We start from the raw sequence: 72,089 nt of genomic DNA on the forward strand, positions 1-72,089 counted from the left end.
TATCAATTATAGCATAATCATTCAGTTTATACATAAAAGGTAGTAGCAATATCAATTTACGCATATATGTAGTAGCAAAATCAACTTACACATAATAGGTAGGTGGAGAATCAATATACACACAATAGGTAGGTGTAGAATCATTGTACACACACAGGTATGTGCAGAATCACTTTGACATAAAATGATCTTAGAAACGCTAAAAAATATATTCAGAATCACTTTACAGACAAAGGATAGATGAATAATATTTTACACACAAAAACATAGATGCATAAATGTAGATGCATAATCATTTTATAACTAGAAGTAGTTGAAGAATCAGTTTACACATAAACTAAAAATGCGAAACTGAGCATCTGAAACACTGAAATTGATTTTCCCAAAACTGATAATGCATGCGAAACTGTTTTTGTTTTTATTCACAAAATCCTAAAGTGTTTTTTGTAAACAAAAAAAAAACAAAACAAAACCAAACAAAAAAAAAAAAAAAAAAAAACTATAAATCTGAAAATGATTATGCAAAATGGTTTGTTCCGTGATTTTTGTCCTGTAGTGGTTAACGTGGGTCGGTTATTAATGGTTATAATCGAGGGGAATGGGCCGTAATTTATGATGTGATATAAACTAACACACAAATTGAACCCTATTTTTGATAGTTCTAGTATGTGAAAGTAGGAATCGTTCTGGGCCGAGGATTATGAAGGACTGCTAATCTACTTAAATTAGACTCAATTACACTAAACTAGACTCAAAAATAGAAAACTAAACTCTAATAACTCAAAACAAACTAGAATGACTCAAAACAGCACAAAACAAGCAAATTGACTCAAAACAGAAACCACTATGTTTGGATGAGGGAAATAAACATGGAGTTTTGGTAAAAGTTAGAATTTATAAATTGACAGGCACCAATTCTCTTGTTTGGATTTATAAACATAGAAATTTAGAATTTCCACGTGGAAAAAAAACTTGGAATTTGGGACCTCCAAATCCCAAGTTCAAATTCCATGTAAATAGGTGTCATTTCTCAATTTCTATGATTAAGAGTTTAAAAATAACAAATTTCGTATTCAATTCCATTGTTCTTTTAGTTAACCAAACAAGAAAATTTATAAATTCTAGAAAATAAAATCTCGTCATTTCAATTTCCGTCATTTTTAAATTCCTTAGTAATCTTAAATTTCTTCACCCAAACGTAGTGTAAGGGTGACTTTGGACAAAAATCTAACTTAACTTGACTCAAAACACTAAAAACAAACTAGTTTGAACATATTCTAACTAAAAGACACGAAATATAAAGGGGGAAGTGGTTTTTGACGAATTTAAAGTAAAAGCAAACAGATTTAAAGACTCTAAATAACTTTGGACAAAATTGGGTGTTTTAATGGGTGAATGGCTAGCTAGAGGGTTCATCTCCACACATGACACATATGCATACAAATCGATTTTCAGTTATTATTCCTATAAACCATGAATGACAATGCCCCAAATTAATTGTGAACTGCACAAATTAACTCTCAAATTTTCCTAATTTCATTGAATTGGACTCAGCGACGCAATCAAATTATTCTTATCAAGTTCCCTATATGAACTGCAAGATAGAGATACATATCAAATATCATTAAGTTCTATGAAAATCATAAGCATTGACATGACATTCGTAACTATGAACTACATGATACTCCTGCCATGGATTTACTTAATGCAATCATGACTAGTGACTTCCACTACTTATAAATAAAAGTTCATAACGATTAGGTGAAATTCCCTTATATTTTAGCATCAAATTCATGCATGCAAACTAAATATGCATCCTTAATCAGCATACAAGAATAAGTTCTCAATCAAACAGATAAGTAAATCGCATTCATGTTTTACGAAACAATAACTAGAGTAAATCAATTCATATCACATATATGTTCATGGTTTTGAATCCACCTCTAGCTAAAACGAGTTTGGTTCCTCATAGTCACACTTAAACAAAGATAACTTAAATTAAACATTGAAAACAAAAGATAGAATACACCTAAGAACGTTCCAACAATCCAAGCTTGAATGGCAGGTCTCCTCTCCTTTCTCCTTGCAAGGCTGCGGCACTAGAGAGATTTCTATGTACGATGGATGTGTGGTGCGAATTGTGGTGAGAGATGGGTAATTTATGATTGCTACGACACAACGTATTTATAGGGAGAAGGGAAGGCATGGAAAAAGGGCTGAAAATGAAGGGAATCAGGACTCCAAATCAACAAGGAAAAGGGACACTTCTCATTCAGATTCCAGGGAGGAAAAGGAATGGTCCTTGTGGCAGGAAACATACACTACAAGAAAACAAGGAATATGTGACGGAATTTATGGTGGCGCCCAGAAATTCGTCATATATAATGAGAATAAGTGAGGAGATTTTAGAAAGCGTCACATAAAAATTTTCGTGGGACCAACATGATTTTTTAGATTGTATGCGTCACATATAACTTTCAAATTCGCTACATATAAATGGGCGGGAAATTTTACCGCCCAAATGAAAGTTTATTGGTGACGAATTGTAGAATGCATCACATAATGTTAAATAATATGACATACTCAAATGTTAGGCTAAAGATGCCTGACTAATTATATATAAAAAATTATTCATAAAAGCCAAATATGATAACTTAAAATAAAATAATTGAAGTTCTTCCACAGAGTCCACCTTCATATTCCTATGGTTTTCTAAACAGAGAGTACCCATTCTCACTTTCGTCCCTTTTCACCCCACCCCTTCATCTCCCTCTTTTGTACTCCAGTGGTTGCCATCATCGGCGACCACCCATCTCCCCTTCATCTCCTACAGACCGCACCCTTTTTTTTTCCCCATTGCACTCTGATTTGCACTCTCCTCAACACCCAGATACTTGCATCTAACTTGGTGGCTGTAAGTGGGTAAGGTCTTACCTCATCTTAATTTTGTTTTAGGTTATGCACATAAACTTTTGTTTGAATGAACTATGGCAATTTATAGAAGCTAAAAAGTATATTGACGGAAATCTTAATCCATTTGGTTTTATGCACTATATATTTGTGTTGGCCGTTTTCATACGAAAGCTGAAAGGGCTGTGTGATATCAGTTGATCTACCAACTGATTCATTTTAAAATGAAAATCTATTTTGACATAATACCCTTGCTAAGTTTATGACATATCCCCAATTTTCCCTACATTTTCTATAGCTATTTTCTTGTCTATCCATCGTGTTGCTTTTAATTTTATATAATAGTTTATCTGTCAAGGATTTGTGAGCTTCCAATTAGTTATCAAGCTACATACATTTATGCTATATATGATTTCAATGATATATGAAGTAAAGCATGTATTTAGTGCAGGAAATGATTATATGTGAGCTTCCATGTTCTTTACATGTGTTGACTAAAGCCATTGCATTCACAATCTCTTGATCATCCTTTTGTAATGCTTGTGATAAATGATATGTGATTCCCAATATAGATTTCATCAAAAATATGAGAAACACAAACTCAAAAGATTGTATGTCTTTCAATAACCTATTTGCTTCAGCCACACTATCATTGGTATTATCATCAACAATCATTTCAAGCACATTGTGCAGCATCACTGGTGCAACATCACTTGTGCAGCATCATTGGTGTAGCATCACTTGTACAGCATCACTGGTGTAGCATCACTTGTACAGCATTATTGGTGCAGCATCACTAACATGGGTGGTCCTTGAAGATCCTCGCAGTCATTTTTTCAAGCTTCAGGTGGTCCCGGGACCACCCTGATCCCTTAATAGATTCGCCCCTATGCATGATGCATCGACCTTGCTTGCTAGAATTCTCTAGCAAATTCCCATGCATGCATGATTCTCCTAGAACACCAAGACTTCTATAATGAGATGGACCTTATTCTTTGGGTTCTTTAGTCTGGTGTTGTATTTTTTTAACAAATGCTTGTATAAAAAATCATTTATTTTCCTTACATCTTTGTCACAAAGGAACTTGATTCTCAATTGCATCGACGATTTGATTTGAGAAATTCTTGTATGCATTCAGCCATTGTGGAAGGCTTTGGCGAAGTATGCATCAATTACTATGACTGAAAGGGAAAAATTTTTATTGCAACGTCCTCCAACTATATTTCCTACTAACGAAAACCCAGCTCAAAAGAATTATAATACAATTTTAGAACGTTACCAAATTTAGGGTTGGCAGGTCCACTTAAATTGAAATACTCTAAGTTTTGTTAAAGTTTCCAATGTGCAGTAGTGTAGTTTTGCATATTTGTTTTTAGCATCAGAGTATTTTAATTCTCACTCTCTCATTAGCAACAAAACAAACCCTTGACCTATATGTGGTGTGTTTTGCTGTGTGTTTTCAGGGAATCAGCACGGATGATAAGATACATTTTACAATACTTTGGAGAATAGAACAATCAGGTACCAATCTATGTACTTTTTATTTATTTTTCAATGAATACAATATTTGGAATTTTAGGATAGAAATTTTATTAATTCTGTCACTTTAATAATATCATATGCCTTTTATGTATGCACACACACATCCTACGAAAGACATGTATCCTATCTTGTTGAAATTAATATATCTTTTCCTCGTTTATGTAAATTCCATATCTAGCTACTCGAAATTATTTTAATCTAAAACATATAGTGTTTGAAAAATAAGTCTTAGTAAGTTAATATTGTGTTAAAATACAGTTGGACATCATAGACAGACAATGGATTTGTAATCGGAATCTCCTTAGTTTGGAATATAGAGAAGGGGTCAAGTCATTCATTAACGTTGCTCGTCATCATGTGAACCAGAATAATCAGATATCATGTCCTTGTAAAGTTTGCTATAACAGATTTTTTCATTCTGTTGAAGATGTTCATCTTTATTTGTTGAATTCCAGTATGGATATGAATTATGATACATGGATATATCATGGTGAGAGGATCTATCAAGTGCAAGGACAAACTTCAGGATTTACGAATGACGAGCAGACTAGTAATCCTAATGGCAACATGGTCAATATGATTGAGGATGCATTCCAGATATTGGATGATAATGATAATCAAGATACATTGTGGAGTGGTGAGGTGATTACTGCTCATAAGGTAGATTTTAATAACCATGAAAAGTTGCTTCATGAAGCTCAAATGAAGCTATACCCTGGATGCAATGAATATACAGTTTTGACCTACGTTGTGGAATTAATTCACAACAAAGTCGACAACCATATGACTAACAGGGCAGTTGATAAGATGTTAGTAATGATGAAGAAGATGTGTCCCCAACCTAACCACGTTCCTAAATCATTCTATGAGTGCAAAAAAATATTGAGATGTCTTGGATTGGGATATGAAAATATCCATGCTTGTTACTACGACTATGCAATGTTTTATAAAGAACATGAAAAGAAAGATAGATGTCCAGTGTGTAATGAGCCAAGGTATAAAGCTAGTGCTTGTGAGCAAAGAAAGAAAGTTTCGAGAAAAGTATTGCAGTATTTTCCACTTAAACCAAGGTTGCAAAGGTTATTCATGTCAAGACAAACGAGCAAAGACATGAAGTGGCACAAGGATAAAAGAGTCAATGATGTGAACACAATGAGGCATCCAGCAGACACTATTGCTTGGAAAAAGTTTGACAAAATATACCCTGATTTTGCTCGAGACCCACAAAATGTTAGATTGGGCCTTGCAACTGATGGGTTTAATCCTTTTTCAGATATGAGCAAGCCTTATAATATGTGGCCAGTTGTTTTGTTTCCGAATAATTTACCCCCATGGAAATGTATGAAAAAGCCATTCTCTTTTCTCACCTTGTTAATTCCTGGACCCAATGCACCTGGAAATGAGATTAATGTATATTTACGTCCATTAATAGATGAGCTTAAGGAATTATGGGAAAGTAGCGTTCAAACTTATAATAAGATGGCTGCATATACTTTTAATTTGCATGCAATTGTGATATTGACCATCAATGATTTTCCTGCTTATAGAAATTTATCACGTTGGAGCACTCACGATAAGTTGGCATGTCCAGTAGTAATGAGGATGGATTGTACACCAAGCTGAGAAGTAAGTATTGTCATATTGGACACCGTCGCTATTTACCAATGAATCATTCATGGCGGAAGAATACTTCACTCTTTAATGGTTGTCGTATGAGAAATCGTCCGAGAGATTTCTCAGGCGAGAAGATACCTGATCAATTAGATTATATTGTTCCTCGCACATTTGGTAAGCATCGTGACAATAAAGACAAGAAGAGGAAGCGGCATGCTGAAAAATTAAACAGGACAAGGAAGAGTACTTTTTTCGAGTTGGAATATTGGTCGAAATTCAAGATTAGGCATAATCTTGATGTCATGCACATTGAAAAGAACATATTTGATATTTTGATTGAGACATTGTTGAACACGGAGAAATCAAAGGACACACTCAAGGCGAGGATGGATTTAAAAGACATGAATATCAGGGAAAGTTTGCAATTGGAATTGAATGAAAATAATAAATTGGATAAGCCACCAACTCAGTATGTATTCAAGCCTTCCGAGCGTAAAGATTTTTTTGCAATGGTTGCAATCAATTAACTTTCCTGATGGTTATGCATCTAGTATTTCATGAAATGTGCGTGTAAATGAAGGAAAAGTTTTGGGTTTAAAGAGTCATGATTGTCATGTGCTGATGCAACGTGTACTTCCCGTGGGTATTCAAAAACATTTGAAAAGGCAGATATATGAACCAATTGTTGAGTTGTCAATTTTCTTTCAACAAATATCTGCAAAGACAGTTACTGTTACTGATCTTGATAAGTTGGAAGAATACATTGTGCTCATATTGTGCAAACTAGAAAAAATCTTCCTGCCTGCTTTCTTCATTCCCATGGTTCATTTAACTGTGCATTTGCCACGAGAAGCTAAATTAGCAGGACCAGTTGGATGTCGCTGAATGTATCTTGTAGAAAGGTAATGTGTCATCATGTTTGCTTTAGTTTAATTTAGTTTGTTTTTCTACATAGTAACAATACTTTAACTTTTAGATTGTTAGGCACGTACAAGAAATCTGTTTGTAACAAAGCTTGACCTAAAGGCTCTATTGTGGAAGCCCACATAGCATATGAATCTTCAATATTTTGCTCCATGTATCTATGTGATGTTGAGACGGAATTCACCCGACCAGAAAGAAACAATGATGGTGATGATACCAATGCACTCCTTTCTGTTTTTGCTCAAAAACCACGTCCAATTAGAGGTCATGTAATGGTTGAACTTTCGAGGAAAGATATAGAAATGGCTTATTGGTATATCTTAGACAATTGTGATGAAATTGAAGACTTCAGAAAGTATGTGAATTTAATAGTTCAAGATTCACTTATGATATTTGTAATTCCATTATTTTAACTAATATTTTTTATACTCATGTAGTGAGCATATCCAACTTTTGGAAAGAGAGAATCATGATAATGTAGAACAGAGACATAAACAGTTGTTTCCAGACTGGTTTAGGCAGCAAGTCAGGTCATTATATTTTCAAGAACCTAGATTGGTGAGTGAAGAAATATTTTCATTAGCCCAAGGTCCTGATCGACGCACTTGATAGGAGCACATTTATGCTACTTAGCTATGTTGTTTCCTTGCATTTAGTTAGCTAATTACTACTTATTATAGTGCTTTAAGCTATTTTCGTGTGTTTGTAGGTCCTAATGACAAAGTTGGCAAGAAAAGGCAATTTTGAGCCTTTTAGAGCAGTTTTGGGCATTAATTGGATATCTTGCATATGGAGCAAGATGGATGGACGAATTTGAAGACCAAAGGTGTCTAGGAATGTGCTAAAGAGTGGGAGAAGCAAAATTGGAAGTTTTGAAGATAAGTAATCAACTACAAAGAAGGAACCTTATCTTATCTTATGCAAAACATTATCCAAACAAACCTTATCTTATCCTATCTTATCTTATCCAAATCAGTTTGTGCCTTAATTTCAACAATTTTGAAGGGATAATTAAGCATTTAAATACATAAATATCTGGTTTGTAGAAGCCCTCATCCCTGTCCTACACCTATGTCGTGTGTCCTTGTCCCTTTAGGTCCAAAAATATGTTCTAAAACATCCCTTCTAGAAGCTTTAATGTTTGCCGCACCCTTCTATCCTAGTTCCCCTTAGTTTGTGGTTGTTTTAATCCATTCCACTTGGGTTTTAGTTGCATAATTCTATTCCTATTTAGCTTATGCCGTGCCATATCCTTGTTCTCCAAGGCTTTGTAGTGGAACCCTAGCATATATACATGCTTAAGCTGCAAAAATCAACCATCCATTCACTCATTCATTCATTCATACATTCAGCCATCAAACACCCTAATTCACCCTAGTGCCGCAACAAGGAAGGAAGGAGATGAGGACTTGTGCCGTGCTTGCCATCATCCAAGGGAGTGTCGTGCATGCCACTGGAGTGTGGAGCGTTTCTGGGTTATTTCTATCCTTAGTTTTAGTTCAATGTTTATGTTAATTTGGTTTTCAATTATGATGAACATGTGGAACTATTTTCTTTATAGTTGAAGGTGAATTCGAAGCCATGATTATATGTTTTATATGAATTGATTACATCCAATTATTGTTTCTTGAGTCTTGAATGTGATTTGCTTATCTGAGTTATCAAAACTTGTTTTTGTATGTTGGTTAAGGGTCGACCCTTAATTTGCATGCATGAATTTGATGCTAGAGTATAAGGGAATTTCACCTAATCGTTATGAACTTATATTCACAAGTAGTGGAAGTCACTAGTCATGATTGTGTTAAATAAATCCTTGGTATGAATATCATGCTTTTCATAGTTACGAATGCCTTGTCAATGCTTATGGTTTTCAAAGAACTTAATGACCTTTGATATGTTTTTCTATCATGGTTTTCATAGTTAGGGAACTTGATAAGGATAATTTGGTTGTGATGCGTATCCCGTCCAATTCAATGAGTTAAGGAAAATCTGAAAGTTAATTTGTGCTTTTCACGGTTAGTTTAGGGCATTGTCATTCATAGTCTAAAGGAATAATAACTGGAAATTGGTTTATATGCATATGTCATGTGTGGAGAAGGACCCTGTAACTAGCCTTTCACCCTTTTTAATTCACCAAATTCATTTTCATAAAGTGTTTTATGCAAAGTTTCAGTTTTAAGTTTTAAATTCGTCAAAAACAATCCCCCTTTCATTTAGTCTTGTTATTTGAGTCAAATTTTGTTTTCTTTTAGTCTTTTGAGTCAAGTTAAGTCTTATTTTCGTCAAAATCACTTGTTAGGTCTAGAATTGAGTCTTTTTTATTGTTTGTTGTTGTTTTGAGTGTTTTAAGTTAGTTTTGAGTCTATAGAGTCTAGTTTAGTGTTTTTAAGTCTTATTTGTGTTAATTAGCATCCCTAGTTAATCCCCGGTCTAGAACGATCCCTACTTACATATATACTACAATTGTCATCAATAGGGTTTAATTTGTGTGTCAAGTTAATTTTCACATCCGCATTATCCAATACACAGGGTGTATTGTGAACGGCATACGATATTTGGTCACACTTGTTGATCAAAACCGCACAACACAGAATAGTGGGGTAATGACGTATGGATCACATAATGGTGAACCATGTAACTTTTATGGCAACGTAGTTAATGTCATTAAGTTCAATTTACAAGAGTTTTTAAGGTAATTCTTTTCAAATGTCATTGGTACAATACGGATACCAAAGGAAAAAAGATCATTCAGGATTTTCATCTTACATCGGTGAATGTAAACAATTAGTGGTATGATAGTGACCCATATATGTTAGCTACACAAGCACAACAAGTATTTTATATTGATGATTTAAAGTTAGGTCATCCTTGGAAAGTTGTGCAGAAGATTCAACATAGGCATGTTTGGGATGTTCTTGAGAAAGATGATGCTGATAATGATGACGAAAATGACAAAGATGATGATGAGTATGAGCATGAAAGTGATAATTCAAAATGGTCGGTTCAAGATGACAATGATGAAGGTACTATATCATTATGCAAAGAGGACATTGATCCAGAATCAGTTGATGTTGACGAAAAGATTCGAAGAATGCTTGGTGTAATGGGGCAACAAATGGATGAGGCGGAGGCGGAGACAGATAAGGAGGAGGAAAGGGAGAAAGATGAGGAGAAGGAGGAAGAAGAGGATGAGGACTTGTTATTTCGAAACAATGAAGATGGTGAAACAACTGATACATATAGGGATTATGATTAATGATTTTGGTGAGATTTATGCATGATACGTTAATTTTAATTTTATAAAATAAAAAGGTTTGTATGCTATGCTTATAATGTAAGATTATATTGTGATGTTATTATGTTCTAACTTTTGTCTTTTCTTTATTTAGATGGCAGCTTTAACACAAAGAGGAAAGAGGGTGAAGAGGGTGATAGATCGCACACCACCTCCTCCAAATGATGCACCTGTACCACCAGCTCCACAACCACCACCACGACCCCTATCACCATCACAATCACCTGAAGAAGTAGTAAACAATAACCCAGGTATGAAAATACTAAATGACAACTTTTTATAAATATTCATCTCAGTAAAGTTGTCACAAATCTTGCCAAAGTAATGTATTTTTTGTTTAACTATCTGCATTATCAGCTCCAATACAACGAGGAAAGAGGGTGAAAATGGTGAGGGATCGCACACCACCTCCTCCAAATGATGCACCTGTACAACTAGCTCCACCACCACCACCTGAAGAATTTGTAAACAATAACCCAGGTATAAAAATACTAAATGACAACTCTTTATAAATATTTATCTTAGTAAAGTTATCACAAATCTTGCTAAAGTAATGTATTTTTTGTTCGACTATCTGCATTATCAGCTCTAATGCAGCGAGGAAAGAGGGTGAAAATGGTGAGGGATCGTACACCACCTCCTCCAAATGATGCACCTGTACCACCAGCTCAACCACCACCAACACGACCCTCATCACCTTCATAATCACCTAAAGAACTAGCAAACAATAACCCAGGTATTAAAATTCTACATGACAACACTTTATAAATATTTATTATAGTAATAATATTGTAAATTTGGTCAAAGTAATGTTCCTTTGAATTAGATAACAGGGCATCTACATATGTATATATCATGTACAAGTGTACAATCAGATAATTAAACTAACATCAACGTACCTATGGATGTAATTGTGTTTATGAATGGACACAATAGCTAGGACGATTTCCCCAACATAAAATATAGCTTTATTGAATTTCAAGGTTTGTATATTGATCATGATCTTTACAAGAGAGAGAACAAAGCTCTTATAAAGAGCTGGATGACAGATGACAAAAATAGCAGACAACAGCCATTACCTACCACATGGTTTTTGCCTTAGAAAACCGAACACAACAAGGGCTAAACAAATTATAATTACAAGTAAAGAGATCCTAGATTTTAGGGAGAGACATTGACAAAAAAAGAGAAGTATGGTAGAACAAGAAGTGAGATGACAAGTTGGAAGGTTGTAGCCATCACTTTAACCCATAACTTAGCTATAGTGATAATTACAACTTGTTGTTCCTATTTTTATTGTGCAGTATCACTTGTGCAACATCACTAACACAACCCATACTTGATTTACTTGTGATTTTGATCTATTTCAACAAGCTTCATCTTTTTTCAATGTGTCTTTGCGCATCAATAAAGTCATCATATCCCAACTAGGAAGATATTCCATAATTAGATACAAGTACTCTTCATTCTGGAATGAACAATAGAGCTTGACAATACAATTACTATCAACCTCAGCAAGTAGATTCCTCTCAACTTTCACATGTTCCACTTAAACAAAAAAAACACCAATTGTACTAAGCCCATGGAAGAAAAATTAAATTAGATTTTAAAAAAAAGGTATGAGAGAATGTATACTGATTTCTTAAGTTTCTTCATTGCATATACGTGACCAGTTGCTTTCTCCATACAGATTCTAACCTGTATCAGAGAAACGAATAGGTCAAATGTTGTAAGGCATACATAGTGCATTAAGGCCACTTTTATTTCTCAAGATGAGTTATATATGCCAAAAACAGTCAAGATGAGTTATCTATGATTGTACAGTTGTACATGATATATACAACTATACAATGATTTTTATGTCTTATCATGACAACACTTTATAAATATTTGTTTTTCGTTTCCAGAAGCAGAATTTGATTTTTCTGCAAAAAAAAAAAAGACGTGTGGAAAGTCATCTAGGAAACGCCTCCATCCATGATATTTTAGAGGCCAATAACGGGAAGAAGATGCCAGTCATCTTTGATTTGAAGCAGCAAGTACCAATTGATGCATGCGTGTCAGCTTTTTTCACTTCTAAAATAGGGATTTTTGTTCAAAGTGATGCACTGGTGTGCTACAAGAGATGGGTAAAGGTTCCTGCTATGGCTAAGGAAAAATTACGGGAGTCATTGCTAGTGAGTTTGACTTTACTTCAACTTAGTCATAATAATTTCAACCACTCATGTATTTATATTTTATTTTGATTTTAGATACTGTTTGAGGTAGACTTGTGCAATTCAAAGATTCTTGCTTATGTGAATAAGAAGATGGGGAAGTTGTACTCCCAATTTAGGTTTCGATTGCATGAGCACTACTTATCATGTGAAACACCTGCGAGAGGACGAGCTAAGTTGCCTAATAAGTCACTATGGAATGAGAGACCAATGAGTCATTGACACTGGCTGTGTGATAATATTTACACTAGTGAAGTCTTTTTGGTATGTTTCTGTAAAACATTTTCTTATTTATGTTATCTTGCTGCAACACTTTGCCATGTTTCTTATGTATGCTTTTTGGTATGTTTCTGTAGAACAATTTCTTTATTTATTTAAAAATAATAATTTCCCTACAAATCATAGTCTACAATATGATTTCTTACTATATTAAAAGAGATCAACACATGAGCTTCTTAGAAATGTAAAGAAAATAATAAAAACAAAAGAAATCCACTACCTCAAATTCACACTGTGGTAATTAAATTCTTTTAACGTACTTAGAAAGTGACCTAGGAATATTATGAGCCTTTTTAGTAATTTCAATGACTTTTCTACTCCATGTTAGTTTGAGATCAAATTTTTATATTACAATTTACACATTGCAAATCATGCCATATATTCGTGAACCTTAATAAAGTCAAGAGTAGGTATTCCATATGCAGCATCAGTCATATGCAGCATCAGTCATATGCAGTATCAATCATATGCATCTATTGGTTAGGTTGATGATTAGGGTGTAGTTGTCAACTTACTTCTAGTTAGATCTTGTATCTTCTTTCCCATACTTCTAGGGTGGTTAAAAGCTTTTTGCCTTACCTTCTTTCTGCTCCCTGTTTTATGGAGTTGCTGTGTAGGAGTGGTTCAAGGGTGATCAGTGTGTTGATCACCCCTTGTCCTATATATCTTGTATCCTTGTGTGGTTGTTTCCTTATGAATCATAATACAAACAAACACTTAAAATTCAACAAACCTAACCAAAAGTGTGATGTGATGATAAATACTTTAGAACCACTTATGGATTCAAGGTGTTTCATTTTCCTCTTATGTATAATGTTGATCCAAGAAGCACCAGATGGTACTCCACAAGATTCTCTACAAGTTCCATTGGATGATGAGTTTGGCATCATGGCTGAGAACCTTGGGAGGAAGGGAAAATCTGTTAATGGTGTAGGCCTTTTTCCTCGTATGGATACATCTGATTATGTTTCTTCAATGCCTTCAAGTTCTGAGTTAACAGAGATGAAAGATCAAATAAAGCTTCTATCAACTAGTTTCATCAACTTGGAAAAAGAGAATAAAGAGTTGAAAAAGAAGAATGATATTCTCATATTACAAGTGAAAGCTCTTTTAGCAAAAAAGTGTCAAGGCATCAACAATTCTATAGGTATTGATGATGTTCTTTCAGATGTCGATGGTGCATATGCTGAAATGGAAGACCTTGGTACCGATGAAGACTAATTTATATTACAAAGTCTTTTATTGTTATCTAGTTTTAGTCATGCACACGGTAGAACTTTTTGGTTAGCTCCTTAGTGTGTTAGATTTCTCTTTTGTTAGCATCCCAACATGTATAAAGGAGTTGGTGCCCTTCATGATGAACTTACTGTTATCTAGCTTTAGTCATGCACATGGTAGAACTTTTTTGGTTAGCTCCTCAGTGTCTTAGATTTCTCTTTTGTTAGCATCCCAACATGTATAGAGGAGTTGGTGCCCTTCATGATGAACTGCCATTGAGCTGAGATGGGACACTAAGATCTAGAATTAGATTTTTTTTGGGATTTTTATGTGAGTATATGAAATGTACTTGATGTATGTGCCTAAGTAGTTTATTAATGAAAATGCAATTAACCAAATGGGCACCTCCAGCAGGACCCACCCACATGGGCATGTCTCTCAAGATTTATTGAATCCAACGGCTGAGATCGAATATAATCAAATCTAAAGGTAAAAAAAAAAGATTCAATGACCCAAATTTAAATCCAACGGCTAAAATAATTAAAAAAAATTATTTAACTCAAAATTCATCCAAATTTAGTGATTTTTCAATATTTATTAGAATTTAAATACTTTTAGGTTAAAATGTTCATAAAATTAAATTATTGTACATAAATTTTTTTAAAAAAAATTACTTTAAAAGATAAAATTAGCCTAAATTTATTTTTTAATAATGTCAGCTTAAAAAATTTATATCAGAAGAGTTGGAGTAGAAAAATTATTTTTGAGTTAAAACCTGAATTTTGTGGATTAAAAATTTTAGGTTTTAGTCCAAATACCGAGATGGTGTAAATAAAACAGAAGAAGCGGAAGAATAATTTTCCATCTGGCACTTGCCGCCCAAACTCTCCCCTCTCTCCTTTCTTCTCTCTCGCTACTGTCACGGACGTACGGTCGACTTCTGCTTGAATTTGCACGTCAATGGCTGCCAGTAAAGTAAGCGTTTACTTTTTAACTACTATTTCGTTTCTTTAAATTCCTTCAACTTTACTGCTTCTTTTTTGTTTCTTGAAATTTCACTTTCGTTGTTTGCATTCTGAACTTCAATTCTGTTGCTTCTGTCAATTTCTTTTTGGTTGCTCGCAATCTCTAACAACACCTGAAAACTTTCAGTCCTCATAAAATTCTATTCAATTTCAACCCCCTTTCTGTGAAATTCTTGAATTTGTTTTATTTTCTGACAATTTCCCAGCAACCAAACAGACACAAAACGCTGTGTAGGGTTTACGTTTTGATTTTAGATACACACAATTTGATATATTAAACTTGTAGCTCTGTTGGGTTTGCGTTCTTTACTGTTTTTTATTGGCGGGTTTCTCTTTTGTAGCTTTTATTTACCACAATTTATGTAAATTAAGTGAAAAATGTGCTTTGCTTCCAGTTTTGATTAAAACTAATCTGTCTTTTATCAAGATATTAAATTTAAAGGAACAAGGTGCGTGCATTTGATCATGGGTTTTTGGACGCATGTGTAAACAAGTGAAGCTTAATTGTGTATGCCTTCTCTTGTTCCTTTTTATGCATATGAGTGTTTGTTCGTGGGATTCTTTATGATCGAGAGGGATAAATGGTTTTTTATGCTTTATTTATTAATTGCAGCCGTCGTCATCTTTTGATTCCATGGCGTTGGATAAAGACTGCTCAATTGTCCTTGAGCTATCTGAAAGTGACCCTCTTTTTGATACAAAGAAGGTGAGGAAGCAACAAATAGTTTTGATTTATAGGACTCATACCAAGTCTTAATGATCCTTAGTAATAGAAATGTTAAAATGAATGGTATGTACAGTGGAGAAACTGTCAAATGACCCTTTTCGTCAATGAGATTTTGTTACTCTTAGTCTTAAATGTAGGACGTATTTGTGAACCGTTGGAGGCACATTGTTAAATAAAGTAAGAAATGCCAAACTAATCACTGTGTATTCTTCTATTTCAGATTCTTGTTCACTTAGGCAGTTTATCTAAAATAAGAATAAAACTATGGAATAACAACCATCCGCACAGCCGTTTTACTATTTGCAAACTTTTCGTATATGTTGCTATTCTCTTTCTTGTAGATAGTATTGTTCTTACATGTTAGTTAGCATCTGATGATTTGTATATGCTTTCGAATTAGCTGAGTTGTTTCTACCATCATTCTTATAACATTTGTTTTTTCTCATTTTCTGGCAGAAATTGCTACAAGATAAGGGATTTAATACAAGGCAACAAATCAATGTTAAGGGGTCTTCAGATCCTAATTGGCTCAGTACCACTGTGGAAGTAATGCTTCAGATAGCAACAATCATAAAATCAACTGAGGTAATCCGTCACTAAGCTCTTTAAATTAAATGGTCGTCAACTTAAAGGATGCCCAAAGACGATTATGGGAATTTATTGTAGAACTAGAACAAAGCAAAATTCTTTTCACTTTGGGAAATATGAGGCATAGAAATTTGGTCCATTTTCATGCCTGAGGAATCCATCACAAGATCCTTCAACTCATAATTCCGATACCTCCTTGGACTGTTTATGCACACAAGGGGAGACAGGTGGCTTTTGAAATTAGAATTGCCTGATAATACTTTATGATTAGTAGACTAATGATGAAATAGTGGGCTTTAATGAGGTGCAGGCAGAGCTTTATTTTGGGCAAGATCAACCAATGGAATCATATGGTCCCAGGAATGAACTTGAGGCTCTCAATTTAATCCTTCAGCTTGTTGAAGCCTCATTCTTTGGTGCTTGTCAAATGCAAAAGAATGCCCTGCAAGAACTGCACAATGTAATTGTTGATATGATTTGTCAGTCTTCTGACAAGCACCGTCCAAAGACTACAATTGTAGAAGGCTACAGCTCTGATAAAGAAAAGCAATTGTTACAATGGGGTGAAAACAATGGCATCAAAACAAGGTTGCAGATAGTTTGTAAGTCTTAACTTTTCACTGTATGATTGCTGCTGTTGTAACTTTTTATTCTTTCACTCTTTTGAGGGGGGTTTTCCTGCACAAGAGAAGTGAACTAGTCTTGAATATATGATGTCTTTTTTGCTTCCCTCGTCATAATAGATGTTGAAGGGGCTGGCAGAGGAACCATAGCTAAGGAGGATCTGAAAGTCGGTGATACTGCTCTGGAGATCCCAACATCTTTAATAATCTCCCAGGAGCTTGTGCAAGCTGATATGGTATGTTTTAACGCTTGAGAAACCTTTTTAATAATTTTGACTTGTCTATAATTATTACTTTTGTGTTTAGTTAAGAGGCTTTTAGAAGTATATTAGAGTTAGGGGAGATAGAAAAACTAAAGTGAACCTACTTTATCTCAGTTGTGATCTAGCTTTACACGTTATGTAAGCATAAGTAAGCTTCTCTCTATAGTGGCTTATCTGAATCCTATCCCCTGTATTCAACATGTTTATTTTTAGATTTCTATCTAGACTAGTCTGATGATGCTCTCTCTCTCTCACTTGTAAATCTTGATATATAAGCATCTTTTACTGATGCAACTGTACTATTTCCCTTGTTCTTTCTGAGGTGGTATACATCAGCTCAGAGCTAGAGGGGGATTATTAATTGCATAGTTTATGAACAGAAAAGTGGTCCAATATATTACCCTTTTCTTTTAACTGCAGTATCATGTATTAGAGAAGTTTGAAGGCATTACCCCTGAGACGATGTTGTTGTTGTGGAGCATGAAGGAGAGGCACAATTGTAATTCAAAATACAAGATGTACTTTGACACACTTCCTGAAGAATATCATACTGGTACTTTGACTACCTGTGACATTGTTTTCCTATTATATCTATTTTGTAACTTTGTGCAACTACAAAGTTCCACTTATATGAATTTCTATTTTGGCTTTTATCACTAATTTTTTTTTTTAAATTTAATATTATTTTCGGTGGATAATGAGGTCAAACGTGGAACTTATCCTCTATGTTTTCAAGCAAGTTGTTTATGTGTAAGATCCTCAGTGTTAGTATTTCTGGTAAATGATAAATTCAGATAACAAACATGTAACTTAAAAAGGATAACTACCTACTAGCCAAGAAGCTGTGTTCCATTACTTGCCATTCTACGGGATTGAAAAAATTATTATTAATACCTTTTAACTTAATTCTAGCTAGGAATAATTGTGATTTTTTTTTTTTTAATAATGAATGGAAGTTGAATAATTACTGTTGTTTTACCTTATTTCAATATAAAACTAATTTTTTTTGGTTAAAATTTCGTACAAAACTATGATTTTCTCTATGGTAGCTTTTTCATGTTTTATTTGTTCATTTGGGAATGATGCTATCTAGAAATGCTGGAAGAATTAGGCACATGTGTTTATCAAGCATGAGACCAAACCCTTGGGAAAGTTTGTGGTTGTGCTATCTGATATGTCTGTTTTTTTTTTTTTTTTTTTTTTCTTTTTTCTGCTAATTGTAATGCAAAGACACAGGTTTTGTCCTGTGGTTTCTGCCTGTTGTAAAGGATAGTAAAATCTTGACCGTCTGCAATTTAGTCAAAATAAGCCTCAGGGGACAATCATGCCCTTTGCAATGGACTTATTGCTACATAGATTTGTACATGAGGAAAAAAAGGGGCCATAAAAAAGATGTTTAATAAAACTCCAAATTTCTGGTCATCACATAGTTGCATCTTGAAAACTATCAACTAAGATGGACATGCTAAGATAAAGAATTAGATGAAGTTATTTGGTATTAGATCATAAATTAATTATGCATATTTGGTGTATTGGAGGGGGACTATTAATTGTTAAGTCTGATATGATTACAATGATTTGTTTGTTTTAATTTATCTTTTTGTTTATTTCTAAATCATTCTTCCCTATATGCTGCAGGGTTGAGTTTTGGAGTCAAGGCGATGATGGCTTTGGGTGGAACCATGCTGTTGGATGAGATAACAGAAGCAAAAGAGGTTGTTAGACTTTTTAGTATATTGTTATTAGAATATCTTGTTTGACATTCATGATCTCTTTCGTTCAGTTATAGATAAAAAAAATTGTCAATATTGTTATATGATTCATGCATTCAAGAATGGGTGTCCAGGGTGACAATGATATTAGAGCAACTCCACCAGTGGTTGAAAGGCAAGGGCAAGGGCAAGTATTTTGTCCTTTAAACACAAAACCACCTCCAGCAGGCCAAAATTCAGAGGGAAATTGGTGGCCTACGCCAAGCCCGCCCATCTGCCCTTGCAACTGCAGCACGGCCTTGTGCCAGCAGCCCAGGGGGCAAGCTGACCTTAGCATGATGTTGAGTTGGTGGAACTGGATGCGATCGGACCACGGGTGCGCATTCTCGGGCTCGAGCAGGTGCTTGATCTTGCCATTGTAGACGTCCACTGCTAGGACCTTGTGCAGCATCTCTGACATCAGCTTCTCGCAGAGGTTGGACCCAATGAACCCTCTGGCTCTGATCATGCATATCGTTGGGTTGCCGTGTAGAAGAAGAAGAGAGTGAGTTTGGGTGGTGGGAGGAGAGAAAGAGTGGATGGTGGGAGGAGGAGGAGAGTTTGGGTGGTGGGAGGCGGAGGGAGAGTTTGGGTGGTGGGAGGAAATTGGTGGTGGGAGCCTGGGAGGTGAGGAAATTGGGTGGGTAAGGTGAGAAGAAGAAGAAGAAGAAGAGGGCTTTGTGGGTTTGGTGAGGAAATTGGGTGGGTTTGGTGGGAGGAGGAGGAGAGTTTGGGTGGTGGGAGGAGGAGAGGGAGTTTGTGTGGTGGGAGGAAATTGGGTGGGTAAGGTGAGAAGAAGAAGAAGAGGGCTTTGTGGGTTTGGTGAGGAAATTGGTGGGTTCAGTAAAGAAGAAGATTGGGCTTCGTGAGTTCGGTGAGAGAGTTTCTTGGGTTGGAGAAGAAGGAGAAGAAAACACTTAAAAAAAAAAATGTAAAAAACCTTTTAAAAAAAATTATTTTTGTGAATGGTAATCACCCTCGCCCTTGCCCTTGCCCTTCCCAAACGGGTGGAGTTGCACAAAGGCAACTACTGGTCAAAGTGAATAGTAAGGGCAATTGCTCTTACCCAATAACAAATCTGCAGTGACACGACCTAATTGCTCTTACCCTGACTTTACCACAAGTAAATGGGGCCTCTGATTGTCAGGGCTGAAGTATTTGTTCTAGTTAGGGGTGCAGAACATGGAGATGGCCAAATCATGTGTAGGGAGAAACCTTGGGAGGGTTCTTTAAAGACAGGAAGCATTGCTTTATTGAGCACCCAGTCAATACCTTTCCAGCTGCTATTGAAATATTTGATCTCTCATTTTTGTATACTGAAGAATGGAATGCTGTATCTGTATCCCTTTTGTTCTTTTTATTTTTCCTTCTCTGTGTTTCTGATAGGGTTTCGTGATAGATAACTTTCTCAGACCATATAGACTTTATTTAAAGGAAAAGCCTGCGACTATTTAAAACTTATGCATCTGAATCTCTGTTTTTTTTTTTGTTTTTTTTTTTGGTCACAGCATTTGCATGCTGAATATGATAAGCTCTTCCCTGCACTGTGCAATGAGCATCCTGATATCTTTCCACCGGAGCTTTACAAATGGGAGCAATTCTTGTGGGCATGCGAACTGTGGTACTCAAATAGCATGAAAATCAAGTTTCCTGATGGAAAGCTAAGAACATGCTTGATTCCAGTTGCTGGCTTTGTGAACCATTCCGTATGTTACCCTTTCCTTTTACGCCCACCTTTTATGTCTTGATTTTTTATATAAACTAAAAGGCTAAAATGTAGTTGCATTCACCGCTGGGAAACCTAAATTTTAAGGTATATGAAGTCGGAAACTGAATACTATTGGTTCATATCCTTGGCAAGAATTGCTACCGGCCACTGATCACAACCATCTGGCTGAAATACTTTTGTGAATTGGTTGCCACATTCCTAGACAGATTGTTTATTTATTAAAAACTTAAACGTCTCCAGGAATTAATGACCTTGTGTCATCTACTTTAGTGATAATCATATTTGGTTTTAATTGAAAAGTGTTCGTAATGAATGCCATTTAACAAATGTTTTGAGTTGGTTCTATCATCATGGTATCCCAAGGTCATGCTTTTGTTTTATTCCTTATCGCAGCTATACCCACATATAGTGAACTATGGCAGAATAGATGCTTCAGCAAATACCTTGAAATTCTGTCTATCAAGATCATGCAGTGCAGGACAAGAATGCTGTCTTAGTTATGGAGATTTCTCCAGTTCTCATCTAGTTACCTTCTACGGCTTTATACCACGAGGAGAGAACCCATGCGATGTCATTCTACTAGGTAAGTTTTATTATTCTATAATGTTCCAGTTGTTAATACTTTATATAATTTATCGTCGAAAGGCCATTGCATTATTGTTGAATAATGTCTGAGTACTGGCGCTCTTAGATTTATTTAGTACATGTTCTCATGCAGATTTTGGTTCTGCCCAAGATGAATTTACTGATGGCACCATATCCAACTGGTCCACTCACATGGTGCGGGGTACTTGGTTCTCAAAGAATCGCGATATTTTCTACTACGGCCTGCCCTCCCCATTGTTGGACTTCCTAAGGAGGGCTCATAGTCCCGTGCCGCATACTAAGGCCCTTGTAATTTTCTATGCTATTATTCATCTTACAATGATTGGCATGATCTTCATTTTTTTCAGTAGGAAATGGCTTTGTTATTGTTGTGTATGATCTTCATCCTTCATCTTTTCATTTGGGTTTGCATTTTCTTTTTTATCTGGGCAGGTTTAGTTTAAAATTACTTTCATGCTTGCCGTTTATGTTGATTCAGTGTTCTCATATATGAACTTCTGACATTTATTTTGTTATTTTACAGCTGCCGGAAAATTTGAAGATTGAAATTGAAATTCTTGAAAATCTGCTCTCTATCTGTAATGATATGATGGATGAACTTGGTGATCCCGACCTTGATGACAGGTGAACAAGTCTCCTACCATTTATTAACATAATCTTGGGCGACAACAGAAATTTCGTTTGCTAAAACGAGGATGCATCTTGTATTTTCCTTTTTTTGTGGCAGAAAAAGCACTAATTGGGATGTAAAGCTGGCAGTGGAGTTCAAGGATATACAGAGAGGTATCGTCTCTTCAGTTTTAACTTCGTGCTACTGTGGCCTCAAACAGGTGAAACACGAATTGTCTGAAATGGACGGCTGACGGAATTGTCTGAAATTGGTGAAAGACGAGAGGGTCGAACCAAATGTAAGTTACAAAAGAAGAACAGCATTTTAGCGAGTGAGTTGAAACGAAAGTCCGTCTCCCCTCCCTCCAACCAGTCACCTTATAAGAGTGATTGGGATAATCTTCATTGATCTAATTGTTTTACATATCTTTCGATTCTGTAATCTAATAACTTTTTTTTTTTTTTTTGTTAAAACGATAGATTTTATTTGATTAGATGTTAGCTTAGGAGTCAACGGGGTTCGAACCCACACCAAGATGCAAGGGCACAACTCTTTTTTCACCGATGTGGTAAAGTGCCACTTGCAATCTAATAATATTTGACCATGGTCATATATTTATAAATAATTGATGATGCAGGTCATGCTAATAATCTACTTAAATAATATAATTAAAAAAAAAAAAACGAAGAAGGAAAATTGCTCAAGAAAAATTCATGTGACTATATCAAGGGAGAGGGAAATTCGAGACTTCAGGTGCTCTAATAATGCAAGCAAAATGCATGCCAAGTAACATCACTTTCGCTCAACGTTCTATACTAAGATGGAAATTCGAGACTTCAGGTGCAAATATAAATGTTTTTAACTATTCAAGCTACAAATTTTTTGTTGGAAAACATCATTAACTAATGAAATGAAACAAGGTTAGTAACCATAATTGATTTGCTATATTATTATAAAGCCATATTTTATAATGTTATAACTAAATAAATGTTAAGGAAACTCTTTTAAAGTGGGACTCTATGGACTTTGTGCCACCTCACAGTTTAACGTTAATTTATATGCTAACATTATAAAATATTGTACAAAAAACATGAGACAGCAAATAGTCCATCGAGCGTTCTACTTTTAAGAAAGTCTTTTTAGCATTTCTTGAATTATAAACATATACATGAAGGAGAAAGAAGACAAAAGAAAGAAATGTGGTCATATTAATAAAGTATTTGGAAGTCATATTAATAATGTAATTGTAATGTCTACACATTAAACCTAGTAGTTTCTGACACGACACGAAATGAAAATAACGGGTTTCAGGTCAACACGATAACTAATCGGATCATTATCGGGTGACCCGTTAAGAAAAAATAATTTTGATAATTTTAAAGTTTAATTACAAAAATATTTATTACAAAATACAATAGCCATAGTAATATATACAATATATTCTATATTAAATATATAGCTTTGTATTATTATTCTATATAAGTTAAAAAAAAAAAGTTGTAGTCATTATTTATTTTTATTATGAGAGTTCCCTATTGACACACCCTGATCCAAAATGGAGCGTGCTGGCCGTCACGCGAGGGTGACGTAGCCAAGTGTACAGTGCGGAAGTAAGAGAGTGAAAAATACGAGGAAATAAAGTCAACAAAATAATTTACAATAAAAGATCAGTGAGTGCTAGTGACAAACAAACACTACACAAGTGATAACTAGAAAATCCTACATGGAGGGTGCTTTGTCAGACATACCTTGATGCCTCTTCCGTCACCCACATCCTCGCTACCTAAAACCTGGAGGGGCGTAAAACAGAAAACGTGAGTGGGCAAAAACAAAGTGTGTTTTCAAACCATTTCAATATCAATTAATAACCCCTCTCTGTAAAACTCGTATACTTGCTAGAAAATACTATACGTACTCGTATATCAAATCATGCTAAAAACGATAAAGCTCAAATATGCCATGCCAGATATATACTGTGCCAAAATATCCAATCAACAATATTAGCATCAAGCAGGTGAGATAACACAAATCATAATATGCTGATAATATCAACACGTTAGCCGGAGTCACCTAAAGTGACCTGTATGGCTGAAACTATAGCTCCTCAACCATTATCCTACACACGAATCGGAACCACCTATAGTGGTCTGTACGACAGGCTGGGCATAAATAAATACGTTCTAGCGCTACGATAAGGCTGTGCGAAGTATCGCAAGTCACCTACAAGTCGGAACCACCTAAAGTGGTCTGTACGACAGGCTGGCACCTACCTTGGATCCAAGGTGAGCATACGGTGCGGGAGGTGAACGATCACATGAAGGCTAGGCCCTACTCTGGCGGAGCACAATCACCGAGGTGCAGGAATATAAGCTATAACTTAATCTCATCAACACCACATCTATCACTAACAAACATACTCACCTGACTTACCTGAGCATCTGCGGCACCAAAGCATACATATATGCAACTATTAATGCATAAATAAATATGCAAACGCTATGCATGGCATTTTAAAAACATATAACATTTAATTGCATTTTTTGGAAAAATTCTTAAGTATATAGGTATATACGGAAAACCAAAAGCCCACTCACTGATATGTAGAAGGATCGTAAGCCCCGAGCCTCGCGTGGCTACGCTCGTCCTCCGGATAGCCCTTACCTATATGCGAAACAACTATAAAACCATCAATTTAACGCACATAACCAACTTTAGATAATAACTTCTCATACATTGCTCAATTGGGGTGTTTGAATATACCAACGTGATTTACTCAATTCCACGAACACCCCCATATTTTTAAAATAATTTTCTGACCTCCCACGTGCCGCCACGCACCAGCCACGCGCGGGCACGTGCCTGGCACGCGTATGACACCCTATCGGCGTTAGGGAATATTCCGTTAAAACCCTAACAGACGTTAACGGCCGTTACCTGACGCCGTTAGAATATTCCATTAACTCTGACGGAATATTCTCCTCCTTCTCCGGTGAGCCTCGCCGTTCATCGCCATCAATGCCGTTGCCTGTAACTCGACTTCTCGCCGGAAAACTGGAAAAACTTCAAACCTTAATATCTTCTTCATTTCTCAACCAAATTCCATGAAATTGGTACCAAAATGAAGCTTACGACGAGTAGAACAAAACCTTACCACTGTGGAGACCCAAAATCAACGGAATCTCGCCGAAAAAACTCACGATATTTCAGCCAAACCTGCAACTCCCTGAAACCAGGCTTCCCGACGTCCAAAACACTTTAAAATTGTTCCCCGAGCTTCGTGAAAGGGTTCTAAAGCTTCCTAGAACCTTAAAAACTTCTAAGAACCACACGATCACGTGTGCATGAACAATGCACCAAAACTGGGTTCACGGGTTCTAGGGTTTTCCAAGGTCTCACGTTGATTTAAGGGTAGGGATGAGCTCCTGAGCTCACAAAGAACACAAAGGTAAACTCCTCAACATCGATCCATGACAGTAGAAGGTAGTTTGAAGTTCTTTCGTACCTTTGCAAAGTAAATGGAAGAAACTAGAAGAAAATTCGAGAGAGAAGTGAGAGAGGAAAGGTCCACGGGTGTGTGTGTGTGTGTGTGGGTGAGGTCCTAATGGTAGCCCACAAACAAAAATAATTCAAACAACACCCTAGAAAGCAAAATACGTCCAGGGGCAAAATCGTCATTTCACACTAACGGTACAAAAATCGGGACGGGTTGTCACAACCTACCCACCTTAAGAAATTTCGTCCTCGAAATTTACACAACAAAACAAACTACTAGTAATCATAAAACAAACGGGGATACAAATCCTTCATCTGATCCTTCGTCTCCCAAGTAGCCTCCTCCACAGAGTGATTCCTCCACAAAATCTTCACCAAGCGTGCTGACTTGTTCCTCAGAACCTTATCTTTCCAGTCAAGAATAGTCACCGGCTCCTTGTATAAGTCAAATCAGGATTAATTTCCAACGGCTACTGAGGTAGCACATGTGATGGATCCGAGACATAGTGACGAAGCATCAAAACGTGAAACACATCATGCACTCGAGACAACTCCGGAGGTAACTCAAGTCCATAAGCTGCTTCGCCAATCCGCTTAGTGATCACGTACGGTCCGATATACCTGGGACTCAATTTGCCCTTTTTCCCGAATCGTACAACACCCTTCCACGGCGACAGCTTCAAGAATACCCAATCACCTACTTTATAGGTCTGGTCGGTGGCATGTTTGTCCGCTAAGCTCTTCTGACGATCCTGGGCCGCCTTCAGGTTAGACTTGATTACTTGAATATTTTGGGTAGTCTCATCCACTATCTCTAGGCCTTCCAAAACTCTTTTGCCTACCTCTGACCAACACAACGACGTACGACACGATTTACCATACAATGCCTCGAAAGGTGACATACTAAGGCTTGAATGATAACTATTGTTGTAGGCAAACTCCATCAGATCCAGACGTCTATGCCATGCATCACCAAACTGCAAAACAGAGGATATCAGCATATCCTACAGTGTTTGAATGGTCCGCTCCGATTGCTCGTTGATTTGAGGATGATATGCTGTGCTATACAGTAATCTCAAACTAAGAGCTTCTTGAAACGCTATCCAGAATTTAGAAGTAAATCTTGGATCTCAATCAGAGATAATGCTGACTGGTACACCATGGTATTTAACAATCTTCGACAAAAAGAGCTCAACTAACTGTTTTAAGGAAAACTTCTCTTGAACTGGAACAAAATGCGCAGGCTTGGTGAGTCGATCAACTACTACCCAAATGCCATCATAACCATTCCATGTACGGGGAAGCTTGTACACGAAATCCATGGTAATATTTTCCCATTTCACTATGGAACAGGAAGTGGCTGCATCTGCCCAAACGGCTTCTTCCTATCGGCTTTAACCTACTAGCAAACAATACATCTGCTAACATACTCGGCAATCTCGCTTTTCATACCCGGCCAATAGTGAAATGGTCGTATGGTATGATACATTTTCGTGCTCCCCAGATACATAGCATATGCCGATACGTGTGCCTTATCCAAAATATCCCTCTTCAACTCCGCGTTGTTTGGTACAAACATTGTACCTTTAAGCATGAGCATGCCGTCTGATTCTCAAATCCGAAGATCTTTCTTTTGCCTTTCATTTCTTAGCCGAACTAGCTCTTGAGTTTCGTCGTCATCTATCTGCGCCTCGGGTATACGGTCAATCAAGATTGGCCTAACTTGAAAGTGAGCAAGTAAGGCTTCCTCTCGAGCTTCCGCTTCTAACTTCATTCTAGTCGACCTCAAATCAGTAAAAAGAGGAACACGACATGCGTGAACATCATCAATTCTGCCTTGAGATTTCTGGCTAAGTGCATTAACCACCACATTTGCACGTCCCAAGTGATACTCGATCGTGTTGTCGTAATCACTTAGCAGCTCTATTCACCTTCGCTGGCGAAGGTTTAAAACTTGCTGAGTAAACAGGTACTGAAGACTCTTGTGATCTGTGAAGATCCTACATCTCTCACCATAAAGTTGTGTCTCCAAATCTTCAGTGCAAACACGATCGCCGCCAACTCAAGATCGTGAGTCGGATAATTTACCTCATGAGGCTTCAATTGTCTCGAAGCATAAGTGATAACCTTGCCGTGTTGCATTAGTACGCAGCCCAAACCATTCAACGACGCATCACTGTAGATGTCAAAGTTACCACTGTCATCTGGAAGTGCCAACATCGATGCATGGGTGAGACAATACATTAGTTGTTGAAAACTCTGCTCGCAACTATCGTCCCACTCGAATCTAAAGTTCTTCCTAGTTAACTTGTAAGTGGTAACACAATAACGGAAAAATCTTGAACAAACCGTCGATAATAGCCTACCAGACCAAGAAACTCCGTACCTCAGAGACGGTTCATGGCTGCTCCCAATTTTCCACCGTTGCAATTTTCTGGGAATCCATCTAAATACCCTGAGCTGAGATGACATGTCCCAAGAATGCAACTTGATCTAACCAAAACTGACATTTACTGAATTTAGCGTATAACCGATGCTCCCTCAGTTTCTTTAACACTAAAGTAAGATGTCTCACATGATTTGCTTTGGATTTGGATTAAATCAAAATGTCATCAATAAAAACAATGAAAAACCTGTCCAAGTACTGCTTAAACACCCGGTTCATCAAATCCATAAAAGCAGCAAGTGCGTTAGTTAACCCGAACGGCATCACTAAAAACTCATAGTGACCATAATGGGTTCGAAACGCCGTCTTAGGGACATCATCACTCTTAATCTTCAGCTGATAGTAGCCAGACCTTAAGTCGATCTTCGAAAACATGTAAGCTCCTCGTAGCTGATAAAACAAATCGTCGATACGTGGCAACGAATAATGGTTCTTAAACGTCACCCGGTTCAGCTACCGGTAGTTAATACACAGCCTTAAGGTACCATCCTTCTTTCGCACGAACAAAACAGGAGCTCCCCAAGGCAAAGTACTAGGTTGTATAAAACCTTTATCTAATAACTCCTGCAACTGAATTTTCAGCTCTCTCAACTCAGCAGGAGCCATCTGATAAGGAGTCAAGGATATAGGGTCTGTACCTCGCAATAAGTCGATAGCGAACTCTACGTCACGATCCGTCGGCAATCCCGGTAAATCATCTAGAAACACGTCAGGAAAATGCCTGACCACCCTAATGTCCTCCACACAGCTAGAAACGTTATCATTTAGTACAACATGTGCCAGATATCCCTGACAACCCTTCTGTGACAACTTTTTGGCTCTCACTGCTGAAATAATGGCATGTCTCACGCCGCTACGCTCGCCGACAAACGTAACCAAAGGTTGCCCCGGGCGATGAAACGTCACATTCTTCTTATAACAATCAATATTGGCTCGATTAAAGATTAGCCAATCAGTGCCAAAAATGACATCGAACTCAACAATATCCAATAGAATGAGGTTAGCTGGCATAACCTCATCCTCGACTAACACTGGGCACCCAGGGTACATCCAGCCCACCTGACACGTTTCTCCTCTAGGCATGGAAAACTCTAACTCAAACCCGAGAAGTGTGGGATTAGGTTGCTCTTAATGTACCCATGATTAAATCTGGGTTGTTCTGGGCATCCTGCACTGTGAGGGTATGAATACGACCCTGAGGCTGTTGCTGACCACCTCAACCTCTACTCGACTGACCACTACGTCTAGGTGTGCTACAGCCCTGACGAATCTGTCTTGACGACCCTTCGTTGCTAGAAGCAACCTCCCTCTATTGAGGCTGTGCTCTCGAATACCACTGCGATCCGCCGACTGGATAAGGAGGATATGGGGTATACACTCCAGGGTACTGCTGATATCCGCTCTAGTAGCCGCTTGAATAATACGGATCCTAAGGATACGAGTACGGCGCTGCTGAATAAGGAGCAACATCTCCCTGGTAATGGTAAGTACCCCCACGACCTGTCTGACCATAACCGCTCGGCGCTGGAGCCTAGTGACTAGGAACTAGTGGTGGCAAAGAAGGCAATTGGGGTCTCTGTTGACCCTGTGGACAATTTGATGCCCGATGTCTGAGCTGTCCACAAGTAAAACATCATCGACTACCCTGTCTACACTCGCCAAAGTGCCGACCGTTACATCTCTGACAAAACGGAGCTCCTGAACCACCAGAACCGCCAGCATCTCGCTGCCTTTGAAAACGTGGGCCTCCGGTAAACCTACCACCTCTACATTGGCCCGTAGAACTCATGCCTCCACTGCATGAACTAGAGCTAGCCCCGCTTCTCTTAAAACTCTGAGTCTTCCTGGGTCCCTGAAATGCTTGGCCTTTGCCTCTATCGTCTTTCTTTTGATTGCCATCCTTCTCTTCTTCTTCACTTTCACTTGGCATATTCTCAGAATCCTCGATCCTCAACAAAATCTCGTAGAACTCCTGATAAGTATCGCAAGGAGTAGTGGTCGCAATAGAACACCACTTCTTCTTAGTACCCAATCTGAAACGACGAAGCATCTCAACCGGATTAGTAGCAACTTCCGAATGTAACGGGACAAATTAGTGAATCTTCTGTAGTACTCATTCGCCGTCAACTTCCCCTGCTTCAAATCAGTGAATTCTTGCTTTTTGCGATCAATATACTCAGGGGTACAAACTGTTTCTGAAACAACCGTTTAAACACTTCCCAGTCAGCAGTTTCTATGGGGTCAAATGACGAACCTCCTGTACCCAATAGGACGTCGATTCTTTACATAAGAACCATGAAGTCGTCTCTACCCACCTTTTAGAAGGAAGATTCCCCTGACTTTGCAACACTAGAAAAGTCTTTTCAATATGCTCCAACCACCGCTCGTCTCCCTCATAACCTTCATGACCCTCAAACTTATCCAGCTTTAGATTATACATGGTCGCCAGAGGAATCCTCTGAGGAGGGCTGAGTGTAGACTGAATCGCATGAGCTATAGCTTCCCCCAACTGAGCTATAACGGGGAAACTAAGACATGGTTCTCGACGAGGCAACATAGTTCTGACAGAAAACACCAAGAATAATTAGAATCCTCACAAATAATGCAGGACTGCCAAACCTAGGCTCTGTTACCAAACTCACACACGCCGATCCAAAATGAAGCGTGCTCGCCGTCACGCAAGGGTGATGTAGCCAAGTGCACAGTGTGGAAGCAAGAGAGTGAAAAATACGAGGAAATAAAGTCAACAAAATAATTTACAATAAAAGATCAGTGAGTGCTAGTGACAAACACGGTAGGAAAATGCAAAGTAGGAGCTCAAGTATCCTTGGTGAAGTCTAGAATAAACAAACACTACACAAGTGATAACTAGAAAATCCTACATGGAGGGTGCTTTGTTAGAAATGCCTTGATGCCTCTTTTGTCACCCACGTCCTCGCTACCTAAAACCTGGAGGGGTGCAAAATAGAAAATGTGAGTGGGCAAAAACAAATTGTGTTTTCAAACCATTTTAATATCAATTAATAACCCCTCTCTGTAAAACCCGTATACTTTCTAGAAAATACTATACGTACTCGTATATCAAATCATGCTAAAAACGATAAAACTCAAATATGCCATGCCAGATATATGCTGTGCCAAAATATCCGATCAAAATTATATGCATCAAGCAGGTGAGATAACACAAATCATAATATGCTGATAATATCAACACGTCAGCCGGAGTCACCTAAAGTGACCTGTACGGCTGAAACTATAGCTCCTCAACCACTATCCTGCACACGAGTCGGACCCACCTATAGTGGTCTGTACGACAGGTTGGGCATAAATAAATACGCTCTAGTGCTAAGATCACGTGAAGGCTGTGCGAAATATTGCAAGTCACCTACGAGTCGGAACCACCTAAAGTGGTCTGTACAACAGGCTGGCACCTGCTTTGGATCCAAGGTGAGCGTACAGTGCAGGAGGCGAACGATCACGTGAAGGCTAGGCCCTACTCTGGCGGAGCACAATCACCGAGGTGCAGGAATATAAGCTATAACTCAATCTCATCAACACCACATCTATCACTAACAAAGATACTCACCTGACTTACCTGAGCGTCCGAGGCACCAAAGCATACATATATGCAACTATTAATGCATAAATAAATATAAACGCTATGCATGGCATTTTAAAAACATATAACATTTAATTGCATTTTCTGGAAAAATTCTCAAGTATATAGGTATATACGGAAAACCGAAAGCCCACTTACTAATACGTAGAAGGATCGTAAGCCCCGAGCCTCGCATGGCTGCGCTCGTCCTCCGGATAGTCCTCACCTATATGCAAAACAACTATAAAACCATCAATTTAACGCACATAACCAACTTTAGATAATAACTTCTCATACATTGCTCAATTTGGGTGTTTGAATATTCCGTTAACTCTGACAAAATATTCTCCTCCTTCTCCAGTGAGCCTCGCCGTTCGCCTCCGTCAGCGTCGCCGCCTGTAACTCGACTTCTCGCCGGAAAACTGGAAAAACCTCAAACCTTAATATCTTCTTGATTTCTTAACCAAATTCCATGAAATTGGTACCAAAATGAAGCTTACGACGATTGTAGTAATGATGTAAGTAGGGATCGTTCTAGACCGGGGATTAGGAGGGCTTGCTAAAACCTTCTAAATTGACTTAAAAACATAAAAACTAACTTTTAAAACACTAAGACAAACTAAAAGAATCAAAACAAGTTTAAAAAAAAACTCCAAATACTCAAAAACATAAAATAAGACAAATCAAATGAATAAGACTTAACAAAATAAGGGGGGTGATTGTGGTTGGACGAGATTAAATTAAATGGACAAATTGTAATTAAAGGCAAAACGTAAATATGAATGTGATGAAAATATGGATGATGGAATAGCCAAGGGGTTCTTCTCCACACATGTTACACTTGCATACAATATTGATTCTCAGTTGGTCTTTCGATAAGTTGTGAAACTCAATGCTCCAAGTTAATTAGGTCCGCTTAGATTAACTTTCAGATTTCCCTAAATTCGTTGGATTGAATGGAATACGCATTACAACCAAATTATTCTTAATCAAAGTCCCTAACTATGGAATACGCATGATAGAGACATTCAACAAAGATCATTAAGTTCAATGAAAATTATAAGTGTTGACGAGGCATTCGTTACTATGGAATACGCATGAAACTTATGCCAAGAATTCGTTTAACGCGATTGTTTATAAGCAACCTCCACTACTTGTGAATATAAGTTCATAACGATTAGGTGAAACTCACTTATATTCTAGCGTCATATTCATGCATGCAAATTAAGCTTGCAATCTCAATGAACATACATAAATAAGTTATCAATCAAACAGTTAAACGAATTGAATCCACAACTTATGAAATTCCAACCAAAAGTAATCAATTCATATTGCAAATATAAACATAGTTTCGAATCACCCCCTAGCTAAAGGGGGTTTAGTTCCTCATAACTTTGAAATCAAAGAAACCCCTAAACATTCCAACAACTCAAACTTGAATTGTATGAACGTTTAGGCACTCTTCTCTTCCATTCTCATACGTACAAAACAAAGAGAATTAAATTTAAACTTTGAAATCAAAGAAACACCTAAAAATTCCAACAACTCAAACTTGAATTGTATGAACGTTTAGGCACTCTTTTCTTCCTCGTTGTTGTAGCACAAGGTCTAAGTGAGCTTTGGGGATTATGTGAAGTGTTTTGGAGGGATGGGAAGTGGTTGGATAGTGGCTGCAATGGAGGAGAAAAACTGCACAGAAATGGAAGGGGATTTGCGGCACAAGGGTTGTGTTTGTGTTGTGTGAAGTGTATGAAATGAGATTGATGTGTTGTGTGTGGAATTGTGAATGAATGCCAAATGAATGAGAATGCAAGGGTTTTTATAGGAGGAATGGAGATGTATATGGCTGTTTGTTTAAGATGCAAGTGGCTAATTAATGATGGAAAATAGTTAGGAAAGCATGTGAAAGCTGGAAATGCATATGGGGTACACGGCAATGATGCTTGTTGGTGCTGAAATTGCATGTGTGTGAGGTGTGTAGGTGCTGAAAATGCATGTGAATGCATGGCATTTGAAATGATTGTTGTTTGGAATTGAATGTGAAGACATGTGAAAGTGGAAATGCATGTGAAGATGTTGGAAATGGGAATGAAGGCCACGGCAAAGGATTTCAGGATGCATGTGTTTGTAGGTCACGGCATGGATGTGTTTTGGGTGTGTGTGTGTGAATGTGTGGCTTAATGATTAAGTGAATGAATATGTGGCTGCATGTGGATTAAAGGGGTGTGAATGGTGGTGTAATGATGAAATGAAATGGCTAGAAATGTTAGGGAATGTGCACGGCAATGATGTTGGGAAATGAATGATTAAATGTGCATGTGGGTGAAAGTGAAGAGAATGCATGTGTTTGATGAAATTGCATTTGAAAAGGTTGGAAAGTGGAAGGGAAAGGCACGGCAACAAGGAAGTGTTTGGTGATGAATGCAATGATGAAGAGTGAATAAAAAATGCATGTAGGGTTAGCTAGGTTGGCTTTGTTTGGGTGCATGTGTGTTAATGGTGGTTTTGCATGTGAATTGATGGATTGTTTTTGATGGAATGGATGGTTCTTTGCATGGCTATAAGGGAGAGAATAAGAGAGAATGGGCTAGGCCCTTTGTTTTATGTCCAAAGTGAAAATAAGGCCTTCAAATTCGTCCAAACTTTGGCTCCATGGATAAGCTATCCAATCCATGCCCAAAAATGCTCCAAATGGCCTCAAAATGCACTTTCTTGCTCCCTAAGCCCTTAGAACCTGAAAACACACAAAAGAAGCATAAAGAACTAAAATAACTAAAGAAACATAACGTAAATGTACGAGAACAAGCCATTTAAGTCACATGAATATGCTCCTATCAGTACACCAAAACTGGGTTCACAGGTTCTAGGGTTTTCGAAAGTCTCACGTTGATTTAAGGGTATGGATGAGCTCTTGAGCTCACAAAGAACACAAAGGTAGACTCCTTGACATCAATCCGTGACAGTAGAAGGTAGTTTGAAGTTCGTCCGTACCTTTGCAAAGGAAATGGAAGAAACTGGAAGAAAATTCAAGAGAGAAGAGAGAGAGGAAAGGTCCATGGGTGTGTGTGTGTGTGTGTGTGTGGGTAAGGTCCAGATGGCAGCCCACAAACAAAAAGAATTCAATCAACACCCTACAATGCAAAATACGTCGAGGGGCAAAATCGTCATTTCACGTTAACGGTACAAAAATCGGGACAGGCTGTCACACTTATTATCATTTATCATTACTAGGATAAATTTTACTTAACGTGTTGTTGTCCAAAATTAAAATAAACTAGTATAATATTTGTATAGGCAAGAACTAAGAAGACATACATACAAGCATGAAAAATGTGAAAGAAAATATAAACACTCGTGGTTCATCATTATTCATCCACGAGTAGATAATGGTTACACTTACATTATTGTTTAGATTTTTAAAATCCTCCAAACCCTCATGAATAATGTTTTTTATTTCAGGGCAAAATTAATAAAATTAATAATAATTATTGTAGAAGTGTAAAAAATGTTAAAAAAAAAGTTATACACAATCACTCATAGTGACAAGCTTTACAACTTTCATGAAGGGGTCTGCTTTGAAATCCAACACTAAAATCCATAAACCTTAAATTTATATTCAACCGTCGATTGTCATTTACGCTTTATTCTTCTTATTGAATTTCATTTAAATTTTTTTTTTTTTTTTTTAAAACATGATCATCTGGTGGATGTAAGAAGATGAACGGTTCAAATCTTTGATATCACATTTCGATATTTATGGTTAACTGAAATATGAGTCTATGTCATATAGTTTGTAGAAACTTTATAAACATCAAGCAATATTTTCACTAACCGTAAAACTTTGAACATAATATCAACGATTCAAACTGTTCATCTTCCTGCATCCTTTAATAGATCATGTTTTCAAAAAAAAAAAAAATCCGAAAAAAAACAAAATTTGATGAGAAAAATGACGCGTAAATGTAAACAACAATCAATGGTTAAATTTTGATCTATGATTTATATGATTATAGTGGCGAATTTCAAAGTTAAGCTCTTCACGAAAGTTGTAAAGCTTATCATTACAAGCGTTTATATATTTTTTCTATATTTTTTACACTTTTACATTAATTAAAAAAACTATTAAAGACTTTACTTAAATAACAGCCATAAGATAAATGAGAATAAATCTGTACCGTTGGATTCTATTTCACTTATATTATTAGAACTTTTTTGGACGAAAAAACCCCTTCTCTATTCCATTATTTTCCAATTTTACTATTTGATCAAAACAAAAATCCCTTTCTCTCTCCCCACTCCCGTAACCCTCTCTGGCTCTCTCCCGATCCCGCCGTCTGTTTTTCCTAGCCCTTTTGTCGCGCTGTATGTTCAGTTCTTCCGATAGCTTCTCTCAATTTCTCTTTTCTCCTCCCTCGTGTAGTGGACGAAATCATCCTTGTCATTTCTGGTCGTCTCTACATCTCTGCATCTCTACATCTTCATTCTCTAGATTCCACTCCAAGTTCGATTTTGCCTCTTAATTTGGCTATTTACTTGGATGAAAAATATGTAATACTTTGGCTCTATGATTTGGTGTTATCTATAGTTTAATGTGCTGATCTTTGAGGGTTGTATCAATATGTTGACCTGAATATGCCTGATGGAATTTGAACCTCTGATCCTTAGTACTTGGCGGCCATCAATTGTGATATGCCATTTGGCAGTCTCTGATTGGTAGGTAATTGCCTAATTGGAAAGACCATAGAAAAGGAGAAATGCAGTTTCAAGGAATTCATACTTATTTTTGGTTGTGCTACATAATGAGTTTGAAATTATATAAATGTATACAGTAATCTCGCAGATATACAAGCACATATATCAAGGTACTTATATTGTTCTTACTTCTTAGACCATCAATGAAAGACTGGATAATAGTATGATATGATATTACCTTATTACCAAACGGAGGGACTGACCGGACGTAGATAAGACCTCAGCTTTGGCTCTTGAAGAACATTGCTATGAAAAGACGTTGAACACAAATGATCACTTGGAGGCCCTATCAGCATTTGCTGAGAAGCGAAAGCCAAAGTATACTGGAGATTAAGATGATAAACTTGCTATAATTTGTCTGGATAAGTTTCTTGGTTGGGCAGAAATAAACTTGTCAGCAATGACAAATTGACAGGGCAGTAGAGGTCTTAATTATATTTGCTCATAATTTACTATTTAATGAATAGCTGATTAAATGTTTTGTTTGGGTGTCTGTAGATTGAATGTGTTCCTTAGTGAATCTAATAATTGTACTCTTCAATATCGTTCCTTTTTACACTTTAACAATCAATGTTCTTCGCTGAACAGAGGCTCGTTTCTTAGGAAAGTATCTTTACTAAGAAAAGCTTGTTCCTGATTTCACTCCATTTAGTTCGAGTGTATTCGGGATCTCATGCTTGAAATTAATGTTGGTGATGAAATAGGATACATTTATTTTAGTGTTTTGACAGAAAGATGTTGAACTTGTTTGTGTTTTGTATCATCTTTAGAACCCCACCTTCAGCTTGTAATGGACGTATTGTCATATGAAATGCGATCAACTTGACAATGCTTATGAAAAACACTTATCAAATGTTTAATTACTCACTTCATTGCTTAGTAAGAGAGTGCTAATGTGGAAAGCCTCACTAAAAACATCATCAATATAACTCTTGAAGACAATTTATCAAGCCAAAGTTCCAATACTGTTTCCCATGGTGATTGAGGAAAATTGAAGGGTTTGATTGGAAGAAAATGTGCAAGGTTCCAATGTCCTTAATTTTGCAAATCTTTTGAACATTTGATATTTTGTAATGTTCTAATGTTTTTTTTTATTCTTATGCTCTTATTTTGGATATGTAAATATATACTTAAAAGAAAATTGCATTTTTATGTTTTGGATGTGACAATATGGTATGTATATACTTATTTAGTATTATGTTTTTCATTTGATTATTTATTAGTTTAAAATATATTTTCCTTAACGGGTAACTGATCGGGTCATATTACCTGTTAAAATTATCGGGTAGATTTCGAGTCGGGTCATTTTACCTATTTATTTTAATGGGTGTTACACGACACGACTAGTTAAGATATCGGGTATGACACGAACACGAATATCATGTCTACTACACATGTGACTATGTGAGTGAGTGAGTGAATGGTTGTGACTAAATTCTGACATTGAGATGTTTTAACTTTTACGCTTTCTTCCCAATGCAAAATTCATTGGTCAATTGCACCATATATCAATTTGTTCAAAACAAAAATTATCCTCCGTCATCACCCCTTAACCACAAGATCATTTCTTAGAAAGCAATTAAGGGTTTTTTGAATTATGTGCATCAATGCTAAAAATTATGAAGCCTACATGATGCGCAGATCAAGTAACTAAAAGCTAACTGCATCTTTTTGGTGAATGCTGGTGTGTCAACTCGTGACCAAGCTTGAGCGATAACGATTGAGGAAGGAACATGTCTCGGCCTTGAGTTCTAGAACATGAAGACAAGGTTGCTAGTTCACTCCAAAATTCATATGAGGTTCGGCTTTCAATGTGTCGAACACTAAGTAACCTGGTGACACCTTACTTCGTCGAGAGGCTGATGAAACAACCTCTTTCAATGAGAGAATTAAGGACTCCTCGCCGACATATACTTGATAGGTAATTAGCTGAACTTGAAGTAGTGCTGTTAATTGATGCGAGAATTTTATACGCACACAAATTAAACCCTCTTTTCGACAATTGTAGTAATGATGTAAGTAGGGATCGTTCTGGACCGGGGATTAGGAGGGATTGTTAATCACTTGGATTTGACTCAAAAACATAAAAACAAAGTTAAAAACGTTCACAAAGACTCAAAGGACTCAAAACAAGTTCAAAAGACTCAAAACTGCCTAAAAACACTAACTAGGCAGTTTCTGACCTTAAACACAATGTTGGACGAATTTAAGATTATGGCTTGATTCAAACGTAAAATAACAATATAAAGCACTATACTAGACTCAAAGAATGCAAAACTAAACTTTAAAACACTAAAACAAACCAAAAGACTCAAAACAACACAAACACACTCAAATCTGCCTAAAAACCACTTTCTGGGCAGATTTGAGCACAAACACAAATTTGGACTAATTTGTGTAACAAAATGACTCAAAACTCTTATAAACACAAACTAAGACACTTTCTAACTAAATTAGACAATAAAGTAAAGGGGGATTTTAATTTGACGAAAATTGAAATAACGAAACAAGTTTAATAAACTAGACAGAATGTAAATATGAATGCGATGAAAATGAATGGATGAATGCTAGCTAGAAGGTTCTTCTCCACACATGTTACACTTGCATAATAAAATGATTTCCAATTGCATTTCAATAAACCATGAATTCTCAACACTCCAAGTTAATTAGGTCCGCTTAAATTAACCGTCAAGTTTTCCTTAAGTTAATGAATTGGATGATTGCATACGACAACCCAAAGCATTCCTCACAAGTTCCCTACATGAATAGCATAATAGAGATACAAGCAAGAATCATTAAGTTCTTTGAAAACTATAAGTGTTGACGAGGCATTCGTTACTATGATTGCATGAAACTTATGCCAAGAATTCGTTTAACGCGATTGTTTATAAGCAACCTCCACTACTTGTGAATATAAGTTCATAACGATTAGGTGAAATTCACTTATATTCTAGCGTCAAATTCATGCATGAAAATTAAGTGTGCACTCTCAATAAACATACATAAATAGGTTATCAATAAAACAGTTAAACAAATTGAATTCACAACTTATGAAACGTAATTAGAAGTAATCAAATCAAAATGCAAGCATAAACATATATTTCGAATCACCCCCTAGCTAAAGGGGGGTTTAGTTCCTCATACAAAACAAAGAGAATTGAAATTAAACATTGAAATCAAAGAAACGCCTAAACATTCCAACAACTCAAACTTGAATTGTATGAACGTTTAGGCTCTCTTCTCTTCCTCTTTATTGTAGCATAAGGTCTAGGGATAATTGGTTTGGGGGATGGAAGTGTGGAATGGAAGAGGAGTGGTGGAAATGGAAGATGGTTTGGAAAAATGGTGTTTGGATTATAAGGGGAGAGATGGGAAGCTCACAGCTAGGGAAGGGAGAATGTGTTTGTAATGTGTTGTGTATGAAATGAGATGTTTATGAATGAATGAATGCAAGGGTATTTATAGGAGTAGTGGAGGGAACATATGGCTATGTCATTTGTAGGTGAAGTAGGTGGATGTTGTAGGTGAAGTAGGTGGATGATATGTTAAGTGATAAGTGATAAGTGATATGATATGTGGTTATGATATGATAAGTGGTTAAGTGGTGATGATAAGTGATAAGTGATTAAGTGATATGATATGTGGTGATGATAAGTGATAAGTGCATGTGGGTTAACTAATGAAGGAAATGCATGTGCAATGACAAAGTGTTAGAATGGATGTGTGTTATGCATGGCATGATTGGGATTAGGAAAGGTTTAAATGTCCTAAAACTAAAGAGAACAAGGTTCCAACACTTTGGCTCCAATTAGGTCTTCAATTTCGTCCAACACTTTGGCTTCAAGCATAAGCTATCCGTCCTTAGCCCAAAAGTGCTCCAAAAGTCTCCAAAATGCATCTTTTTGCTCCTTTAGCCCTTTGGACCTACAAACACACGAAAATAGCTTAAAGTACTAAAATAACTAAAGAAACATAACGTAAATGTACGAGAACAAGCCATTTAAGTCGCATAAATATGCTCCTATCAAATACCCCCACACTTAGCTTTTGCTAGTCCTCGAGCAAAACAGAAAAACAAAACAAAAAGAACAAAACACAACCTACACCTTCCAACAATCGTATCAGGGACTTCCAATGCACATGACAAGTTAAAAATCATTATTCTCACAGATTTGAGCCATCTTTACACTTAAGTACATTCTTAATCATAGTCACCACATACTAGTTCACAATTAAGCAATTAAAACACATTTCAAATGTAGTAACATGCCTTTAGAGAATTCCCTCAATTTCTTACTAGATGTACTCTCGTTTTTCACACAGATTTTCTGACTACACACCCTACACTAGGTATATGTGAGAAGATTGATGTAAACATGTAGACGAACACTCACATATGTTATAATAAGGAAAGCATTTTCTGGAGTTAATAAGCATGTTTAGATATGATCTCATGAATGGAATGCTACTACTTAGACGCGAGAACCAATGACACCATAAGCTCATACCAAGTTCAAACTCCACAATTGAAATACATAACACTCAATATAGAAGTCAAAGGGTAGTAACGGGGCTAGGGTATTGGCTAACAATGAAAGGTGAAGGATAAACAAACATTCTTAAAGCAATAGTGAGCAAAGTATTGAATTAGGCACTTAGAATTCCCTTAAGAACGCAGAAGTCAACTTTGAACACCCAAGGGAAAATCACACAAAACTTAGGGCCATATTCAACTTTTTGGACCCTTTCTTCAACCATCAACGCTCGTGAGTTCATTCTTACTTATTTTCACTCTTTTTTTTTTTTTTTTTTTTTTTTTTTCTTCTTTTTCTTTTGAATCTCAAAACATACATATAAACGTAAGAACAAACTTTTACTCCCCCACACTCATTTTCTTGCATAATGTAACTCAAAAGGAATTCATTTAAGTCATGCTCACTAAACTTTAAGAACAAGGGTATAGGAAAGTCCTACTCTAAGCTAGGTAAGGGGTGATGTGGGTAAACAAGGAATAAAGGCAAAACGAGGCTCAACGGGGTTAAAACTTACAACATATACGAAGTATGGGAAGTAAGGCTATTTGGCTATGGTGGTGGTCACTACACAACTTCTTCTTGAATATGTGTTATGCAAATCAATAACATGCTTTGAATGAAATGGGCATGAGTTCTAGCATTTGGAACTATATGATGAAACGCCTTCTAAGTAGTAACCAAGCAAAGAATAATGAGATCATGCAACGACTTTAGAAAACAAGAAATCACAGATTATACTCTCCAAAGAACGTTATAGGCTCAAGTCTCTCAGGGTTGTAGCGTTTGTTTGAGTTCCTTCCTTCAAGCATGTTACAAAAACGAATTTTTTTCTTTTATGATTGCATGTGAAGTCATACATTATAACCATAACCAAGCATATACCAAGAGTAAATCAAACTTTTCTCTATGTTTATAACTCTTTCTAACCGTCATGCAATTATAAACCAAATCCTTATCATTGTGTTGGAAGGTACCCTAAGACACAAACACACAAAAACGACTCTTAAAACAACTCTTTTTGGGTTTTTCAAAACAATTTTTCAAATTTTTATGGGATTTTCGAATTATAAAACAAAACACACTAAAACACTCTAAAACAACTTAAAAACACCTTAAAACAGCAAGGAACAACATTTGAAGTTATGGGTGATAAAATCCTACGAATTTGCATCAAAACACTTTAGTTACCCCCCCACACTTAAATCAAACATTGTCCTCAATGTTTTAAGCATAGATTCACACAAAACATAAGTAAACACACAAAAAACATTTAAACATACTAAACACGGCAGAATGTAATTAACAAAGAGAAGAGTTTAGGGACGCAAATCTGGTTATGGAGTGTAAATTCCCTCTTCTCCTTGGTGATTGCATTGAGGCTTTGATCTTTGTGATTCCACAGGCTTACTCTTGAACTGGTTTCTGCCCATCGTTGATTTTCCTTTGTGCTACTTCTTGAACTGGGCAGCAGGACGGTTCTTTTGGTTTCCCCCGAAGGTCTGAGCTTCCTCCTGTTATCTGTTTCTTTGTTCAATCTTTGCAGGAGTGGTCCCTTCTCTGGAAGTGTAACAACCGTTGAAGATGACTACTCGAGAGCAACGCTAGGTAAGCAATCAGGAATAGATTCCAGGCAGTTGGCTCCAGATCGGAAGACTGACTCCAAGTGCCGGCTGATTGCTTCTTTTACTTTGCCATGCAAGTAAGAACAAGGACAAAGAAAAAGACAGGGAAAGAGCATGATATGAGATACTTTTGCTTTTGACCTTGATGATATGAGATACCTTTGCTTTGAAGAAGCGGTGAATGAATCAGCACATGCTTCAATCCGCCGTTTCCTCCTGGGACATATGTACTCCAGGCATCTGGTATCATCTTTGGGGAAGAAGAAAGAATTGAGTATTTTGAAAGGCTTTGCTGGGAGTGCACCCTCAGAGGTGAGGGAGAGTTGGGCATTTTCTTCAGGTTTGCCCTGCCATAAAAGACGAAGGTTGACATATATAGAGATAATATCAAGTGGTGGTACTTTTTACCCTTGTCGACAAACGTTTTGATCCCGCAAATCCGGCTCTTTGAAATAGTGGCGCCTCTTCGATCTTTGAATACGCCTCTTCGATTTCTGAGCAGGCGCCCCTTCGATTTCTGAACGACGCCCCTTTGCTTTCTGAACGACACGTGGTAGTGCAAATGCGGCTCCTTTTGACAAAGCTGCACGCGTCTTCTGAAAAGTAGAGAAAGCGTCGCCGAACTTTGCGCTTGTCGGCTAAAGATGTGTAGATGCGATGATGGCCTTCACGTGTTTTCAGCTTTGTCAGAAATCTTTTGACAAAGTTGAACGCGTTTTCTGAAAAGCCGAGGGAGCGTCGCCTAAATTACGCCGGAAAATCCGGCTCTTTGAATCGGTGGACGCGTCGTCTTGGCTTTTTATAGAGCTATCAATCACCCCAACACACACACTCTGAAGATTTCCCATTCCTGAAACTCGACTCCGGCCCTTTGTGAAATTTTAACTCCATCCACCCCTTCTCTTTGAACACTTTTGAAAAAAATGGCAAACTCATCGAACCTTAGCTTAGATTTGAGTCTCAGCAGCGATACGGTTGCGCCCCGTCAAGGTAATGTATGGCGCCCTTCTTTTTTATCTTCTAACGGTCCTCTTTCAGGTGAAGACTCTGTGATGCAGGACGCCACAACAGCTACAATAGTAGCTAAAAACCTCCTCACTCCAAAAGATAGTAGGCTGCTGTCAGGACGGTCCGATGAGTTGGCCGTTCAAGAGTCCCTCGCACTTAGTGTTCAGTGTGCGAGTTCTGTGTCCAACATGGGCCAACGCCTGCTTGCTCGGTCCCGCCAAGTGGAATCGTTGATGGCAGAGGTGGAAAGACTTAAGCAAGAGATCCAGCAGCTTAAGTACGAGAATAGAAGTTTGCATGTGCTTGCAAATAACTATTCGTCGGGGATGAAGAGGAAGCTTGATGAGCTGCAAGAATCTGAGGGTCGAATTCACAGTGACCGTCAAAGGCTTGCGTCTTATCTCCAGAGGCACCTTTTTCCTGGGTCATCCAGCGCTTGGCCAAGTATTGAGGCCTGGAATGCTCTAGCTCCGATGCCTCCCGCTCCGATGGCTTCCGCTCCGATGCCTCCCGCTTCTATGCCTCCCGCTTCTATGCCTTCCGCTTCTGCGCCTCGTAGTGGGGCTTCACGCAAACAACCTTTGTGAAGCTCCACCTTTCTCCATGTTTAGTATCTTTCTTTCTCTTTTTTTTTTTTTTTTTTTTTTTTTTTTTTTTTATTAACATAAATAAAATCAAACGGCATGGAATTGGTCCTTAAATGGAAGGTGATACTTGAAGTGAACCGGCATTGGTTTGAATTCTAATGTAGGTGCCTGATTCATAAAAAACAACAAGTTAGTATAAAATGTAATGGAATTTGAAAAAAATGACTTACTTGTTTTGTCTGACAAGAACTCAATGACAAACACCACTCCTTTGAAAGTTTCAGGGATATTGGACTTGGCCAGATTGCATGTGATGGTTATGACTTGTCCAATGTCATCAAATTCAACTTCTTTGGGCATTGTTGTCTCAAGTATATCCCCTTTGATGAATTCATGAAATTCCCTACTTTGCACCTTTGGAAGGTCTTCCAAGATGTCTTTTTCACTTTCTTCTTCCTTGGAATTCATGAACCTGCAAGGAATAGGGATATTAGGTGGAATGAGGTTAGAACTAATTGGAACAACCTTACTTGAATTAGATGGCGTAGGAGCAATAAGTGCTTCCGGCAAAGGTGCTTCAAATCCTCCCTTCGGATTTACAATGGTTGAACTAGGGAGTTTGCCTTGGTCGCAAAATTGTCCTACGAACTCCGCTATCTGCCCAATTTGCTTTTCCAAGTGATCCAACCTTTTGTCTTCTTGTCGAGCCTCATTGTCTTGATTTTGTGAGCCCTGCACCAAACAAATTAATTCGTTAAGCTTTTGATTATAATCTATTGACGAACTTAATTTTGGTTGGGCATATTGAATATGAGGTTGTGGTGGCTGCCAATATCCTCCTTGTTGAGCATTTTGAGGTTCCCACCACATAGAGTTTGAATGATCACTCCAATCCGAATTGTAAGTATTGGAAAACACGTTATTCCTTGATTGAAGATTAAATATATCAACTCTTTGCATTTGGGACCTTTCCATGAGCTGTGACAAAAGAGAAGCGTTATCAAGTGCCATCTTGTTCTTAACAAACAAAACACAAATAAAAAAAACTAAATCTAAAAGACAATACAGAAACAAATAATCCAAGGGATTAGCAAATTTTCTAATCCCCGGCAACGGCGCCAAAATTTGATGCGAGAATTTTATACGCACACAAATTAAACCCTCTTTTCGACAATTGTAGTAATGATGTAAGTAGGGATCGTTCTGGACCGGGGATTAGGAGGGATTGTTAATCACTTGGATTTGACTCAAAAACATAAAAACAAAGTTAAAAACGTTCACAAAGACTCAAAGGACTCAAAACAAGTTCAAAAGACTCAAAACTGCCTAAAAACACTAACTAGGCAGTTTCTGACCTTAAACACAATGTTGGACGAATTTAAGATTATGGCTTGATTCAAACGTAAAATAACAATATAAAGCACTATACTAGACTCAAAGAATGCAAAACTAAACTTTAAAACACTAAAACAAACCAAAAGACTCAAAACAACACAAACACACTCAAATCTGCCTAAAAACCACTTTCTGGGCAGATTTGAGCACAAACACAAATTTGGACTAATTTGTGTAACAAAATGACTCAAAACTCTTATAAACACAAACTAAGACACTTTCTAACTAAATTAGACAATAAAGTAAAGGGGGATTTTAATTTGACGAAAATTGAAATAACGAAACAAGTTTAATAAACTAGACAGAATGTAAATATGAATGCGATGAAAATGAATGGATGAATGCTAGCTAGAAGGTTCTTCTCCACACATGTTACACTTGCATAATAAAATGATTTCCAATTGCATTTCAATAAACCATGAATTCTCAACACTCCAAGTTAATTAGGTCCGCTTAAATTAACCGTCAAGTTTTCCTTAAGTTAATGAATTGGATGATTGCATACGACAACCCAAAGCATTCCTCACAAGTTCCCTACATGAATAGCATAATAGAGATACAAGCAAGAATCATTAAGTTCTTTGAAAACTATAAGTGTTGACGAGGCATTCGTTACTATGATTGCATGAAACTTATGCCAAGAATTCGTTTAACGCGATTGTTTATAAGCAACCTCCACTACTTGTGAATATAAGTTCATAACGATTAGGTGAAATTCACTTATATTCTAGCGTCAAATTCATGCATGAAAATTAAGTGTGCACTCTCAATAAACATACATAAATAGGTTATCAATAAAACAGTTAAACAAATTGAATTCACAACTTATGAAACGTAATTAGAAGTAATCAAATCAAAATGCAAGCATAAACATATATTTCGAATCACCCCCTAGCTAAAGGGGGGTTTAGTTCCTCATACAAAACAAAGAGAATTGAAATTAAACATTGAAATCAAAGAAACGCCTAAACATTCCAACAACTCAAACTTGAATTGTATGAACGTTTAGGCTCTCTTCTCTTCCTCTTTATTGTAGCATAAGGTCTAGGGATAATTGGTTTGGGGGATGGAAGTGTGGAATGGAAGAGGAGTGGTGGAAATGGAAGATGGTTTGGAAAAATGGTGTTTGGATTATAAGGGGAGAGATGGGAAGCTCACAGCTAGGGAAGGGAGAATGTGTTTGTAATGTGTTGTGTATGAAATGAGATGTTTATGAATGAATGAATGCAAGGGTATTTATAGGAGTAGTGGAGGGAACATATGGCTATGTCATTTGTAGGTGAAGTAGGTGGATGTTGTAGGTGAAGTAGGTGGATGTTGTAGGTGAAGTAGGTGGATGATATGTTAAGTGATAAGTGATAAGTGATATGATATGTGGTTATGATATGATAAGTGGTTAAGTGGTGATGATAAGTGATAAGTGATTAAGTGATATGATATGTGGTGATGATAAGTGATAAGTGCATGTGGGTTAACTAATGAAGGAAATGCATGTGCAATGACAAAGTGTTAGAATGGATGTGTGTTATGCATGGCATGATTGGGATTAGGAAAGGTTTAAATGTCCTAAAACTAAAGAGAACAAGGTTCCAACACTTTGGCTCCAATTAGGTCTTCAATTTCGTCCAACACTTTGGCTTCAAGCATAAGCTATCCGTCCTTAGCCCAAAAGTGCTCCAAAAGTCTCCAAAATGCATCTTTTTGCTCCTTTAGCCCTTTGGACCTACAAACACACGAAAATAGCTTAAAGTACTAAAATAACTAAAGAAACATAACGTAAATGTACGAGAACAAGCCATTTAAGTCGCATAAATATGCTCCTATCAAATACCCCCACACTTAGCTTTTGCTAGTCCTCGAGCAAAACAGAAAAACAAAACAAAAAGAACAAAACACAACCTACACCTTCCAACAATCGTATCAGGGACTTCCAATGCACATGACAAGTTAAAAATCATTATTCTCACAGATTTGAGCCATCTTTACACTTAAGTACATTCTTAATCATAGTCACCACATACTAGTTCACAATTAAGCAATTAAAACACATTTCAAATGTAGTAACATGCCTTTAGAGAATTCCCTCAATTTCTTACTAGATGTACTCTCGTTTTTCACACAGATTTTCTGACTACACACCCTACACTAGGTATATGTGAGAAGATTGATGTAAACATGTAGACGAACACTCACATATGTTATAATAAGGAAAGCATTTTCTGGAGTTAATAAGCATGTTTAGATATGATCTCATGAATGGAATGCTACTACTTAGACGCGAGAACCAATGACACCAACGGCGCCAAAATTTGATGCGTGATTTATACGCACACAAATTAAACCCTCTTTTCGTCAAATTGTAGTATAAGTATAAGTAGGGATCGTTCTGGACCGGGGATTAGGAGGGATTGTTAATCACTTGGATTTGACTCAAAAACGTAAAAACGCAATATAAATTGAATTCTAACTAAAATGAACATTAAAGTAAAGGGGGATTTAAGTTTATACGAAATTAAATTAAATGAACAAATTAAAACAGAATGTAAATATGAAATTGATGAAATAGAATGGATGAATGCTAGCTAAGGGGGTCATCTCCACATATGTTACACTTGCATAATAAAAAGATTTCCAATTACATTTCAATAAATTATGAATCTCATCACCCTGGGTTAATTAGGTCCGCTTAAATTAACCGTCAAGTTTTCCTTAAGTTAATGAATTGGATGGGTTAGCGCAACGCAATTCACAACATTCTCCAAAAGTCCTTTACGTGAACAGCACAATAAAGATACAATCAAAGATCATTAAACATTATGAAAACTATAAGTGTTGACAAGGCATTCGTTACTATGATGAGCATGAAACTCGTGCCAAGAATTCATTTAACGCGATTGTTTATAAGCAACCTCCACTACTTGTGAATATAAGTTCATAACGATTAGGTGAAAATCACTTATATTCTAGCGTCATATTCATGCATGAAAATTAAGCGCGCATTCTTAATAAACATACATAAATAAGTTATCAATCAAACGGTTAAACAAATTGAATCAACAACTTATGAAATGCAATTAGAAGTAATCAAATCAAAATGCAAGCATAAACATATATTTCGAATCACCCCCTAGCTAAGGGGGGGTTTAGTTCCTCATACAAAACAAAGAGAATTAAAATTAAACATTGAAATCAAAGAAACACCTAAACATTCCAACAACTCAAACTTGAATTGTATGAACGTTTAGGCCCTCTTCTCTTCCTCTTTATTGTAGCATAAGGTCTAAGGATAGTTGGTTTGGGGGAATGGAAGTGTGGAATGGAGTGAGGAGTGATGGAAATGGAAAGATGGTTTTTGGATTCTAAGGGAGACTCACGGCTAAGAGAGAAAGGGATGTGTTTGTGGTGTGTTGTGTATGAAATGAGATGTTTATGAATGAATGAATGCAAGGGTATTTATAGGAGTAGTGGAGGGAACATATGGCTATGTCATTTGTAGGTGAAGTAGGTGGATGTTGTAGGTGAAGTAGGTGGATGTTGTAGGTGAAGTAGGTGGATGATATGTTAAGTGATAAGTGATAAGTGATATGATATGTGGTTATGATATGATAAGTGGTTAAGTGGTGATGATAAGTGATAAGTGATTAAGTGATATGATATGTGGTGATGATAAGTGATAAGTGCATGTGGGTTAACTAATGAAGGAAATGCATGTGCAATGACAAAGTGTTAGAATGGATGTGTGTTATGCATGGCATGATTGGGATTAGGAAAGGTTTAAATGTCCTAAAACTAAAGAGAACAAGGTTCCAACACTTTGGCTCCAATTAGGTCTTCAATTTCGTCCAACACTTTGGCTTCAAGCATAAGCTATCCGTCCTTAGCCCAAAAGTGCTCCAAAAGTCTCCAAAATGCATCTTTTTGCTCCTTTAGCCCTTTGGACCTACAAACACACGAAAATAGCTTAAAGTACTAAAATAACTAAAGAAACATAACGTAAATGTACGAGAACAAGCCATTTAAGTCGCATAAATATGCTCCTATCATTAATCCAAACTGAAGATACTTCTCGACCGCTTGATTTTACGACTTCAGTGTTGTTAATCCAAACTGAAAAGGTTGTTGATTGACAACACAGTACTGTTACTCTAAACAGAAGATGTGTTGACGGTGGGGTCAGAGTAATTAGTAATTTCTCTGAGTGTGAGAAAGATTTGCGTAAAGCGAGGGTTTTGTCCGTAACATTTGTGTGTTGAGTTGATCTTCTCGTTGCAGAACCACTTCTATTAATAAAGGTGAATTTCGCGATGACCAATCATGGCGAAGTAGAATCTTAACAGAACTATACTTCTTCGGTACTTATCTAGATCTTTATGGTATTATCCTTTCACCAATCTGCACATGGTCTCAGTGTCACATCCCAGCCCAGGGGGACCACTTCTCGGGTCCGCTCCACCACCGTAGCACGATATTGTCCGCTTTGGGCCCCGACCACGGCCTCACGGTTTTGTTTCTGGGAACTCACACGAGAACTTTCCGATGGGTCACCCATCCTGGGAATGCTCTCGCGCGCTACTCGCTTAACTTCGGAGTTCTGATGGAACCCGATGCCAGTAAGCTCCCAAAAGGCCTCGTGCTAGGTAGGGATGGGAATATACATATAAGGATCACTCCCCTGGGCGATGTAGGATGTCACAATCCACCCCCCTTAGGGGCCCGACGTCCTCGTCGGCACACCACGGCCAAGGTTAGGCTCTGATACCAAATTGTCACATCCTGGCCCGGGAGGGACCACTTCCCTGGCCCGCTCCACCACCGTAGCACGATATTGTCCGCTTTGGGTCCCGACCACGCCCTCACGGTTCTGTTTCTAGGAACTCACACGAGAACTTCTCGATGGGTCACCCATCCAGGGAATGCTCTCGCACGCTACTCGCTTAACTTCGAAGTTCCTATGGAACCCGAAACCAGTGAGCTCCCAAAAGGCCTCGTGCTAAGTAGGGATGAGAATATACATATAAGGATCACTCCCCTAGGCGATGTGGATGTCACACTCAGCCACTTCAACTTGAACTAGAATTCTAAATTTAGTCCTCTTATGCGTTCGATTCACTTCTTATCTAATAAGTCATAAGTCTTGATTGTTGGAATAATTCGAATCTTATCAAAACCTATTATGATCCTTATCAATTTCAATTCAATTAGGACTCAACCAAATTGATGTGGTAGAAACTGACACACAAATTAAACCCTATAAATTATGCAATCGTAGTATGAGTAAGTAGGGATCATTCTATTCCGGGGATTAGAAAAGATGTTAATCAACACAAATTAAAGGGTAAAGTACAAAAAACAACCTCAGTTTCATACCTCATCTTTTAAAATTGACAATGTCATACCGCATCTTACGAATTTGTGACAATGTCATACCTCCATCAATTTTTCTGTAGTTTTTCTGTTAAGTGCTGACATGGCTTGAATCGGGACCTACTTTCTATTAAAAAAATATTAAAAACTAAAAAACAATTATTTAATATTTTTTAAATATTAAAATAATAATAAAAAGTAGGAGAAAAAAAAAAAAAAAAAAAAAAACCTCATTTCGTCTCTCTCCTCCCTCCTCTCTCCTCTTTCCTCTCCCCATCTTCATCTTCATCTTCTTCCCCCACCTACAAATCCCAACAAACCAAAAAAAAAAAAAAAAAAAAAAAAAAAAAAAACCCAGATCCCGTTGGCGGGAAGATGGGTGCGCAGAGAAGGTGGAGGATGGGTGCGGAAGAGGATGTGGAGAATGGATGAGAGTGGTAAATTTGTGGTTTGATGAGTTTTCAAAAAAAATTTTTTTTTTTTCCTTCCTCCTTTTTTTCCTCTTCTTCTTCTTCTTCCTCCTTCTCCTTCCTCTTTTTCCTTCTTCCGCGCGCGCGCGCAGAGGGGGTGTGTTGATGGGTTTTCAAATTCTTTTGTTTTTTTTTTTCTTCCTCTTCTTCTTCTTCCTCCTTCTCCTTCTCCCTTCTTCTTCTTCCGCACCGACCGGGGGGGGGGGGAATTTTTTTTTTTTCCTTCCTCCTTTTTTTCCTCTTCTTCTTCTTCTTCCTCCTCCTCCTCCTCCTCCTCCTCCTTCTCCTTCTTGTTCTTCCGCAGGGGGGTTGTTGGGTTTTAAAATTTTATTTTGTTTTATTTTTTTGGGTTTGCAGGTGGGGGGGGAAGAAAATGAAGATGGGGAGAAGAGAGAGGAGGGGGAGGGGGGAGGGGAGGGATGAACTGATGGTTCTTTTTTTTTTTTTTTTTTTTTTTTTTTTTTTACTTTTACTTTTTATTATTATTTTAATTTTTAAATAATATATATTTTTTTTTTAGTTTTTAATAATATTTTAATGATTTTTTAATAGAAAGTGGACCCCGAATCAAGCCACGTTAGCATTTAATTGAAAAGTAAACGGCCCCGTCAACATTTAACTAAAAAGTAAACGGCCAAGTAACGGAATGTGTAACATTGGACCAAATTCTAAAGATGAGGGATGACATTGTTAATTTTAAAAGATGAGGTATGAAAGTGTCGTGACACCAATAGTTAAGGTTTTTTTGTAGTTTACCCCAAATTAAACTTATAAAACTGAAAACTAAGTTAAACTAACAACAAAACAATGAATGGGGGGATTTTGGATGAATTTAATTAAAACAAAAGTAAATTGCAGCAAGTAAATTAAGTTGTGAATGAAATATGGATGAAAGGATAGCTAAAGGATTCTTCTCCACACATGACTGACAATACCCCAAATTAACTGTGAACAACACTAATTAACTCTCAGATTTTCCTAAGTTCATTGAATTGGACTCAGCGATGCAACCAAATTATTCTTCTCAAGTTCCCTAACTATGAAAAGCATGCTACTTGACACACCCCGACCAAAAATCAAGGAGTGATGGCCGTCACGTGAGGGTGACGTAGCCATGTGCACAGTGCGGAAGCAATAATAATATGAGAAATGCGAATAAATAAAAATCAAACTAACTAGAGCACTAAAAGATAAGGGGCAAGACGACATAAGTATGAATTCACAACCAGAGCATAAGTAGCCTAGGTGCAGTCCAGCAGGACAAAAACTAATTATACAATGCCAAAGGTAATCTTACAATGGTGATAATCTGACAGAGCTGCCGTGGATTCCTCGCAAGCCACCAAAAAGCACTCCTATCTAGAACCTGGAAGGGCGCAAAACAGAAAGTGTGAGTGGGCGAAAACAAAGCTTTTCAAAATCATTTCATTTCTTAAAAGTTATAACCCCTCGTCGTAAAATCTGTATAATTTCGCAGAAAATAGAATACATATCTATACCACAACCTTGCTCAGAATAACAAAATTCACAAATATGCCATGTTGAGTATCTTAGCATAAAAATATATGTAAGCTTGGTGATATAACCTAATGTGACCTGTACAGCTGAATCCAGAGCTCATCCATCTAGCCGGAGTCACCTCACGTGACCTGTACGGCTAAAATCCACATCTCAACAAATATAGCTGCACACGAGTCGGAACCACCTAAAGTGGTCTGTACGACAGGACTGGGTGTAAATAAATACGCTCAAGTGCTACGATCACGTGAAGACCGTGCGAATAATCATGGGTCACCTACGAGTCGGAACCACCTATAGTGGCCTATACGACATGACTGTGCACCTAACTTAGATCCAAGATGAGTGTATGGTACGAGAGGTGAACATCACGTGAAGGACTGTGCCCTAACCACGGGTGGGAGCACTAACAATGGGGTGCAGGTTTATGAGCTCTCAACACATCTCACATAATCATCAATTCACATAAACAATCTACAACTCACCTGGTATTTACCTGAGTGGCCCCCGCATCAAATCATAATATGCACATATCATACAAATTCATAGTCTAAGCAGAATTCACTAGGCATGGCATTTCAAACATAATTTCATTTAAATCGATTTTCTGGGAAAAATCTCAAGTATATAGGTATATACGGAAAACCAAAAGCCCACTCACTGGTATATGGAAGGGTCGTAGCCCCCAAGCCCCGATTGACTGCGCTCGTCCTGAGGATAGGTCTCACCTATATGCGAAACAACTATATAAACGTTAATTTAAAGCACATAAATGAAACTAGCCAATAACTTCTCATACATTGCTCAAATGGGGTGTTTGAATATACCAACATGATCTACTCAACACCACAAACATTCCCATATTTTTAGAAAAATTTTCCGACCACCCACGCGCCGGCCAAGGCACGGCCAGACGCGCCCCCACGGTCAGCCAACCCTAATAGAACAGTTAACGGTAGTTAGGAATATTCCGTTAAAGCCTTAACAGAACTTAACGGCGTTACCTGACGCCGATAGAATATTCCGTCAACTCTAACGGAAGATTCATCTCCTTCTCCGGCGCCTCGCCAGTCCCCGCCGTTCGCCGCTGTCTGCAACTTGAATTTTCACCGGTTTCTGGAAAAAATTTAAAACTTCATATCTTCTCCATTTCTCAACCAAATTCCATGAAATTTGTACCAAAATGAAGCTTACAATGAGTAGAACAAAACCTTACCACTTTTAGGACTTAAATCCAACGGAATCTTGCCGGAAAAACCCACTATAATCCGACCAAACTTGAAACTCGCCAAACTCAACTTCCCGACGTCCAAAACACTTCGTTTTTCTTCTCCTAGCTTCGTGAAAACATTCTAAAGCTCCCTAGAAGCTTAAAAACTTCTAAAAACTTCACGATCATGATTGCATGAACAGTACCCAAATTTGAGCTTGCGAGAAACTAGGGTTTTCAAAGGTTTAAAGTCCAAACAAAGGTATAAATCAACTCCTATGCTTGCAAGGAGTTCAAAAACACCAACAACGATCTTGATCTGTGACTGGAAGGGTTGGTTTGAGGTTTGTCCATACAGTTGTACGGAAATGGAAGAAAATCTGAGAGAGAGGAAAGAGAGCGAGTCAACGGGAAAAGGGTTTGTAAGTGTGAGTGTGTGTGGTCCAGATGGCAGCCAACCAAAAAAGAATAAAATAAAACCTAAGTCTAAGTTCCTAATTGGTTCCAAAATATTAGGGACTTAGCAAATTGTCCACATCCAAAACTTAAACCACACAACGCCACAACTGTTTAAGGGTAGTTTAGTAATTTCACGCCATCTATACAAATATTTCAGGACAGGCTGTCACAATACTCCTACCAAGAATTTACTTAACTCAATCATGACAAGTGACTTTTACTACTTGTAAATATAAGTTCATAATGATTAGGTGAAATTCCCTTATATTCTAGCATCAAATCCCTGCATGCAAACTAAGTGTGCACCCTTAATAAACATACAAGAATAAGTTCTCGATAAAGCAGATAAGTAAATCGCATTCATGTTTTATGAAATAATAACTGGATGTAATCAATTTATATAAAACATATGATCATGGCTTCAAATTAAATCCTATTGTTGACAATTGTAGTATATATGTAAGTAGGGATCGTTCTAGACCGGTGATTAACTAGGGATGCTAATCAACACAAATAAGACTTAAAAATACTAAATTAGACTCTATAGACTCAAAACTAACTCAAAACACTCCAAACAACAACAAACAATCAAAAAGACTCAATTCTAGACCTAATAAGTGATTTTGATGAAAATAAGACTTAACTTGACTCAAAAGACTAAAAGAAAACAAATTTTGACTCAAATAACAAGACTAAATAAAAGGGGGAATGTTTTTGATGAATTTAAAACTTAAAACAAAAACTTTGCATAAAACACTTTATAAAAACGAATTTGGTGACTTAAAATCGATGAAAGGCTAGTTAGAGGGTTCATCTCCACACATGACATATGCATACAAACCAATTTCCAGTTATTATTCCTTTAGACTATGAATGACAATGCCCCAAATTAACCATGAAAAGCACAAATTAACTTTCAAATTTTCCTTAACTCATTGAATTGGATGGAATACGCATCACAACCAAATTATCCTTATCAAGTTTCCTAACTATGAAAAGCATGATAGAAAGACATATCAAAGGTCATTAAGTTATTTGAACACAATAAGCATTGACAAGGCATTCGTAACTATGAAAAGCATGATACTCATACCAAGGATTTACTTAACACAATCATGACTAGTGACTTCCACTACTTGTGAATAGGTAAAACTCACTTACACTCTAGCTTCAAATTCATGCATGCAAATTAAGTGTCGACCCTGAACCAACATACATAAACAAGTTTTGATAACTCAGATAAGTAAATCACATTCAAGACATAAGAGACAATAACTGGATGTAATCCATTCATATAAAACATATAATCATGGCTTCGAATTCACCTCCAACTATAAAGAAATTAGTTCATCATGTTCATCATAATTGAAAACCAAATTAAAATAAATTTGGAACTAAAACTAAGGATAGAAAGAACCCAAAAGCACTTCACACTCCAATGGCAACTTGCGGCACTCCCTTTGAATGGTGGCAGATTGCACAAGTCATCTTCTCCTTACTTCCTTGCTACAGCACTAGGGTGAATTAGGGTGTTTGATGGCTGAATGTATGAATGAATGTATGAGTGAATGGATGGTGGTGTTGTCTGCGGCATAAGCATGTATATATATATGTGTGATACACGGCTGAAACCCTAGGGAAATCAGATTAGGGTGTGGTAGAAATCAGGTGGGAAAAGGACTAGGGTGCATCAAAATCTGAAGGGAAAATGATTGCACAATCCTAGGGGAAAAGGATTGCAGGTTCTAGAGCTTCTAGAAGAGGGAGAGGCGTGCCACCTTTCTAGGGATTCTAGAAATAATGTGTTTTGTACCAGAAATTGGACTTCTAGAAGGGATAAAGGGTGTGGCATGCATTTAGGATCAGATAAGGTCTTCTAGAACCATATATTTAAGTGTTCTAATGTGGAATTAAGTCCTCTTTGCAGCTGGAATTAAGGTAGCAAAAGATTAGGATAGGATAAGATAGGATAAGGTTTGGATAAGATAAGGTTGTTTGGATAATGTTCCATGTTTCTTGCTCTTTCCTTATCTTCTTTGTCTTGAACTTGTTTCTCCAGATTTGTAGCATGTTCCTAGCCTCTTTTGACTTAAAATTCATCCATCCACCTTGCTTCATATGCAAGCTATCCATTCCAAGCCCAAAACTACTCCAAATAGCTCCAAAATGCACTTTCTTGCCTCTTTTGCCATTAGGACCTACAAACACACGAAAATAGCTTAAAACACTATAATAAATGGAAACTAACTATGTAAATGCAAGAAAACAAGCTAACTAAGTCGCATAAATATGCTTCTATCAAAAACGCATTCATGTTTTATGAAATAATAACTGGATGTAATCAATTTATATAAAACATATGATCATGGCTTCGAATTCACCTTTAGCTAAAAAGAAACTTAGTTACACATGTTCATCATAACTGAAAAGCAATCTAAAATAAACATCGAAACTTAAAACAAAGATAGAAAGAACTCTGAAAATTCCAGCAACTTTAGTGGGTGAATGGTAGGCATGGCACCCTTTTAAATCGTTGCACGAATTTCATATATATAGGGGGAACGGCTAAATCCAAGGAGGAAAAGGTTTTGGCATTTTGAATTATTTTAGGACTCTAAAAATCAGGTAGAGAGTGTTGGAATGTGATTAGGATTCCTCCTTGCAGCTAGGATTCCTCCTTGAACAAGATTGGATAAGGTAGATAAGATTGGATAAGAAAAGATAAGATAAGATTAGATAATATTCCTCTCCAACTAGGATTCCTCTTTCTTGTCTAATTCCTTCCTTCCAAGCCTCAACTTTAATTTCTCCAGATTTTAGCATATATCTAGCACCATTTAAACACCAAAAATGTCCAGCCCATATGCTATCCACGCATGTTATCCAATCCAAGTCCAAAACTGCTCCAAATTGCTCCATTTAGCTATCTTTACTAACTGGACCTACAATAATACGAAAATAACTTAAATTAGCAAAATAAATGGAAATTAACTAAGTAAATGCAAAGAAATAAGATAACACAAGTCACATAAATATGCTCCTATCACGAATCCTTTCAAAATCCAATCCTAAAGAATCCTACTTCTATTGGGACTCAGAAATAACTATTAGGTCGAGAATTACAATCTTTCAACCTGAGTCATCTCTCTTCGGCCCGAACCTAATATATCCGGCCCAAACTGTGTGATTAATCTTACTATGATCAGTAAACAAGGACAAACATATTTAAGGGTTGTATCCATCCATCACAATGAAATATTGGATAGAGTGCAAGTGCTTTTTTTATATCACTTGTATAGAAATTACGTAAGTTAAATATTCGGATAGGTCCTTCCATACAACCAAGATTCAGTTCAAGTAGCGTCATAAATGTATTGTTTAAACCTAAGAGTAAAAAGACACAAAAATCCTCAAATACTGTTTCTAATAGGGGTGGGTTTGGTTTGAATCGATTCGCTTTTTTGACAAAATCAAAACCAAACTAAATTTTCGGTTCGGTTCAACTTTTTTTCAATTTTTGTTCAGTTTGGTTTAATTTTCGATATGGGTTTTTTTTTATTTTTATTTTTTTTATAATCTTTTGTCCGTTCATGTAGAAATCATGCACAAAACAAACTGCAAGTCAAAACCTACATAAAACCAAATTAAAGTCAGACCTCCAATGGCATGCAACACAAAGTAAATATAATCAAAACAAGTTGGAAGAAATTTCAACCCGAATCAAGTTAATGTGATATTTGATCCCAACCTTTTGTTTAATATATACTTCATATATATATTAAAAATAAAAAATAAAAAAAAATAAAAAAAAGCAAATGAGAAACAAAATAGCAAAAAGGCAACAAACAAATATGACAAATATGGAAAACCCCAAAATATGAACAATATGCAAAACCCCAACAAAATAATTAAAAGAAAACCCTATTTTAATTCAGTAAAATCACATTAGTTTTGATTCGAAAATTACCCGTGAGAGATTGGAAAATCCGGATTAGAATCTTCCAATTTGGAGGGGGTTTCGATTCGAAAGGGCAAGGAAAAATCATGGTTTGGAAGAAGGAATCCGCAAGGAGGGCATGAGAAGACTAGAGAGAGTGATTTGGAGGAAGAGAGGAAGCAAGGAGAGAGAGAGACTTAGAAAGCAGAGAGGAAGAAAGTAGAGGAGGGGAGAGAGAGAGTTTAAGAAAACAAAGAGGTGAAATGGGAGTGACAGTTAGGGTTTGTAATCTTTAGAAATTTTATAAAGCATTAAAGATTAGAATACCTATAAATAACTTACTTGTACAATTATAGCAACACACAAAGCCTGCAGTCAAGTTGGCTTGAAGCAACTATTTGCAATTGGAAGGAAGGGGCTCATGCCACCAGGTTTTGAGTATCTATATATATGATTTCATATATCCGTTTGGCCCGGTTCGGTTTTTGGACCAACAAAACCCAAACCGAACCAACCAATTTCAATTCGGTTTGGTTTCCTTGGTTCGATTTGGTTTATTTTTTATTTCGGTTCGAATTTTTTCGATTTTCAATTTGTTGAACCCACCCCTAGTTTCCAAGGCACAGTTCCATTTCAAATGTGTAAAATTAATTGATGATGGAGTTGACATGGGGTAACGTGACTCATCACCGATTTATATTTTGGTAATATTGTAAGCTAGCAAAGGTCCCAATAAGAAACACACACATTGGCTGTCATCAAGTGCGCTGCCCACCACCCTCACTTTATCCAATTCTTCTTCCTCATCTGTCTCCAACCGCCGACACCTCCACTGAATCCACTATACCACCAACCAATACAAAATCCACACTCATGAAAAATATAGGGCAATTTGGTCAAAAGAAAAAAATATAGAACAATTGGCTAAAATGATCTAAAACTCAATATTTTGATTTTCAAACAAATTAGACATTTTTATACTACAACGATAGATTTGCACCTCTTGGTGTGCGAATGAGTTAGTATCGAACTCGTCATTTAAAAAATTCGAACCTAAAACCTCTCGCTTACAAGTAGAGAAAAATACCAGTAAGCCGTAATACTAAATGGTGTTAGCTGAGCCCTTTTGTAGAATCATAAAAACAGTAAATTTCCCAAAAATATACACTCTTAGGTGGCTCCTAAGTGTACATGGCGAAGGTTTAGCGGTCATTAGTTATGTGACAGCCCGTCCCGAATTATTTGTACCGTAGGTGTGAAATGACGATTTTGCCCTTGATTGTTAGTTGCCATTGTGGGGTGTTGTTTAGTTGTTTCTTTTCGGTTGTTGACTCATTTAGGACCACATACCTACACACACACACCCGTGGACCTTTCTATCTCTCCTCCCTCTCAGATTTTTCTGCATTTCCGTACAAGTCGTATGGACATCACCCAAATCAACTATTTCAGGCACAGATCGACGTCTAGAAGGCAAGATTCGAACTCCTTGCAAGTTCCTAAGTTCATTTATACCATTTGTGAGACTTGAAACTTTCGAAAACCTTGAGAACCTTAACCCCAAATTTCATGCACTGTTCATGCACACATGATCATGAAGTTTTTAGGAGTTTTTAAGGTCATAGGGAGCTTTAGAACACTCTCATGAAGCTTGGAGAAGAAAGCTAAAGTTTTTTGGACGTCGAGAAGCCCAGTTTCAGTGAGTTGCAGGTTTGGCCAGAATATCGTGGGTTTTTCCAACGAGATTCCATTGGTTTTCGACCCCAAAGTGGTAAGATTTTGTTCTACTCTTCGTAAGCTTCATTTTTATACAAAATTCGTAATTTTGGTTGAAAACCCATTGAGATATAAAGGTTTAAAGTTTTTCTCAGTTTCCAGTGACGGCGACGGAGTCCAGCAACTAGCCGGAGAAGAAAGGAGAATATTCCGTTAATCTTAACGGAATATTCATAACAGCAGTTAACGGCGTCAGGTTTGTTTTAACAGAATATGCTTGCTTTTGGACGAAATATTCCCTAACGCCGTTAGGGCTTCCACAGGTGTGCCAGGCACGTGCCCACGCGTGGCCAGCGTGTCTGGCCGTGCCTTGGTCGGCGCATGGCGGCGCGTGGGTGGTCAGAAAATTATTTTTAAAATATGGGGATGTTCGTGAGGTTGAGTAGATCATGTTGGTATATTCAAACACCCCATTTGAGCATTGTATGAGAAGCTATTACCTAGTTTTGGTTATGTGTTTTAAATTGACATTTTTATAGTTGTTTCGCATATAGGTGAGACCTATCCTGAAAACGAGTGCAGTCACTCAAGGCTCGGGGGTTACGACCCTTCCACATACCAGTGAGTGGGCTTTTGGTTTTCCGTATATACCTATATACTTGAGAATTTTTCCCAGAAAATGAAATTGAATGTTTATATGTTTTAAAATGCCATGCAAAGTGTCTGCCTATTTATTTATGTATTAGTAGTTGCACATATGTATGTTTGGTGCTGCAGACGCACAGGTAAGTGCCAGGTAAGTTATAGTTTATGGTTGTGAATTAATGGTTATGTGAGATGCATTGAGAGCTCATAAACCTGCAGCCCGGTGTTAGTGCTCCCGCCCAGAGTTAGGGCACAGTCCTTCATGTGATCTTCACCTCCCACACCACACGCTCATCTTGGATCCAAGTTAGGTGCACAGTCTTGTCGTACAAACCACTATAACTGGTTCCGACTCGTAGGTGACCCGCGATTATTCGCACAGTCTTCACGTGATCGTAGCTGATGCGTTACGAATGTGACACACAAATTAAACCTTATTTGTGACAATTGTAGTAATGATGTAAGTAGGGATCGTTCTAACCGGGGATTAACTAGGGGTGCTAAACACTTTAAACTGACTCAAATAAATAAAACTAACCTTTAAAACACTTAACTCACTTAAAAAAAACCTCAAAACAAGTTCACAAGACTCAAAATAAGCTAAAAACACTCAAAACTGCCTAAAAACACAAACTGGGCAGTTTTGAGCCTAAACACAAACTTGGAAGAAAATTGGTTCTAACTTGACTCAAAACTCTTAAAAACACAATCTAAAACATAATTTAACCAATTAGACACTCTAAGACAATTGGGAATTTGGTTTTGGACGAAAATCAAACAAACAAAACAAGAATGTAAACTAGGCAGATTGGGACGAATTTGAAGGTGTTTGTGACTCCAAATACTTAAAAACACAAAATAAGACAGATTGTAATGACTAAGACTTAACAAAATATGGGGGGATTGTATTTGGACGAAATTAAATTAAATGGACAGATTGTAAAGAAAACAGATTGTAAAACAAATTGTGATGAATCAATGGATGATGGAATAGCTAAGGGGTTCTTCTCCACACATGAAATATATGCAACGTAAATCAATTTCCAGTTATCAATTCAATAAGTTATGAACCTCGACACTCCAAGTTAATTAGGTCCGCTTAAACTAACCTTCAGATTTCCCTAGAATCATTGAATTGGATGAATATGCATCGCAAACAAATTATTCCTAACAAGTTCTCTATATGAACAGGATGATAAAGATACAAGTTAGAATCATTACGTTCTTTGGAAATCATAAGCATCGACAAGGCATTTGTAACTATGAAAAGCATGATACTCTTGCCAGGAATCTACTTAACATGATCGTGACTAGCGACCTTCACTACTTGTGAATATAAATTCATAACGATTAGGTGAAACAAACTTATATCCTAGCACCAAATTCAAGCATGCAAATTAAGCGTGCACTCTCAATCAACATACAAGAACAAGTTCTAAGTCAAACGGTTAAGCAAATTGTATTCACGACTTATGCAACGATAACTGGAAGTAATCAACTTATTTCACATATATAATCATGGTTTCGAATACACCCTTAGCCAAAACGAATATAGCCAATCATACTCAAAGCAAAACAAAGATTACATGAATTAGACATTGAAATATAAGATAGAATACACCTAAAATTGTTCAACAACTCAGAATGAAGAGTCAAACAATTTCATGAAACTGTCTCCTTTCCCTTGCTGCGACAGATTGGATGGTGATGTTTTCTGGGCTATTTTGATGATGTAGAATGGATTTTGGGGGGTGTAGAGGCACGGCAAGGGGTGTAGGTTGAGTGTGGATGAGTGTTTGATGGTTGGAAGGTGGTGGAGAACTCAGAAAAGAGGGTGGAAGAAGGTGGTGCGGCTGGTTGTGTTTCTGGGCTGTTTTATGATGTTTTGGGATGAATGGATGTGTGTGGGAGTGAATGGACGAATTTCTGTGGTGAATGATCCTCTAGGGTTCGGCCAAGGGCTGATTAAATGTGTTTTGGGAAGTTAAAAACATACCTAATTAAGTTATGATTCAGATTCCCTAGTCTAAATAGAAAAGGTAAGTGAATAAAGTCCAAATAAACTCAGAAAAAGGGGATGCACGAATTTAAGCAAATAAGGAATGTCCTTGCCTTGCAAGGAATCAGAAATTAAACCCCTTGCACAGCAAGGAAAGGGGATTTAAGGTAAGAAACGAAATTGGTGCAAAAGAATGAAGGAAAAGTCAATTCCTTGCAAGAAATCAGAATTTAGGACTTTGGGGAAAGTTTTAGAACTAGGAAAGTGAATTAAACTAGGAAATAAGAGTTTGAAATCAGGAAACATAAGGGGAGGTGCGGCATAAGGTTTAGGGAAAGGTAAGGTATTAAACAAGAGGTGTTAGAATAAGGGAAAGGTCCTAACACATATGAAAAATAGGGAAGTTTGCACAAAGAAAGGGAAACCACCTTCTTTGCACGGCAAGGAAGGAAAATTTGCAAAGAACCTTTGTTTGTTGTCCAAGGGTGCTTGGGAGCCATCTTAAGTGCTAAAACTTAGAGCGTTCTTGATTTAGGAAAGGTCAACCAAAATAGGAAACTTTGGCTTAACTTTCCTACTTCAAGTAGGAATCCTTGTGTGATTAGGAATCCTCATCCAACTAGGAATCCTCATGTGAGTGGGAAACCTCCTTCAATTTGGAAACCTTCTCGTAATTGGAATCCTCATCGTAGTAGGAATCCTTGTCGTAGTAGGAATCCTTGCGACATCAACTCTTCAATTTCGTCCATTCCTTTTGCTCCAAGCATAAGCTATCCAATTTGTGCCCAAAAGTGCTCCAAAAGGCTCCAAAATGCATCATTTCGCCAAATACGTCCTATGAACCTGAAAACACACAAAAGAAGTTTAAAGAACTAAAATAACTAAGAACTAATAACATAAATGTACGAAAACAAGCAAACTAAGTCGCATAAATATGCTCCTATCAGTAGCACTTGAGCGTATTTATTTACACCTAGTCCTGTCATACAGACCATTTTAGGTGGTTTCAACTCGTGTGCAGGTATAGTTGTTGAGATGTGGATTCGAGCTCTAGATTCAGCCGTACAGGTCACGTTAGGTGACTTCGGCTGACATATCATTTGCATTGATTGATATTACCTGGTTTACTTATACTTTATGCTGAGAAATTCATCATGGCATAATTATGAATGTTGTTATTCTGAGCATGATTTCGATATATTCATATATTCTATTGTCTGGGAAATTATACAGGTTTTACGGAGAAGGGTTAGAACTTTTGAGAATGAAATGATTTTGAAAAGTTTTGTTTTTGCCCACTCACACTTTCTGTTTTATGCCCCTCCATGTTTTAGGTAGAAGCGCTTTGGTGGATCACGAGGACTTTGACGGTGGTTCTAACAGAACATCACAAATGTAGGATCACCTTTGGGTGTTGTGTAATTAGTATTCATCCTACTGGACTGCACTTAGGCTTTTTGTGCTCTGATTATGTTTATCACACTTAGTCTTACACTAGCGTATTACTTTAACTAGTTTATCTAGTAGTTTGGTTTTTATTTATTCGTAATTGTTTTATTATTTATACTTCCGCATTGTGCACATGGCTACGTCACTCTCACGTGACGGCCAACACGCCTTGATTTCGGTCAGGGTGTGTCAAGCTACATCTTGTTTTTGGTCTGTTGCAGCAAAAGTAGTAACTACTTTATATTACAGGTTAAGGTGGTCATTTTCATATACTATCTTATACCTCTGGCACACCTTTTTAATTGTTAATAGTTTTCAACAGTGTATATGGTAAAATGGATGTATGAAATCACGGACTAGGATTACCTCCAGATCCCAACCTACAAAGCCAACTGATCAGAAGATCTCAACCTTCCAATTTCATCTTGCCTTGTTTTCCGTGAGAATTTTGCAACATTTAAATTTATTCTTGGCCACATGATAAAAAATGGAAGGATGGGATCTTTTGATCAGTTAGCTCCGCAGGCTGGGATCCGAAGGTGATCCTAGTCCGGAGATCACCACCCTTAGTTTAATGTTTCTTTTGGTTGAATATTAATATGGATAATGCTTTTGTTATCATAACAAATATTTTCCTCCCAAATATCATAATTGAGCCTTTCAACGATTTTGATAACAAATGATTCTTATGGTGAACAGTTTATTTGTTTTATGTATAAAAATGACTAAAAGATTTTCAAGTTGAATTATTTTTTGCATGTATAACTTTTAGATGATGATAAAGAACATACACGATTTCACTTATAGTATTGGATGGCAAAGATTTGTTATCTATAATTGAATGATAAAGTAGATCCCTTATACGTCTCCCATCACTGTCCTCTCTCTCTCAATCTGTTTGGCTTTGTTTCTTCGTTCTTCTTTTCTCTTCCTTCTTTGCTTTCTCCTCAGCAAAGAAGAGAACAGAAGACAGGAGACGACCAAACAACAAAAATACCCGCTTATATGAAAAATTTTGATGCTTTTTTTTTTTTTTTTTTGCTTGGTTTAACTTTTAAGGCTCGGAAGGCAATTAGGTGTCCTTGTTTATCAATTTTGTTGGTGGGTTTTTGTTGTTGGTGAAGAACCAAGATGATGGTGGCAAGCAGTTTTGATCTTTGGGAAGCAGTTTTGATTTTGTTGGTGGGTTTCTGTGTTTATTTAGACTATGTTATTGGAATTTGGATATGGGTTTATTGAATTATGTTTTTGTGGGATTTTTTTGAAGTGAAATATGCATCAGTTGTTTTGTGACATCCCACATCGCCCAGGGGAATGATCCTTAAATGTATATTTCAATCCCTACCTAGCACGAGGCCTTTTGGGAGCTCACTGGCTTCGGGTTCCGTAGGAACTCCGAAGTTAAGCGAGAAGGAGGCTAGAGCAATCCCATGATGGGTGACCCACTGGGAAGTTGCTCATGAGTTCCCAAAAACAAAACCGTGAGGGAATGGTAAGCCCAAAGCGGACAATATCGTGCTACGGTGGTGGAGCGGGCCCGGGAAGTGATCCGCCCCGGGCCGGGATGTGACAATTTGGTATCAGAGCCTAACCCTGGTCGTGGTGTGCCGACGAGGACGTCGGGCCCCTAAGGGGGGTGGATTGTGACATCCCAATTCGCCCAGGGGAGTGATCCTTAAATGTATATTCCAATCCCTACCTAGCACGAGGCCTTTTGGGAGCTCACTAGCTTCGAGTTCCGTTGGAACTCCGAAGTTAAGCAAGAAGGAGGCTAGAGCAATCCCATGATGGGTGACCCACTGGGAAGTTGCTCGTGAGTTCCCAAAAACAAAACCGTGAGGGAATGGTAAGCCCAAAGAGGACATTATCGTGCTGCAGTGGTGGAGCGGGTCCGGGAAGTGATCTGCCCCGGGCCGGGATGTGACATGTTTTCTGTTGAATGTTTAATAGTGCTTAGATTTTGTAGTTTGTTGGAGAATTTTCAATTGGATTGTTATGCTGGTTTTTGAGTTTTGTCATTGGGATTCTAGGTTGTGTGTTTCTCTCCGTTTTTCCCACTTTTTTAAGTTTTGATGATGTGCCTGATGTATATTTTGGGTTGAATTTGAACTTCTAGATAGGTTTTGGATAAGTAATCTCTCATGGTGGTTTGGAAATGATAAATTTTTTACGGATATAGCTTCTGTGTGCTGTAATTGAGTGCGTTAGCGTGATTTTACCCTTCATTTGGATGACAAGAAAAAGTATGCTCAACTGTACTGGGAATGGTTGCACTGTGGAGATAATGGTAGACGGTAGACCGCCCTATATCCCGGGGATAGGTGAACTATAATCAAAAGGTCACTTTCTTCCCGGCCTAAAGAAAAATACCATTTTCTTCCAGTTTAGAATTTGAGTTGTTATTCTACCAATTGTCAACTCCTTATGTTGAGTAATCAGTGATTACAGGGATTTAGTGGTATTATGCTGCTATTCCCTCTAAGTTTTTGCAAAAATTGAAGCACTACTACAAATGTTTACACACATGACGCAGTTTATGCGTCATGTTAAAAGTTTAATGACACAAGGGTTTAACGTCATCTTTGTGGGTGTCATTAAAGATATTTTTTATGACGTTGAAAGAGTATCATGTATTACTTTTAAGGACGCTTAAAAAGCGTCATTGAATTAAGAACTTGTGTCATATATTACCATTTAAGACACGGAATAAGTGTCATAAATAGATGAATGAGCGACATGGTATACTAAACATGACGTACGCATAGTGTCATGTATAGCTGCTAGAGACGCCTAACAAGCGTCATTGAATTAAAAAAGCATGTCATTTATTTCAATTTGAGACGCAGAATATGTGTCATAAACATAGAAATGAGTGTCATGGTACACTAATTATGACTATAGCACTAAAACCATTTGCAGTGTCATTGAATATTAGAAACGACACAAAAAGTGTGTCATAAGCCGTTTAATACATGTCCTGAAATATGTTTGATGACATATCTAATGTATTTTTAATTTGAAAGCAAGACCTACATAATTCATCCAGAAAGCAAGATATTTACCTTAAATAAACCAGTATTGCTTCATAGATTTGTAAACCCAAGTTTACAAAAAACAATCTCACAATCAACACATTTAATAAAATGTGTAGAGATTTTCTACTAAAATAAAACCACTGAATTTAAAATTTCACAAGCTAGCTAGTCTAGTGTTTTATCTATTGGGATGAAGTCATCAACATACTCAGCCCACTCTATTCTTAATGCATCAATTTCCTATTAAATGTAAGTAGCTTTTTCTTTGAACTGCAACAAATCACAACCAAATGAAATATGTGACGACAAAAACTAATTTTAGTCATTAATTAATAAGAAGACGATAATACTTTAAAAAAAATCACCGTTAGCTGTAAATTAATTTGCCTGAACTATAAATTACCCACAAAGAACATAATCTGCACACCTTCCACCACATGTAACCATAACCCACTACTCCCAAGGTAGCTGCTGGCATTATTAGTGATGTCATATTACCTGAAAAGGAAAACAAGAATTTCAATGAAAAGAAAAAAGAGAACCACTTCAAAATTGTTTCTTTCGTATTATGAACTGCATAACGCATAAACAAATAGTAGTGAGATACCAATATAGCAACTTGAACCCAAAATAAAGAGCATGGGCATGCATAATTAAGTTTTTATACACAATAGGAAGAAAACACAAAGAAACTGAAGAATTTACTGAAAATATGACTTTAACCCGTAAAGCTTAAGTTTCTCAACATAAACCCGACATAAGTTTTTTTCTTGAATAAAACCCATTGACTAGATTCCACATTAGCAAATTCATTAATTATGTTTGACATCACACATTAAAAAAAATTCGGATGCCTAAAATACCCATATTTGAATTTTTTTTTTTTTTTATAAACCCTATTTGAATGTTTGATGTACATAATTAATGCCATGTGGATGGATGGTAAGGGAGAATTAATGATTTTACAAAAAAAAAAAAAAAAAAAAAGGAAAAACAATAATGTTATAAATTCATTGCCTAATATATAATAACATAAAACATGTGTAATATATGTTATTATACATGCTTAATCAAGTCAATAAAATTATATTTTACATATTAATGTACGTAAATTATTTCACACACACACTGTGACATCCCGTCCCGGGGTTATTTAAAACGCACGTGTGAAATTACCTTATTGCCCCTAGTTCGTTTTTGTCACGTTGTGGGTTGTTTTGTGTGGTGTGGCAGGTGTTGGACCACACACACACACACTCACACACACTGACTCACTCTCCCTCTCCCTCTGTCTCTGTCCCATGTCTCTCTCTCCCTTTCTTCTTCTTCTTCTTCTTTCTTCGACGTACGGACAAGCACCAAAACCACCAAAACCATCACGGATCGAGGGAACCAACTACACCATTCAACTCGTGAGGTCGAGGCGAGCACAGCCATACCATTTTCAGGTGAGGAATCCTTGGTTTTCACGTCGATTCAACAATGGCCGAATATTGCACTGTTCATGCAAACCTAATCTAGCTTGTTTTAGGAGATTCTAAGCTTGTAGTTGTGTTTGTGAGGTTCCCAGGAGCTTGGGAGTAGTTCGTTGGACGAGTTTTGACGTCGGGAAGGCTAGGTTTGAAGTTGGCCGAACTTGGATCGTTGTTGCAGGTGAGATTCCATGGTTTTTAGGCCTTAAAACTAGTCTATCGTGATTCTACTAGTCCTAAGCTTCATTTTGGTATAAAGATCGTAAAAATTGGTTGAAAAACGAAGGAGAAAACACGGTTGGAAGTTTTCCCAGTTTTCCGGTGCCGTCGCCGGCGCCGGCGTCTCGCCGGAGAAGAAAGGGGAATATTCCGTTAAGTTTAACGGAATATTCCTAACGGCAGTTAACGGTAACAGTTGGATTTAACGGAATATTCCGTCAGTTTAACGGAATATTCCTGACGGCGTCTGTTGACACCGTCAGTATGCCTGGCACGTGGCCGTGCGTGGGGGGCGCGTAGGTCCGTGCCTGTGCTGGCGCGTGGGGGCGCGTGTGGGGTCCAAAAATTTTTCTAAAAATATGGTTGTGATCCTGAGGTTGTGTAGAGCACGTTGGTATATTCAATTGTCCATTTTGAGCAATGTATGAGAAGTTATTACGAGAAGTTGGTTATGTGCTTTAAAGTTAACGTTTTTATAGTTGTTTCGCATTTAGGTGACACGTACCCCGAGGACGAGCGTGCACATGCGAGGCAGGGAGGCTACGACCCTTCTACATACCAGTGAGTGGGCTTTTGTTTTCCGTATATACCTATATACATATTAATTCCCAGAAATTAGTATAAATGCTTCGTTATATGCCATTTCTTTTATATATAATTGGTGGTTATGCATGAGTAGTGACATATACGTTTAATTATATATTCAATTATGCATATGTCATATATATTTATATGTTGGTGCTGTGGAGGCATAGGTAAGTGCCAGGTAAGCGTTATTTAACGATTGCATTAAATAGTGGGTAGAGATGCTTAGAGAGCTCATAACCTGCACCCCCGGTGTTAGTGCTCCCGCCCAGAGTAGGGCACAGTCCTTCACGTGTTGTTCACCTCCCGCACCATATGCTCAGCTTGGATCCAAGCTAGGTGCATAGGCCTGTCGTACAGACCACAGTAGGTGGTTCCGACTCGTAGGTGACCCGCGATTATTCGCACAGCCTTCACGTGATCGTAGCACTAGAGCGTATATACATGTTACACCCAGGCCTGTCGTACAGACCCCTTTAGGTGGTTCCGAATCGTGGGCAGGTTCAGTTATTGAGTTTGAGATTTGAGCTCTATATGCAGCCGTACAGGTCACGTTAGGTGACTCCGGCTGCCAGATGTTATGCTATTGATGTGATTTATACCTGAGCACTTGCATATCATTATGAGGCTTTGACATGGCACATTGTTGAGCATGATTGGCATACCCTTGAGCATGATTGGCATATTTATACATACGTATATATGTTTATTTTCTGGGAAGTATACAGGTTTTACGGCGAGGGGTTAGAAAGTATTTTATAAATGGTTTTAGAAAGATTTGTTTTTGCCCACTCACGCTTTTGTTTTGCGCCCCTCCAGGTTCTAGTTGCTTAGCCGTTGCGGTGGTTTCCTTTGAGGGCTTTCCGGCGTTCTGACAGACACTCCACATTGTAGGGTCGCCTTCGGGCGTACTACTGTTGTCGTTTTATTTGGGCTGCTATAGACCTACTCTGAATTTGTATCGCACTTACTAGCACTTATTCTTGTACTAGTATGCTAGTTTTGAATTATTCGTACTTTTTATTACTACTTTATTAGCTTCCGCACGTGCACATGGCTACGTCACCTTTGAGTGATGGCCAGCACGCTCCGATCTCGGTCGGGGTGTGTCACACACAAACACATATATATATATATATATATATATATATATATATAAATGCCTAATATATGTGAAATTCATGCAAAATAATTTACCTACAAAAAAAAAAACATTTGATTCAAATAGTGCACCTACTATTAAAATTTTAAAATGTTAGATTGCTTAAAAAAAGAAAAAGCATATACCCAATATATGTAAAATACATGAAAAATAATTTACCTACATAATAACAAGCCCATATATGAAAAATACATAAAAACTAATTTACCTTATAAATTCATTGTTTAATTTTGAAAAGAAACAATGTTTCTACTAGTTTTTTTTTTTTTTTTTTTTTTTTCCAAAAATTAAAGTACTTGTTATTTAATTTTTACAAAAATTGTGTACCTATTGTGTAATTTAAAAAAAAAATTACATATTGTTTATTTCTTTTTATAAAAATAATGTAAATATTGTTTAGTTTTTACAAGAAACAATGTATCTACTAGTTTATTTTTACCTTCTTTTTTTTTTTTTTTTTAATTTTCACAAGTTAATGTATCTACTTTTTCAATAGAATGTATATTGAACAAATTAGATTTGGATTAGGCGATTTCACATAATAGCCATATTAATGTTGGTGGCATGGTGTTGTAAATAAATTTAAATGTATGGACATCTTTTATCTTACATGGCATCAAATTCAAAATTTGGGTTTTATTTAGATGTTTTAATATAGGTGGGTTTATGTCTAGAGTTCAACAGTTGTAAAGGGCTAAATCTAAAGCACCCAAGAATTTATTAGAAACACAGAGAGAAAAGTGAGATACCAATTTCGTTATTGTTCCCATTTACAAACCGTTCCCCAGCTTTTCGACGAGCAAATTTGCCCGGTCTCAGTTGTCATTCGGCTAATCCAAAATATAATCAGACATGAAACTTCATAACCATATGAAAAAATTCGACACAGCAAAACAATATTCTATACTAACTTACACCAGTGTCCCAATACCAGTGCTATGAGGGAATCATAGTCACCATCTACATGTTCCCCATATCCATTCAACAATGATTGCTACCAAACCACAAACAAATGTAAAAATCCATCAAATCTTCGGCAACCAAACACGAACTCCCAAATAAACAAACAAAACTATTGAACCAATCAAACCCCTTTTCCTCAATACCAATCCATTCCTCTTCTTTCAAAGCACGGAAGTTAAGTCCTAAATCTGAAAGCAAGGAAGAAGATACATAAAAATGACATAAGTTAGAAAGATGCGACCATAGTATGGTTCCACTTCTTCAGTTATCTTGGATTCCGAATGCATGTAATATGTATCAAATGTACTGAATAATCTACTGCTATCCTTAAATTCATTTTCCACTTATTTCATAATTGAAGGCTATAGATTTATAACTTCAAAGAACTCATCCAATAAATGTCTTCTCACAATTATATTTAATACCCAATCTTACTGGATTGAGGTGCTATCGTGTTTAGAGTCTACATTCTAGAGTTGATACAAAAACACATGATGGAGAACCATAAAACATGAATGAAAGACCATAAGG

The 72,089-nt window shown here is 37.1% G+C and overlaps 3 protein-coding genes across 5 annotated transcripts; 2 read left to right on the forward strand and 1 right to left on the reverse strand.

The window, feature by feature from the left end:
* Positions 1-4,908: 4,908 nt before the first annotated feature.
* On the forward strand, positions 4,909-6,075 carry LOC137732841 (uncharacterized). The gene has a single exon (XM_068472101.1). The coding sequence runs from the start codon at positions 4,909-4,911 to the stop codon at positions 6,073-6,075; it is 1,167 nt and encodes a 388-aa protein (XP_068328202.1).
* An 8,756-nt stretch (positions 6,076-14,831) lies between these two features.
* Positions 14,832-22,519, forward strand: LOC137731939 (ribulose-1,5 bisphosphate carboxylase/oxygenase large subunit N-methyltransferase, chloroplastic). 3 transcript variants are annotated; one of them, XM_068471202.1, is made up of 12 exons: positions 14,832-14,973; positions 15,637-15,729; positions 16,207-16,335; positions 16,649-16,940; positions 17,082-17,197; positions 17,645-17,777; positions 18,863-18,939; positions 20,484-20,681; positions 21,098-21,287; positions 21,423-21,598; positions 21,834-21,934; positions 22,038-22,519. In XM_068471202.1, exons 1-12 carry the CDS (start codon positions 14,959-14,961, stop codon positions 22,171-22,173), a joined length of 1,656 nt encoding a protein of 551 aa, XP_068327303.1. In that variant the 5' UTR covers positions 14,832-14,958; the 3' UTR covers positions 22,174-22,519. The 3 variants fall into 3 exon arrangements, with proteins under 3 accessions (XP_068327303.1, XP_068327305.1, XP_068327302.1); XM_068471201.1 differs by lacking the exon at positions 14,832-14,973 and adding an exon at positions 15,466-15,531; XM_068471204.1 differs by lacking the exon at positions 15,637-15,729 and having other exon boundaries at positions 14,878-14,973.
* Positions 22,520-28,311: 5,792 nt separating this feature from the next.
* On the reverse strand, positions 28,312-28,908 carry LOC137732842 (uncharacterized). The gene has a single exon (XM_068472102.1). It carries the CDS (start codon positions 28,906-28,908, stop codon positions 28,312-28,314), a length of 597 nt encoding a protein of 198 aa, XP_068328203.1.
* Positions 28,909-72,089: the final 43,181 nt, after the last annotated feature.

Source organism: Pyrus communis, chromosome 4 (genome assembly GCF_963583255.1).
Source record: "Pyrus communis chromosome 4, drPyrComm1.1, whole genome shotgun sequence".
Classification (NCBI taxonomy): domain Eukaryota; kingdom Viridiplantae; phylum Streptophyta; class Magnoliopsida; order Rosales; family Rosaceae; genus Pyrus; species Pyrus communis.

What these genes read in the sequence shown, in the direction of transcription:
- LOC137732842 (XM_068472102.1), bottom strand. Translation starts at nt 28,908, where the DNA reads ATGTACCCTGGGTGCCCAGTGTTAGTCGAGGATGAGGTTATGCCAGCT.
- LOC137732841 (XM_068472101.1), top strand. Translation starts at nt 4,909, where the DNA reads ATGGATATGAATTATGATACATGGATATATCATGGTGAGAGGATCTAT.
- LOC137731939 (XM_068471201.1), top strand. Translation starts at nt 15,505, where the DNA reads ATGTGTAAACAAGTGAAGCTTAATTGT. An exon ending in AACAAGGTTGCAGATAGTTT is followed by an intron (nt 16,941 to 17,081) that starts GTAAGTCTTAAC and finishes TCGTCATAATAG; the next exon opens with ATGTTGAAGGGGCTGGCAGA. An exon ending in GATCCCGACCTTGATGACAG is followed by an intron (nt 21,935 to 22,037) that starts GTGAACAAGTCT and finishes TTTTTGTGGCAG; the next exon opens with AAAAAGCACTAATTGGGATG.